Below are 72,089 nucleotides of genomic sequence, written 5' to 3'. Positions count from 1 at the left end.
TTTGACTGTAAAATCGACAGTATACGTAAAACAATTGATATACTTAATAATGACATCCAGAGACCAATTCATACATTATTTGCTGTTACAAGCGGCCCTCTGATGGCAGCCATAACTGCCACGTGGCCCTCAATGAAAACGAGCTTGACATCCCTGCTTTAATAGGTCAATAATTCATAACAACATTGATTTTGATTCATCATTATTTTTTAAAGAAATTACAGCTTCAGTGTTTTTTATAGTCAACCTTTATTAAAAAAAATTAAAAAAATAATAAAGTGTAATAAAAATTAACTATGTCCGATATTGTCCAACTCTTAATTACCGATTCCGATATCAACTGATACCGATATATACAGTCGTGGATTTAACACATTATTATGCCTAATTTTGTTGTGATGCCCCGCTGGATGCATGAAACAATGTAACAAGGTTCTGCAAAATAAATCAACTCAAGTTATGGAAAAAAATGCCAACATGGCACTGCCATATTTATTATTGAAGTCACAAAGTGCATTATTTTTTTTAAACATGCCTCAAAACAGCAGCTTGGAATTTGGGACATGCTCTCCTTGAGAGAGCATGAGGAGGTTGAGGTGGGCGGGGTTGAGGGGGAGGGGGGTAGCGGGGGGTGTAAATTGTAGTGTCCCGGAAGAGTTAGTGCTGCAAGGGGTTCTGGGTATTTGTTCTGTTGTGTTACGGTGCGGATGTTCTCCCGAAATGTGTTTGTCATTCTTGTTTGGTGTGGGTTCACAGTGTGGCGCATATTTGTAACAGTGTTAAAGTTGTTTATACGGCCCCCCTCAGTGTGACCTGTATGGCTGTTGACCAAGAATGCCTTGCATTCACTTGTGTGTGTGAAAAGCCATAGATATGTGATTAGGCCGGCACGCAAAGGAAGTGCCTTTAAGGCACGCCCCCAATATTGTTGTCTGTGTGGAAATCGGGAGAAATTCGGGAGAATGGTTGCCCCGGGAGATTTTCGGGAGGGGCACTGAAATTCGGGAGTCTCCCGGGAAAATCGTGAGGGTTGGCAAGTATAAATGGGAGACACAACTGCTCTGTACTTCTCCCTACGTCAGTGTACCACTCCGTACAGCGGCGTTTTAAAAAGTGATACATTTTACTTTTTGTAACCGATACCGATAATTTTCGTAATTACATTTTAAAGCATTTATCGGCCGATAATATCAGCAGTCCGATATTATCGGACATCTCTAATAAAAATATTACACTTAGAATTTTTTGGGGGGGGAATATAGTAACCTTTTCTTGTTACGTGTACACTTTTTGTTAATAGTATTTTTAGAATGTGCCTCGGGCCAATAAAAAAAAAAAAAATAAAAAAAAATACCCACCGGCCACACTTTGGAGATCCCTAGGTTAGAACAACTACAACCTTGTCCTATTGTTTAGTCATTACTTTTGTTTGTGAAAAAAAAAGTACAGACAGGGATTTCATTTGCCAAAAGGTGAATGATACCATGTCATCCGTCAGTAATCAGTGTGTAATTAGGGGAATCCATGCAGAACGACTTTGGACCGCTGACCTCAGAAGACTAATTAAGTGGTAAATCTCACAAAAGGTCAACAGTGCGGCGGCCAAGGATGAAAAAGTAGTCACCATATGGCCAAAGATGCCCTCAAGAAGCGTGTCTTCACTGCTCTTTTAATCTTTTGAGCTAATTGTGCCTCTTCCCCCCCCCCCCTTGTATTCTATTGACTGGTGTTCAGGCAGACAAAATGTGGTCAAACCCTAATCTACTTAACTGCTCTCCACCTTGTTTTTGAGCTTTTATCCAGGCCTTGTTATTGGACTGATTTAAAACTTGCTGACATCGACACAAAATTTGCTCGGCATGCGAGTTTAACAGTGGAGTGGTAGAAAACGTAGACACGGCCTTTCCAAAGCAACACGTCTTTTAACTTTTGCTGTCAATGAAAATATAGCCAATCGATAACTTGACAGTCCACGTAAGGCAATTATTGATTATTGTCTCCAGGGAGTGTAAGGAAAAGCTTGACCCCACGACACTTCAAAGTTTGATATTTGGATTGTTGCAAAACTTTATGAAATTGTTGCCAGCAACTTTTCTTTCAAATTTAATGCAAAATGTTGTGAATGTGTGCGGATTTGTTTGGAAAGTAGTACTTTTTGATCTGAAATCTTACAGTGGAATTTATGGTCATTATTGATTTTTGTCACAACAATTCATGAAGTTAAGCTCATGACAAAGTAAATTGAATGCGGACACATATGTTACTGGATACTTTCTAATATGCTTCTGCCTGGGAGACTTTGTATGTGTAAGTATCGTAAATTCCGCACTATAAGACGCTACTTTTTTCCCACCCACACAAGAGGTGTAACTTGAAACCTGAAAAGTGTCATCAGTGCTTCCTCTCTTCAGTCTCTGTGTTCAAGAGCGAGCTCAAATGATGTCCACGTTATTATATTGACATTAATCATGTCTCCTGCTCTGTATTTGATCTGAGGGATTGCTTTACATTCTTTGCTCAGGCGCCGACTATTAAGGTCCATTTTGTTTTGGACAAACTGTAGGGAGCGCACCTGCTCCCCCCTTGCAGCATGAGGTGAATGGTCACAGGGGCACTGATATGAATTTGAATGTGAATTGAGCTCTCAGGGATGCTCCATTTATTATTAAGGAGCATGAATGATCAAGCAGAGAGATAATTTAAAACATACTTTCTTGTCATATCTGAATAGAGCTGACTTGTGGATCTCAAACTTTTTTTAAATTTTTTTAACAAGTACCACCTAAAAAAAACGTAACTCTCCAAGTTATGACCAACATTAAAACACATAAGTATTTTAAGTATCCATTAAAAACAAGGCAGAGTTTTTTTTAAAAATGTAATCCGTATATTTAAAGGCCTACTGAAACCCACTACTACCGACCACGCAGTCTGATAGTTTATATATCAATGATGAAATCTTAACATTATAACACATGCCAATACGGCCGGGTTAACTTATAAAGTGACATTTTAAATTTGCAGCTAAACTTCCAGTTCGAAACGCCTCTGAGGATGACGTATGCGCGTGACGTAGACCGGGAACACGGGTATGCCTTCCACATTGAAGCCAATACGAAAAAGCTCTGTTTTCATTTCATAATTCCACAGTATTCTGGACATCTGTGTCCGTGAATCTGTTGCAATCGTGTTCATTGCATTATGGAGAAGGAAGCTGAGCAAGCAAAGAAGAAAGTTGTCGGTGCGAAATGGACGTATTTTTCGAACGTAGTCAGCAACAACAGTACACAGCCGGCGCTTCTTTGTTTACATTCCCGAAAGATGCAGTCAAGATGGAAGAACTCGGATAACAGAGACTCTAACCAGGAGGACTTTTGACTTCGGTACACAGACGCCTGTAGAGAACTGGGACAACACAGACTCTTACCAGGATTACTTTGATTTGGATGACAAAGACGCAGACGTGCTACTGTGAGTATGCAGCTTTGGCTTCTAAACATTTGATCGCTTGACCGTATGTGCGCAACTTTTTTTTGCGTATGTACGTAACTTTTTTTTAAATATATAAGCTTTATGAACCTTGGGTTAGGTGAACGGTCTTTTGGGCTGAGTGATTGTGTGTGTTGATCAGGTGTTTGAATTGTACTGGCGTGTTCTATGGAGCTAGGAGCTAGCATAGGAGCTAGGAGTTAGCATAACAAAGACTTAGGTGTTTTTATGCAGGATTAATTTGTGGCATATTAAATATAAGCCTGGTTGTGTTGTGGCTAATAGAGTAAATATATGTCTTGTGTTTATTTACTGTTTTAGTCATTCCCAGCTGAATACCAGGTACCGTGAGTATGCAGCCTTGGCTGCTAAACATTTGAAAGCTTGACCGTACGTGCGCGTCACGTACGTAACTTTTTAAAAATATATAAGCTTTATGAACCTTGGGTTAGGTGAACGGTCTTTTGGGCTGAGTGATTGTGTGTGTTGATCAGGTGTTTGAATTGTATTGGCGTGTTCTATGGAGCTAGGAGCTAGCATAGGAGCTAGGAGCTAGCATAACAAACACGCAGGTGTTTTTATGCAGGATTAATTTGTGGCATATTAAATATAAGCCTGGTTGTGTTGTGGCTAATAGAGTATATATATGTCTTGTGTTTATTTACTGTTGTAGTCATTCCCAGCTGAATATCAGGTACCGTGAGTATGCAGCCTTGGCTGCTAAACATTTGATAGCTTGACCGTATGTGCGCGTCACGTACGTAACTTTTTAAAAATATATAAGCTTTATGAACCTTGGGTTAGGTGAACGGTCTTTTGGGCTGAGTGATTGTGTGTGTTGATCAGGTGTTTGAATTGTATTGGCGTGTTCTATGGAGCTAGGAGCTAGCAGAGGAGCTAGGAGCTAGCATAACAAACACGCAGGTGTTTTTATGCAGGATTAATTTGTGGCATATTAAATATAAGCCTGGTTGTGTTGTGGCTAATAGAGTATATATATGTATTGTGTTTATTTACTGTTGTAGTCATTCCCAGCTGAATATCAGGTACCGTGAGTATGCAGCCTTGGCTGCTAAACATTTGATAGCTTGACCGTATGTGCGCGTCACGTACGTAACTTTTTAAAAATATATAAGCTTTATGAACCTTGGGTTAGGTGAACGGTCTTTTGGGCTGAGTGATTGTGTGTGTTGATCAGGTGTTTGAATTGTATTGGCGTGTTCTATGGAGCTAGGAGCTAGCAGAGGAGCTAGGAGCTAGCATAACAAACACGCAGGTGTTTTTATGCAGGATTAATTTGTGGCATATTAAATATAAGCCTGGTTGTGTTGTGGCTAAGAGAGTATATATATGTCTTGTGTTTATTTACTGTTGTAGTCATTCCCAGCTGAATATCAGGTCACCCCCGGCTCTCACAGCATCTTCCCTATCTGAATAGCTTCAACTCCCCACTAGTCCTTCACTTGCACTTTACTCATCCACAAATCTTTCATCCTCGCTCAAATTAATGGGTAAATTGTCGCTTTCTCGGTCCGAATCTCTCTCACTTCATGCGGCCATCATTGTAAACAATAGGGAACTTTGCATATGTTCAACTGACTACGTCACGCTACTTCTGGTAGGGGCAAGCCTTTTTTTTATCAGATACCAAAAGTTGCAATCTTTATCGTCGTTGTTCTATACTAAATCCTTTCAGCAAAAATATGGCAATATCGCGAAATGATCAAGTATGACACATAGAATAGATCTGCTATCCCCGTTTAAATAAAAAAAATTTATTTCAGTAGGCCTTTAATATTTTTGCCCACTGTAACAATACACACAGTTTGAACAATAACCTTGTGTTTGAATATAGAAAAATAAAACGCTGTACTTTATTCAAGGGAATCTTCGGCGTACCACTAGATGGCACCAGAGTTTGAGAATCATTGTTCTAGTGGAAAGATATTTAAAAGTACAGTAGTACCTCGACTAACAAGTGTTTTGAAATAAGAGCTTTCTCTCTGCTTTAAGTTACGAGCATAGATTTAAGTTACAAACCGGTCATTTCGTTAAAGACTGACTAAAACTACCCGTTGTGGTTAGCGCTTTGCATGGCATCAGTGTGTGAATGGGTGAATGTGATGTTTAATGTAAAGCGCGTTGGGTATAGACAGTCCATTTGGAAAGTATTCACAGCGCTTCACTTATTCCACATGTTGTTATGTTTCAGCCATATTCCAAAATGGAATAAATTCATTTTTGTCCTCAAAATTCTACAGACAATACCCGATGATGACAATGCGAAAAGGTTTTTTTTTTAAAACAATTTGCAAATGTATTGAAATTAAAAGACTAACAAATCGCATGTACATATTGTAAGTATTCAAAGCCGTTGCGCAATACTTTGTTTGTACACCCTTGGCAGAAATTACAGCCTCAAGTCTTTTAGAATACGATGCCACAAGCTTGGCACACCTATCTTTGGGCAGTGTCGCCCATTTCCCTTTGCAGCACCTCTCAAGCTCCATGAGGTTGGATGAGAAGCATTGTTTTTCATCCACGATGTCCCTGTACATTGCTGCATTCATATTTCCCTCTATCCTGACCAGTCAAGCAGTTCCTGCCGCTGAAAAACACCCCCACAGCATGATGCTGCCACCACCATGTTTCACTGCAGGGATGGTATTGGCCTGGTGATGAGTGGTGCCTGGTTTCCTCCAAACATGACGCCTGGCAATCACAGCTAAGACTTCAATCTTTGTCTCATCAGACCAGATCATTTTGTTTCTTATGGTCTGAGAGTCGTTCAGTTTGGTAAACTTTTTACTAAGAAATGGCTTCCGTCTGGCCACTATACCATACAGGCCTGATTGATGGGTTGCTGCAGAGACGGTTGTCCTTCTGGAAGGTTCTCCACTCTCCACAGAGGAATGCTGTAGCTCTGACAGAGTGACCATCGGGTTCTTGGTCACCTCCCTGACTAGACTAAGATGAATACAGCAATGTACAGAGACATCCTGGATGAAAACCAATGCTTCTCATCCAACCTGATGGAGCTTGAGAGGTGCTGCAAAGAGGAATAGATGACACTGCCCAAAGATAGATGTGCCAAGCTTGTGGCATCATATTCAAACATACTTAAGGCTGTAATTACTGCCAAATATATACACTACCGTTCAAAAGTTTGGGGACACCCAAACAATTTTGTGGAATAGCCTTCATTTCTAAGAACAAGAATAGACTGTCGAGTTTCAGATGAAAGTTCTCTTTTTCTGGCCATTTTGAGCGTTTAATTTACCCCACAAATGTGATGCTCCAGAAACTCAATCTGCTCAAAGGAAGGTCAGTTTTGTAGCGTCTGTAACGAGCTAAACTGTTTTCAGATGTGTGAACATGATTGCACAAGGGTTTTCTAATCATCAATTAGCCTTCTGAGCCAATGAGCAAACACATTGTACCATTAGAACACTGGAGTGATAGTTGCTGGAAATGGGCCTCTATACACCTATGTAGATATTGCACCAAAAACCAGACATTTGCAGCTAGAATAGTCATTTACCACATTAGCAATGTATAGAGTGTATTTCTTTAAAGTTAAGACTAGTTTAAAGTTATCTTCATTGAAAAGTACAGTGCTTTTCCTTCAAAAATAAGGACATTTCAATGTGACCCCAAACTTTTGAACGGTAGTGGATATATACAGTATATATATATATATATACAGTATATATAATCACATTTGGCAACGGTACCAAAATGTTGGTATCGGGACAACCCTAGTCCACAGTATATATTTTCCCCACCAAATTTTATGACAATTGTCGTTTTCTGATGACTTATAGGTCGGATGAACTCGAGCTGATCATTTAGACTGCAGTTGCATCGGATAAATATCAGGCTATGTTCACACTGCAGGTCCGTTCCAATTATTTTTGTCCATTTTGAGATGTAACAGATTTTTTCATGCCAATGTGAACAGTACCATTCCCATCCATCCATCCATTTTCTACCGCTTGTCCCGTTTGGGGTCGCTGGAGCCTATCAGTACCATTCCCATTTTTTTTTCAAATATGACCCAGGCCTTTTCCACATGTGGATATAAATCTGATGTGTCCAATGCAAGTACAGTCTGATTGTTCAGGTCGCCTTCATCTGACCAATACATCACCAGAACAGGGCAATTGTCGTAATTTTTCCGCAAAATGGAAGATTGTGAAAATAAATGTGTATTTAGGATCTGCATAAATCCTGAAAAATTGCAAGTGTCCGCCTTTGTAGTCCGTGTCGACACCGGAGTCGATAAGCTTCTTCTTTTTCTCCATCTTCTTGTCATAGAACATTCATCCTCCGCTGTTGCATTCGTAATATTAAGTTCTAACTTATATCTGTCAGTAAACTCGCCATGAAAGCGCTAAAACATACTGGTGTAGTGAGTTTACATTCACCCAAGGAACTTTAGTTATTAGAGTTCCGGTCGGACGTTTTTTCACGGGACACATTTCCGGCGTTGTTGTTGTTTCCGGATGAGGAGATGTCTGAATGTCATTAAAACAGTTAACTCCATCTTTTGACACTTCTTCCACTCCCGTCCTTGCACGCTACACCGCTACAACAAAGATGACGGGGAGAAGACGCTGTCGAAGGTGAGCCACGTAAATAAGACCGCCCACAAAACGGCGCATCCTGAAGCGACTGTCAGAAAGCGGCTTGAAGATGATCTGTAAAACATCATCTATGCAACATTTTGACCAAATAACCACAAGGAATTCAATTTAGAAAAAATAAATAAATAATATGACTCCTTTAATGCGCCCTATAATCCAGTGCGCCTTATATAAAATAAAATAAAAATAGAAATAGACCTAAAAATTTGCGATCATCAATCTTCACTAAGACGTCACTTGATTGACATTCACGGCACCCGAGGGTCTTGTGAGATGACGCTGGCAGCTGCGAGCTCATTATTAAGAAAAAATTACCGACAGGAAGGCGAGAAACACTTTTTATTTCAACAGACCCTCGCGCCGTACCTGCCCTCAAAACTCTAAAGACCGACTGCACAGTTCCTGTCTTCACAATAAAAGCACTGCTTCATCCGGCCTGCGCTAACAAAATAAGAGTCTCAGAAGCTAGCGCAAACAAACTAGCAAGCTACGGAGTTTGCTGTCAATGTATTTCTTGTAAAGTGTATAAAAACGAGTATATAAGCTGGACAAATAACATGCCAAAAACCAACCACTTCCATGTGGTATTGGACAGAAAAGAGGACTTTTTTCTCCTCCATTTGAAAATGCGGACAATATCATCACTACTGTCTGATTGCAAGTCATCAGAATCAGGTAATACACCAACTTATATTCTTGTCTTCATGAAAGAAAATAATCTATATGTGTTAAACATGCTTGTATTATCATTAAACACCTTTAACTTGTTAACAAAAATGTCTCTTTCATAAATAAATCAATATAAATTATATATATGAATGAGGTAGATCCCCTCCACTTGGTCAATTGAAAAGTAGCTCGCCTGCAGAAAAGGTGTGGGCACCCCTGATGTACATCAACAATATGATTTGCCTGAGACGCTGGACAGGACAGATTAAAACAAAAAAAAATCGATTTACATTTTTTTTAAATAGAAACATCGTTACAAATAAGAATTGCGATTCCTTCGAAAATCTATTTTTTTGACACCCCTATTATTGTTTTTTGATTGAAATAAGAAACGTATAAGTAATGTGCTGCGCTGAGCGCACCTGCGCTCGCCACTCCAGCTGCAGCAGGCGGCTGCAATCAATCTGCAAGCATTCAGCACTCAACACACCTGTCGCTGATGAGCTCCCTGGGCTTCTTAAGCCAGAGCAAACCTGCGTTCCGGGCCAGAACGTAGCTACCTGTTCCGTACAGTAAGCCAACTCGTCTCTAGCTCTATGCGCACTCTCTCTCTCTCTGTGTTTCTCCCCCTCCATGTTCATTTGTCTCGTGTCCCTTGTCGCCATCCAGCAGCATTCCTCTGTTTCCTGGTCACGAGCAGTGTGTCTCGTCCCCCCGTATTCCCTCTGGTTCCCTGGCTGCCTCTTTGGATCTCGACCTCCCGCCTGGACACGGACTTTGACGCCTCGCTCTTGCCCCTGACCTCTTGCCTGTCTCTGGACCTTCGAGCCTGCCTCGCCCTATCTTGGAATTCCGCCTCTCGCTCAACACTCCCGGTAACACTCATCATATACTCGCTTCACATAGTTGCACATCATACATATTTTGGATTAATTACACACCTCATTTCCTGTGCATTAATAAATACAGCTAAAACGACGTCCTTGCATCTGTTCCGTCTTCTTCTACCTGAACAGTAACAGTATCACAATATTTTCTGATAAAATTAACTCTATAATTACATTTTTACAATATCGGTATGGTATCGGAAGTGAAAATTTTTTAGCCCTCGTTAGCAACACCAATGTCTATGCAATGTGACTGATTGATCCAGTAGATGAACAGTAAAGATTAAGAGGATGACAAATAAGCGTGCTGCTTACACAGCGCTTGGGGCTAATCCCCAGCACCCCCCTCCACCTCCCCTCCCCTTGAGCTCCCTTTTGAGGAGCTGCCACCGATGAGCCCCCACAGACAGTGACGGACGACGGTGGGAGGACACGGAAGCTGTGCAACAAGTGTGAGACCCTTCACATCTCCACACTACAATCCACAGCCCAGTAGAGGCTCTTCAGGTGCACTCTGGTTGCCATACCCCCACTTTTTTTTTTTTTACTCCCAAAAGGAAGCACACTTTGTCTGCCGATACCAGATACTACTGTATATCTGGACCAGCACAGGACCGGGGGAAGAGTTTTTCCCCTCCGTCAGTCATCATTAAGCAGGAAGATTTAGGGTGTAAAAATGATGGAGGATCACCTGACAAAGATATCCATGATGTCGTCTTCTTCTCCGGCGGAGTCGACCGGGAGTGGCGGGACGGACGACAGCAGAGGAGGTGAGAATAGTTTTCAGGTGTGCAAAACAAGGCCTTTAGAGGTGAGAAAAAAAGGAGTAAACCGTCATCATTTTCAGATTTATTTATAAAAATAAAATAAAACATACTCATGTATATTGTTATATATATATATGTGTATATATATATATATATATATATATATATATATATATATATATATATATATATATATATATATATGTATTTTTTTTTTTAACTTGATATTTACTGGAGTTTTAAAAAGACAAATATACATAAACTTGATTGAAAATAAAAATACAGGTATTTAAACAAAAAAAAAGAGTGGAATAATAATAAATGTGAAAGTGGAGTAATTACATTTGGTTTATAAATAAATAAATCCAAACAAAATAATAATAAACTATAATAATAATAATTTATAAAACAAAACATGCTTGTGGGAACATACATATTTGTCCAGTAGGTTACTTATCATCTCAAAGGTGTTTCTTTACCAATGATAAGTATCACAAATGATATTAATGAAAATATGTAATTTTTTTAAATAATTACTGATCACCAGCTGCAAATTTCATTAAATTACGTTGCATTATTAATGTTGCATACATTAGTTTTTTATCACTAACATTTATAAATGCAGGAGCCCATAGCAAAATCTACGAGCTCCCCCCCATTACAAAACGTTTTGATTCATTCTATCCAGCATTTTTTTTTTTTAAATCAAACTTGAATTTAATTTGATGCCTGTTGCGTACTAAAACCAACTTTTGGAAAGTGAACGGTTTAATCTTTTTTTTTTTTTCATAAAATTTAACTCACCATCGCTAAAATGGCTGCCCAAATCCAAATTTTATTCAAAAAAGTTCACACGTTATTTTTAATCCATTAAAAACCGTTACAAATAAGAATCGCGATTCATTCGAAAATCTATTTTTTTGACACCCCTATTATTTAATGCCAAAATTATTTTTTTTAAATCAAATTTGATGCATATTTTGTACCAAAAAAACTAATTGATGAGGAAAAATGTGTTCAATAATTAGTTTTTCTTTCTACAAAAATAACAAATTTAAACTTTCCTGACACAACCAATAAGACTTCCTTACAAGCGCAACATAACAGAATAAAGTAAAGTTGCCATTATATTTTTTATCAGTGACAGGGCAGAAAGGGGCAAGAAATATGCTCGCTGAAAATTTTTATATGCAGCTTCTGTCATGCAATATATGACATTTTATATGCGCTTTTTTTTACACAAAAATAGGGCCCCCCAATGAATGTATATATTATCAAACTACTAACCAATAATCCGCTCAATAAGACATCTTCATTGACAGCGGATGGCAGGCACACACCCAAATATGACGCAACTCAAAGAAAACCACTTAATGAACGGCACTCACTATTCCTCTCTGCTCATTCTGCCATCGTGTTTGACCCCCCCTCCCACCACCAGATAAAAGTCCGGCCCCTGGAAAGTCCCTCAGCCCAGCTCTGGTCTGCAAGGTGTGCGGGGACACCAGCAGCGGGAAACACTACGGCATTTACGCCTGCAACGGCTGCAGCGGCTTCTTCAAACGCAGTGTGAGGAGGAGGCTCATTTACAGGTAAGATCATTCCTCATTTGTTTTGGTAACATTGTGCAAATCCATTATATCAATTCACATTTATTATCAAATTATTATTATATATATATATATATATATATATATATATATATATATATATATATATATATATATATATATATATATATATATATATATATATATATATATACATATATATATATATATGCATGTATATGTGTATGTGTGTATATATATATATATATATATATATATATATATATATATATATATATATATATATATATAAATATATATATATATATATATATATATATATATAATATAACGTCTTAAAAATGTTTTTCGTCCGTATTACTTATTACCACATGCGGCTCTTTAGTGCTGCCCTATTGGCTCCCTGGAGCTTTTTCAAAAATGTATGAAAATGTAAAAAGATGAGGGGAAACATTTTTTTTGTTTTAAAATGGTTTCTGTAGGGGGAAAAACATGACACCTAATAGTTAGAAATCACACTGTTTATATTAAACATGCTTCACTGATGGGAGTATTTAGCGAGCGCCGTTTTGTCTTACTAATTTTGGCGGTCCTTGAAGTCACTGTTTGTTTACATGCACAACTTTCTCTGACGCTGCCACAGAAAGACACGTTTTATGCCAATCCTTCTTTGTCTGGTTTTGTCCACCAAATGTTTTATACTGTACGTGAATGCACAAAGGTGAGCTTTGTTGATGTTATTGACTTGTGTGAAGTGCTTAATCCATTAGAGTTTCCTTTAACTTGAACACACACATCTATACTTTTGGCCATTCTAAGTCAGTAATTTCCAGGAGTTATCTCACCCTCTGAGAAGCATCTGTTTTACTAATATTTTCCAATGTTGTAAAAATGTGTAGAAAAAATATTACATTTCAACATTTTTGTCAACGATGATTTGCGTCAGCCTGCAACACATAGTCATTTTGATAGTAGGCTAATATAGCTATTATAGACACTTACATCATGTGTTGCCTTCATTATAACACTTATATAAGGCTTTTAATTTTTTGCAGCTCCAGACAGATTTTTATTTTTGTATTTTTGGTCCAATATGGCTCTTTCAACATTTTGGGTTGCCGGCCCCTGCCCTAGCTGCATGGCACTGAATAGTTAGATTTTTTTTTTAAAATATGTAAGTTATGACACAATACATTGTAAATGGTAATAAAAAAATATAATAGATGTAAAAATTCAATAATAAGGTTTCTTGAATAAAATTAAGAATAGTCAAAAATACAAAATGGTTCATTACACCTAACGTCATCAAAACTTGCCTTGAAGCATTCACACACAGCACCAGCATTTTGGAACCAGAGGAGGTGATAGAAGAAAGGTAAAACATATATTAAATACATTTGTGGCAATATAGTGAATGTTATGTACAAGTTTCACTTGTGCAACTCATTGCCCATAATTGTGGAGAGTTCAAGGATCCTCGATTAAAGTTAAGGTACAGAGGCTTCATTTGGTTTAAGAGACTTAACTTCCAGGTTTTTGCATAAATAATAATATAATCATCATAATAATGAAGATTTGATATGATTTGTATTATCCACTGAGGATAATTCTGAGTAAACTAGAAAAGGTCTACTTTACACTCTGAAGTAAAGGAATTTAAAGTATTTATAATCATAATGACAGGTTATATGATTATTTATTTAATTTTTTGGGGGGCAGGGCACTTTATATTGAATTTGGTGTCATGTTTTTGTAAAAAATTATGGGGTTTATTTTTTATTTTTTTTAAACAAAACATTTATTTAGGGGGTTTAATCTAGATATTAGACTTAGACAAACTTTATTGATCCACAAGGGAAATTGTTCCACACAGTAGCTCAGTTACAAAGGATGGAATGTGTAAGGATGGAAAGGATAATGCAGGTATAAAGTAGACAAAAAATGTACCATAGTAGCAATATAAAATATAACATATATGGAATATTTACATATTATATATACACTATATAATATATACTGATATTATATATTTTTAATAATATAGACAATATATAACAAATCCCTATCACCATGTACAATATTACAGTATATGTAACAGCTGCAGCAAAAAAAAAAAGAAAAAAAAGGGCAGCATGAAATAGAGTAGAGCCAGCATTCTAGATTTGTTAAACATACCTTTGAAAAGTAAAAAAAAATATTTAAGGTGTTTAAAAAAAACAACCTAGTTTCAACCAAATAAATGCAATAATGAGTTTTTAGTGCATGTAAACATAGCAAGTGTGGGTGCCCTTCAGGAGGCCCAGGAAATGTTGCTCGCCCCTGTCTTGCAGTAAATGGTGTGGGGATCAATAACAGTCTAAAATTGTTGCTTTTAATTTGAATACTAAAATATGTTCTATTCAAACTGCAGTGTACTGTATGTAATTATTTCACAATATCAGCAAAATATTGGAAACACATGTCAGTATGCGTGGGCTTGCAGGTGTCAGGCAGGCACGGGCATGTGTCCAGTGGACAAAGCTCACCGGAACCAGTGCCAAGCGTGCCGGCTGAAGAAGTGTTTACAGTCGGGTATGAATAAAGACGGTAAGTGTTTTGGGATTCTTTTTCAAAAAAAGTCCACCCAATCAAACTCACCCTTGATGTTGCTTCCGCAGCTGTGCAGAACGAGCGGCAGCCGCGCAGCACCGCCCAGGTGCGTCTGGACTCCATCGACGTGGACCCGGAAAAGGAACACCTGGCGACCACGCGGGAGCCCATTTCGTCCTCCTCGTCTTCCTCCTCGAGCGGCTCCGTCATCACGTGGCCGCACATCACGTCGTCCATCGCCATCACGTCCTCTGTGCCGCCCCAACGCTGTGTCAGCCCTCAGAACAACCATCGCTTCATGGCCAGCCTCATGACGGCCGAGACTTGTGCCAAGCTGGAGCCCGAGGACGGTAAGGACTCTTTTTTTTTTTTGCTGTTAATGTTATAATCCAAAATGTGTAGTGTGCGACTATGTGTGGTGATTAGCTGTTGAATGTTACGGGTAGTGTTGAGCGAGGTGCGGAAGTCCAAGAGGGGCAAGGCAGGCTTGGAGGTCCGTGAGACAGGCAGGAAGTCGGGGGAAATAGCGAGGTGTCAAGGTCCGTGTACAGGCGGGAGGTCGAGATCCAAGGTGCAGCCAGGGAACCAGAAGGAACACGGGGAGACGAGACACCCAGCTCGTGACGCGCGAACGAAGGTATGCGGCTGGAAGGCGACAAGGGGGGGACACGGGACAAATGAACACGGAGGGGGAGAAACACAGAGAGAAAGTTTGCATAGAGCTTGAGGAGTCGGCTTACTGTACTGGAACAGATCGCTACGTTCTGGCCCGGAACGAAGGTTTGCACTGGCTTAAGAAGGCAGGAAGCTCATCAGCGACAGGTGTGTTGAGTGCTGGATGAGCTGATTTAATGTGGTGCGCGCCTGGCACGCTCTTGTAGGTTTGCCCAGCGCAGCGCACAGATGAATGGGCAAATTTAAATACAATGTTGCCTATCGTTCACAATCATTATGGGAGACAACAGTTGTTATTTTTGCATTTTAACATGTAAAACTCGGCATGTTCTTGGGGGGCTAGCAACCCATCTAACGCGGGTAATCAATTCTACCTCTAAATCACTTTAAAAATGCATTAAAAAACTGTCAACAAAACTTCATTTACTTTCCGTAAACTGTATAATAACCAAGCTGTAGCAACATTGTTACTGTAAGCGAAAACAATGAGACACTCTTTTTCTAGCATAGGAACACATCAGCGTGCTTCGGTATTAGCCGTAAAAGCTAACTAAAGCAAGAGATAAGCTAGCTTCTACTTCAGTACAAAACACGTTTAAGTTTGTAACGCCCAACACCGCGATAGAACATCAATCTGTACTGACTGAAAAACATGAATAATCATATTACAGTATCTGTAAAACATTAGCCCACATGTTTTGTTTGTACACAACTACCCGTTTTTTCCGGTTTATTTGGGCAAGCACTCCATTTATGTCGAAATAGCTTCGAGCCACTTTCACCTCACTCTCTCAGCTTTCGTCTGCTCCAACGTCTCACTCTTCCTTCGTGCTCGGGCCGTACGTTTGACACCACTGGCCTACAACTTCCCCGCGCAGTTTGACCCATCTCTGTCAATTTAGCCAAACTGATTTGTCTCTGACACAAATGTCAACTGTCTAATCAAAATGTTTGTTTCAAGCGACGCCTATCTTCTGTCTTCCAGTGGACGAGAACATCGACGTGACCAGCAACGAACCAGAACGCGCGTCCTCAGAGTATCACATGGCACTTTATCCGTCCTCCTCGGAAAACGTTTACGAGACTTCAGCAAGGCTTCTTTTCATGTCGGTGAAGTGGGCCAAGAACCTGCCCGTCTTTTCCAACCTGCCTTTCAGAGACCAGGTGAGACCAAACTTCAGTCTTAATTTGTGTTATACAGAAAGGAATGATCCAGATATTGACTTTTTGGGTGTTTTCCCTGCAGGTGATCCTGCTGGAGGAGGCGTGGAGTGAGCTCTTCCTGCTTTGTGCCATCCAGTGGTCTCTGCCACTAGACAGCTGTCCTCTGCTCTCTCTGCCGGACCTCTGTCCAGGCATGCAGGGCAAGACCAGCTACACAAGCCTGGACCTCAGACTCCTGCAGGAAGTCTTCAGTCGCTTTAAGGCCCTCGCCGTCGACCCCACGGAGTTCGCCTGCCTCAAAGCCATCGTGCTCTTTAAGCCTGGTGAGGAGCTCAGTCTGCCTCTTGTGTTCATGCTAAATGCTTCCCCTTAAGTGGAACCAAATGTGATTTTAATGACGGGATTCGAGTTTTGCAACTGACCATGAAAGCAAACTTAGGGTATCTGATCATCCTACATTGGTCTTTCCTCTTGTCCACAGAGACACGTGGTCTGAAAGATCCAGAACAAGTGGAGAACCTTCAGGATCAGTCCCATGTGATGCTGGGACAGCACATTCGCTCGCACTACCCCAGTCAACCTGCCAGGTAACATGACTTATTCAGCACTAGGATGGAATGGAAAGAATGGAATTAAAGTCGTCCCTCGCCACATCGCGCCTCAATTATCCCGTCTCCACCATATATATTTAAAAAAAATTTTTTACAGCATAATGGACAATTGTTTTTGTCCTAAATAAAGCATTTCCAACCATAAAATAGCAAAATGGACTAAAAATACCTATACTGCAGTAGTATTGGCCACTAATTATATTCTTATCTTTACTGTTATATTTTTATTCTTATTGTTGCTTTTTATCTTTAATCTTTTGTTATATTTTTAATTTTACATCCATTTATACCTCCATCATTTACTTTTTACTTTTTAAATTCGATCTCAATTCTGTACACTGCTGCTGGAATTTTAATTTTCCTGAGGGAACTCTCCTGAAGGAATCAATAAAGTACTATCTATCTATCTATCTATCTATCTATCTATCTATCTATCTATCTATCTATCTATCTATCTATCTATCTATCTATCTATCTATCTATCTAGAGCGTGCTGTTCAGTATTGTGGCCACTGATTGGCTCAGGCAGCATTACTATATCGCAGTGTTTCCCCTAGATCAGGAGTCACCAACGCGGTGCCGCGGGCACCAGGTAGCCCGTAAGGACCAGATGAGTAGCCCGCTGGCCTGTTCTAAAAATAGCTCAAATAGCAGCACTTACCAGTGAGCTGTCTCTATTTTTTAAATTGTATTTATTTCATAGCAAGCTGGTCTCGCTTTGCTCGACATTTTTAATTCTAAGAGAGACAAAACTCAAATAGAATTTGAAAATCCAAGAAAATATTTCAAAGACTTGGTCTTCACTAACTGACAAAGAAACAGATAACAGATTTGGTGTCCAGTTCAAAGTGTGACATGATTTATTTAAAAATTTGAGAGTTGACTTTTGTATTTTATGAGTTATTATTTGTACAAACATGGTGCAAAGTAATTAATGATTTGTTAAAAAATGTTAGTGGCTAGCTAGTTAAAATGGGATATTATGATTTCACAAGACTGTCTTAGAAGTGATCATTTGAAAATGTTCAATTTGAAAAATGTGCACTTAGAGAAAATATAAAAATAAAGTGTTGCATATTGATATTTATCTGTTTCTATATATATTTATTGTGAGAAATCATTACGATGATCAGTGTTTCCACAAAGATAAATATCATTAATTATTAATAATAACAGAGAGTTAAAGGTAAATTGAGCAAATTGGCTATTTCTGGCAATTTATTTAAGTGTGTATCAAACTGGTAGCCCTTCGCATTAATCAGTACCCAAAAAGTAGCTCTTGGTTTCAAAAGGGTTGGTGACCCCTGCCCTAGATGGATTTAAAAAATATCTGCTCCTCAGCTGTGGTCCGTATGGGTCGCAGCGGTACTCAGTTGTAATACGCTTTCCCTCCACCTGTGGCAGTAATGACGGTATCAAACAAACAGAAGAAGTCTGGAGCTAAAGTCATAGAGTAGTTTTCCATCTGTTGAAATTAATAATATGTTGAATTAAGTTATCCTCACTAATTCTGCCACTAATTACAGCATCAATCTGTCTCGTCACTTGTTTGTCTGTCAGTGTGGGCTCTGACAATAAAAAAAATAAAAGTACTTTTAAAAGAAACGTTTGTTAACTCATCATCACATTAACTTTGACGGCCCGAATATTTGTTAATCAAATTGTTTGTGAAGTTTTATATGACTGGCACACTGAAAAAAAGTCAATATTTTTGTGTTTTTTTAATTCAGGTTTGGAAAGCTGCTTCTCCTCCTTCCGTCGCTGCGCTTCGTGAATTCCGAGCGCATCGAACTGCTGTTCTTTCACAGGACCATCGGAAACACTCCCATGGAGAAACTGCTGTGTGACATGTTTAAAAACTGACTGTTCCCTAAACAAAACGTGTTGTGCAGACTTCAAACATTGCCTACCAGCGTGGAAAAAAGGATGATTGACAGATTACTGCTTTTTTTGAATTGAACTCTAAGGTCACTTTATTTTTTTATATCTTGGTTTGCTTTTGCCACTTCAGCTAATTCTGTTTATACTATAATGCTTGCTACTTACATTTGTTTTGTGTGTTAAGAAACTCAATATTACCGTTAGTGTTGCCAACTCACCAAAAAAAAAGAAATACCTTTTGGCAGGACGGGCCAAGTCCAATTGGCTTTTTTTTTTAAATTAGTTTGAATCGATTGTTATACTCTTTCACTCTTATTTGATTGGGTGTTTATTAGAGTGATACAAATACATGGAGAACTATTTTTTTGAGTGAAATAACTTAATTAACTGAATAAAATTAATCTATATATATATATATATATATATATATATATATATATATATATATATATATATATATATATATATATATATATATATATCTTACTTGCCTAACTTTAAAAGAATACAAATAAATGTTTTTTCAACAGACATCTGTCCTCCTTAACTTAAAAATATATAAAATCAACAAGCTAGCTTGATGACATTGACAGTATCATAAAGCTGGACATTATGCGTTTATGTTAATCAAACAATTTACATTCAATAAGTACAGTTTTTTATAATGAAAACAAGAGAGCAGAGTTGGTAAATGATACTTTAAAGAACAATTAAGCTAGCAATCCTAGCTAAGCTAGTACGTACCTCGTGGACATAATAGCAAGTAAGTACATTTTATTTTCACAGATAAAATCACAAAGCGCTGTACAAAACATAGGTGAAGTAAAACAACAATTCAATTAAAACAACAGGGGCAACATCATAAAAAGAATACAAAGTGAATTAAAATGGATAGTTAAAAGGTGCATTAACTAAAAGTTTTACTAAAAAAATAAGTTTTCAAATGTTTCTTAAAAGTGTCAACCCAGTCAAGACCACGGAGGGACTGGTGCCAATTGTGCCAGTCTGGGAGCTATAGCCTGGAATGCCAGGTCTCCACGGGTTTTAAAACGAGTTTTGGGGATCTTTAGAAGACCCTGGCCTGAAGACCAGAGGCTGCGCCTGAAGACTATAAGTGATGTAGTTAGGGGCCCCACCATGCAATGCACGGAATTTCAGGACTGAAATCTTAAACTCAATGCGGAATTTAACTGGGAGCCAATGAAGACTGGATAAAATGGGGGTAATATGGGCTGTTCTGGGTGCACCGGTCAAAAGTCTGGCAGACGCATTTTTAGTACAGTCTGAAGTCTCTTTAGCGTTGGCTTGTTGAAAAGAGCGAAAAGAGAATTGCAATAGTCAATACGAGGCGAAATGAACGCGTGAATGATCATTTCGAGATCCAATTTTGACAACAAATTTCTCACTTTAGAAATATTTTTGAGGTGATAAAAACAGTTTTTGGTCAGTTGACCGCAGTGGTCGTCCAAAGACATGGACGGATCGAACACAACCCCAAAGTTTCTGAGGCTGCTTTTAACAGATGCACCCAGAGCACCAAATGAGTTCTTGATCAGGGGATCTATTTACCGCTTTATCACTTGTAGCTTCTCTGTCGAACAGAAACGAGCTGTGAACTAACAATCGGGTCTTCTTTGTTGTTTTTTGTAAAGACAGAAGTCACAATTGGAGTTCGAAGACCAGAAGCTAGGCAGATAACTTTAGCTAGCTAGCTAGTACGGATGTGATTCTTAGGACAACTCACGGTTCAATTCCGATTCGATTCAACACAATCCCCAATTCAAACCGAATATATCATTTGGTGCATAAATTATAATGAAATAGTTTCAAAACAGTTTACAGGTTACAAAAGCTCCTCTTGGCTGCCGGCGTATGACACAGAGAGTACACGCGTAGATGGCCGAAAAAAGTTTTCAGAAAAAAAATTATTCTTTAAAATGTTGAATCGATTTCAGAATCGAATAGAATGATTAAAAGTAATACAAAATATTTGCGATTCAGATGTGGATCAACTACCTAGCTGGCCGCAAGCTAAGGCTAAGTGACAATAAGGAAAAGGGAATAACTAAAGATGCCAGAAAAGTCGAACAACAACGGGTTGAATCCATTGACAGGGCTTTTTTTATTCTTACTGTAATGCAGGAAAAATGATCGCTTTTTTAGCTGAACAGGAGACACATACTTTTGTTTTTATATATGGTACAATTCCATTTTACAGTACATGGTTGGCAACCCTAATAACATTAGTATTGCTCTACTTTTGTCTTACAGTGAAAATAACATTGTACATATTATTGTTTGGCTGATGGACTGTACATATTTAATACTGTTTTCAATGTGAATGTTGTATTCATGTTGTGTCGCCTTGATAAAGGGAAGCATTGCTTGATTTTGTATGTTTTCTCTTTAAGGTTGTGTTTATTCAAATCAAACACTGAACAGTGAACAATGTCCTCCAGTGGTAGTCAAACCCACAACAGCCAAGTAGCAGAATAAGGCACAAAACTAATTTAGGTGCTGAATTACCACCTGTTATTACCACCAGCTTCTCCTCATCCGGAAACAACAACACCGGAAATGTGTCCCATGAAAAACCATCCGACTGGAACTCTCTAATAACTAAAGTTCCTTGGGTGAATAATATAAACTCACTACGTTTTAGCGCTTTCATGGCGATTTTACTGACAGATATAAGTAAGAACTTTACACTACTTTATATCAGAAATGGCAACAGCGGAGGATGAATGTCCCATAACAAGAAGATAGAGAAAAAGAAGCTTATCGACTACGGTGTTGCCACTGACTACAAAGGCGGATGCACACAATTTTTCAGGATTCATGCAGATCCCAAATACAGATCAGCAGGTACCAGAAGGTAAGAAAAAAAACGCCAGATAATATGTCTTACCTCATAAACACACCATAATAATACTTGTATGTTGAAGCACATCAAGCGGTGAGGCTTCATTGCTTACCAAAGTCGTACTAAAACATTTGGATACATTTTTGAGCGCCGTGTGTAATGATCTATATTTTCAATGGAACATATTAAATGTTGGTGTTGTTTACTTGAGTCATATTGCCATCATACAGCAGTCTACCCATATCTCTTATGTTTGACTGCCATCTACTGGTCACACTTATCATTACACCATGTACCAAATACAATTGCTGCGAGGTCGGTAAGCAAAATCAAAATAATTCCGTACATTAGGCGCACTGGGTTATAAGGCGCATTGTCAAGTTTTGAGGGAAAAAAATGATTTTAGGTGCTCCTTATAGTCCGTAAAATACGGTAGTTGTTTCATGTTTTAATCCAAAAATAGATTCTTTAAAAAAAAAAAAATTGCACAATTTTCTGCTTTTAAATCGATTCTTGAAAATTATTAATTGATTGGGATCGGAATAAATAAAAATCACAATTTACATGAATCAAATTTTTGACCCCCCCTTGTAACCAGTAAAGGAGCATGTGCGTTGAAAAACATTGCAGGATTAATCTGCATTCATACATTATTAATACAATACATTTGTGATTAATCGAATGAGTTGATCTATTAAGTATAATAGTTTGGCACATTATAAAGAACTCATTAGGGAATGTGTGCCCATTTATTTGCTAATCAGACCAGGGCGCCAACAAACGCAATAGCTTGTTTTGCATATTAGTTTCTACAAAACAATTTAAACAACAGTTTTCATGATTTCAAATGGCTTCAATTTTAGCGAAAAAACACTTGGCGGCCCATCACTATAAACAGATTACGCACTATGTGTAGGGCCATGTTTTACGAGGAACTGTGCATGTAAAATGTCAATTTGAATTGAATGACAGGGAGCTTTGTATGAAAGATTACTGCAAAACTATTCCTCGCCCATTCCTTCTCTGTCACTTATAAGACTGCGTTAATGCTGGTCTTGTGAGGCAGTCATACCAGCTTTGATCCAAGGTTGGACTTGTGTCAGGAAGGTTTGCAAATTTATGTTGTGTTTGTATTATTTTGTACTAAAAAAATTATTATTGAAAATGTATTTCCTAATATTAATTTTAGTACAAAACATGCATCAAATTAAATTCAAACTGCAATAACAAGTATGACAATGGTTTCACAGACATAAAATAGTGTGAACATATTTTAATTCAATTTAGCCAATTTTATTTGTGGTGTTTTTACTTTCTTCTTCATATTGCATCGGCAGCAGCTTTGCATGCGTTTCATACCAAACAAAAAATCCAGGGATCAGTCCGGCCCACGAGCCTCTAGTCGATGTCATATGAGGGAGCTCATGTTCACAGATTAACAAACTTTGAACTCCCAGAATTATGTTTCCTTCATTCAGCATCAAATTATGAATACAGGCATATATATATACACAAATACATACATACATACATACATACATACATACATACATACATATACATATATATATATATATATATATATATATATATATATATACATACACACACACACACACATACATACATACGCACATATATATATATTCATATATAAATACATATATACTAATATAAAAAAACATATATATATATATATATATATATATATATATATATATATATATATATATATATATATATATATATATATATATATATATATATATATATATATATATATATATATATATATATATATATATACACATACATATTTACATACATAGATCAGCTAAATTGGGATTCAACAATTACCATTTTTTACCACATAAACACACAAAAGTACTGAAAATTGTTATTGTTGAGTACGGGTATCGATTCCTAGGTAACCGTTTTGATTAAAATGTGAAAGGTACCCCTCCCTACACATGAGCCCAGAGTCTTTTTTCTGTAATGCTAAAGTGCTAACCCCATTCACCACAGTGCTGCCCCTTTTTCACATCCACTAAAATACGATAAATAACCTCACTGTTGTTGTTTCAAGCGTGAAACATGTTAAACCGTTTTTTTTTTTCCATGGCTATTGCAAACAAAGGTCCCCCTGTTTAAAGCAGAGATTTCCATCTTATAATAAGATTAGTCTCTTCTGTAACAGGCACAGGGAGACGAGAAGGTTAATTCCACATTGCAGCATGAAAATAACATTAGGAGTTACGTCGAAATTTGCTTCTTTGATTTCCACCCAAAAATAAGGTCAAGATATATATATATATATATTTTTTTTTATAATGTCCTGCCCAGCTTCTCGGGCAAATCATATAGCAGATGTAGATGCCCATATCGGCTGTTCAGATTTACTTTACAAAAGAGAAGTGTAGGATACTTCTCTTGTTGCCTTACTTGTATTTTGACTTCATTAAATGTATTTATATTATCATTTGGTGCAGCCGGGCCGGAGCAGGAGGGGATAGAAAGAGAGAAAAAGGAAGACAGAGGGGGGAATTGTGGGGACAAGAGGGGGATTAGACAGAGAGACAAAAACAACAACAGCAAACACAACAACAACAACAACAACAGAGCAACATCAGCAAATACGACATGTACAAATATGATTGTAAAAGTAATAGCAAATAAGCAGTTAGCGAAAATTTTTAAAAAAATACAGAAATGACAATGAGCATTATTACACTAAAAATGGAGCAATATGAATACCAATAGAAATAGTGCTATTGATAATAAACAATACCAGTACTGTACCTTTATTATCAACAATACAATTGTTCAAATGCAACAATACATATACGTAATGATAACTTGAGATACGAAAGAATGCAGAAAAATGGAGGGGAAGAAAGAGAAGCAACCTTAACCTTGTAGATTGTTATAGTAACAATAGGTTAAGCTTTGTCAGTGTGCCATGTGTTATACCCAGTTTACCCTAGGGCAACAACGTTAATATATGTTTGATGAAACGTGATTATGTGCATGAGTGTATGTGTGCATATGTACTTGTATATGTACAGTATGTGTATGTGTGCTTGTACAGTGAATGTATATGTACAGTATGTGTATATGTGTGTACAGCGAATGTATATGTACAGTATGTGTATACAGTATGTGTGTTTGAACAGTGAATGTATATGTACAGTATGTGTAAATGTGTGTTTGTACAGTGAATGTATATGTACAGTATATGTATGTGTGTGTTTGTACAGTGAATGTATGTGTAGTATGTGTATGTGTGTGTTTGTACAGTGAGTGTATATGTACAGTATGTGTATATGTATGTTTTTACAGTGAATGTATATGTACAGTATGTGTATACAGTATGTTTGTATAATGAATGTGCGTGTGGATGTACGAACTTTGAGTGTGTAAATATGTACTGTATTTATTTGTATATATATATATATAAGGTCAAGATATTTTAAACACTGATGTACAGGTAGTCTCATTTAGTCAATGAGTGTATTGTTTTGTAGCATTTGCACAAATATGAATGTGCAGTAACACCAAAATGAATGTTAGTGTACACACGACAAACCTATCCTACAGTTTTTTAAATAAATAATATTTCAGGCGAATAAATAGTGTCTTCAATGGGCATGAGGGGTCACCTAAGGTCAAACTATTGCTCCACTCCCACTGTGTGCAGCCACTAATCCACCGTGTTCAATTCTTAACGCTCACCGGAATGTGTGCGGTTCTTACCATCGGTTCCGACCCAAGTTAGCTGACTGAGAAAGACGGACCAGGAGGCGGACTAGGTTTATCGTTCGACCCTAAACGGGCACCATGAACCACAGCAAGGTTGAAGTTGAACCTTTCGCATACTACTATGATTACTCAGACTGGTACTCGGACAACCCGGAGCCAACAGATCCTCCCAAAGAGTGAGTATAAGATGAAGATACATTTGTGTTCGTTAGTTCAGTTTATACTTACAGTTGATAAATGCGTGTTTGGCCTGTAATTACATTTATTTGCATTTACTTTGTCTGCAGAGTGATTTTACCATGTGACCCAACAGCGGATGATAAGATATTTCACATATGCATACTTTCTATATCTGTAAGTACACACATTTTATCTCATGAGAAGTCAAGCCTACCTTAATTTAGGGCTTATTCTCCTACCAAGGACCACATACAGTCGTGGTCAAAGGTTTACATACACTTGTAAAGAACATAATGTCAAGGCTGTCTTGAGTTTCCAATCATTTCTACAACTCTTATTTTTTTGTGATAGAGTGATTGGAGCACATACTTGTTAGTCACAAAAATTGAGCTGTTTGGCCACAATATCCAGTAATATGTTTGGAGGAGAAAAGGTGAGGCCTTTAATCCCAGGAAAACCATGTCTACCGTCAAGCATGGTGGTGGTAGTATTATGCTCTGGGCCTGTTTTGCTGCCAATGGAACCGGTGCTTAACAGAGAGTAAATGGGACAATGAAAAAGGAGGATTACCTCCAAATTCTTCAGGACAACCTAAAATCTTTAGTCCGGAGGTTGGGTCTTGGGCGCAGTTGCGTGTTCCAACAGGACAATGACCCCAAACACGTCAAAAGTGGTAAAGGAATGGCTAAATCAGGCTAGAATTAAGATTTTAGAATGGCCTTCCCAAAGTCCTGACTTAAACGTGTGGACAATGCTGAAGAAACAAGTCCATGTCAGAAAACCAACAAATACCTCTAAGTACTGTTGCAATTTTCAATGCCAACAAAGAACGCTCCAACGTAAGCAAAGTAAGGCTCCACCTTTCCAAAAAATGTACTAGCTTGATGCCAATAAACATTGGCTTTGCTATTGACATGCTGCTGATTAGCATTAGCGATTTTACATGACGATTACAACAACTCCAAATTTGTTAATGAAAACAACAACTAAGATGCACGTTAAAATCAAACAGGTGGTGCGTAATAAGTACAATACTTACAGTATTAATACATTTAGGGTGCAACAAAAAACAAAAAAACACATCATAAACTAGACACTACTGCCATCTAACGTCTTGGAACTAGAATCACAACCTAATATTGTACTTGATAATATGATTATAATAAAACAAGATATAAAAACTGCACAGTAGTTATCATAATCAGCTTTTTTAAATGTTCCTATAAAAAAATGTGATTATACTATCAATTATTTTCTTTAAATATTACTTTTGTTCGCAGCCAGCTGTTTTTAACAGTCATAAAAACGTTTATAAATAGTTGATTTATATAGGCTAGTTGTCATGTCTGTGTTCATGTTTTTGTTTGGCCATGTGCTGTTTTGTTTTTTGGACACTTCCTTAGTTCCTGGTTTCACTTCCTGGTTTTGTTTGTCACCATAGCAACCATTAGTTTCACCTGTCTCACGTTTTCACAGTCATGTCACGCACCTGTTCACAGTTAGTCACGCACCTGTTTTCACTCATCATGTCACTATATAGGCTTTTCTGTTTCTGTTGTTCGTCCTGGCGACATCACCCATTCATGCCATGTCCACAGTTCCTTGTCACGTTAGTTCTTGTTTCATCTCTTGTCACGTAAGTTTTTGTTTGTTTAATGTTCATAGTTCTCCGCCATTGTGCGCGCCCTTTGTTTTCCTAGTCAAGTTTTTTACCTCCTCTGTGAGCGCCTTTTGTTTGTACCTTTTGTTTGAGTTTATAGTAATAATTAAACTATGTCTTTACCTGCACGCCACGTCCGTTCCAATTCTTTTGCACCACGGGAGAGCAAACCACGCCAGAGACCAAGTCTTGACAGATGTCGCCAGCACGAGAGCTCTCCCGCAAAAAAATGGGACAATTTTGACGAGGTAACGTGGGAGGTCCTGCGCGCCATGGAGGCCGAGACGCTCCGCCATTCCCCCATGGAGCGCAGGGATCTCATGTGGGGTCCGACCGGCAAACTGGTGCCGATCAGCTCCCTTTGGTCCGAGGATGGCGCTGCGTCACCGCAGTCCCGGAAGCGCCGCTCCCAACGAAGGACGTCAGGGAGGGCTTCCACAAGCATTGGAAAGGACGCATCGTTCCCGCAAGCTCCTCCCCCTCCGGGCGGAAACGAGCTGCAGCCAGCCCGGCTTCCCCAGGACGACGTCACGCCGCTGCCAGTGGGTGACGTCATGGATTTTTTTCCCCTGAACTCTTTTTCTTGTCAGCCACATCCAACCAAAGACTCTAAATCCATGATTAAACATTACCAAGACATGTTTTTAGAAATCAGATCCTGTCAATCACAGTCACCCAATTTTCATGCCCCGCCCCCCAGGACTCATGCCACGCCCAAGTCAGAAATTTTTTTTTCACCCACAAAAGCCCAGGTGGGGGGGAACGAAAGACCTTTTGGACAATTTAGAGGGGAGGATTCTGCCCTCCTCCTGAACCCCCTCCGCCCACCCCAAAAGACGGTTCCAGACCGCGGGGAGCGCGTCTGGGATCCGCTCCTTGAGGGGGGGGCTAGGGCTGGGAATTGTTCAGTTGGGGTGGGTCAGCATCGTCACGCCAAGCCACAGCCTCCAGCACGACCACCACCACCTGCCTTTCGACCTGCCAAGCCACAGCCACCAGCACGACCCCCACCACCAGTCTTTCGTCACGCCAAGCCACAGCCTCCAGCACGACCCCCACCACCTGTCTTTCGACCTGCCAAGCCACAGCCACCAGCACGACCACCACCACCAGTTTTTCGACCATGCCAAGATCTACCTGCTCCACGCCAAGCGCCACCAGTACCTGCTCCACGCCAAGCGCCACCAGTACCTGCTCCACGCCAAGCGCCGCCAGTACCTGCTCCACGCCAAGCGCCGCCAGTACCTGCTCCACGCCAAGCGCCACCAGTACCTGCTCCACGCCAAGCGCCACCAGTACCTGCTCCACGCCAAGCGCCACCAGTACCTGCTCCACGCCAAGCGCCACCAGTACCTGCTCCACGTCAAGCGCCACCAGTACCTGCTCCACGCCAAGCGCCACCAGTACCTGCTCCACGCCAAGCGCCACCAGTACCAGCCCCACGCCGCCAAGTGCCGCCAGTCGCAGCCCCACGCCGCCAAGTGCCGCCCGTGGCTGCCCCACGCCGCCAAGTGCCGCCCGTGGCTGCCCCACGCCGCCAAGTGCCGCCCGTGGCTGCCCCACGCCGCCAAGTGCCGCCCGTGGCTGTCCCACGCCAAGACCAAAGCCAAGACCAAGACCCGCCAAGTGACCAAGACCAAGACCCGCCAAGTGACCAAGACCAAGACCCGCCAAGTGACCAAGACCAAGACCCGCCAAGTGACCAAGACCAAGACCCGCCAAGTGACCCAAACCAAGACCAAGTCCAAGCACAGCTACACCAAGACCAAGTCCAAGACCAACTACGCCAAGACCAAGACCAACCACGCCGAGTCCAAGACCAAGACCAACCACGCCAAGACCAAGTCCAAGACCAAGACCCAGACCCTCGCCAAGACCAAGACCAAGACCCATGCCAAGACCAAGACCCTCGTCAAGACCCGCCACGCCAAGCTTCGCCGCCTGACGCACCACGCCAAGCTTCGCCGCCTGACGCACCACGCCAAGCTTCGCCGCCTGCCACGACAACGCGCCCACCTCCTCGTCGGCCAAGGATGTGGCCTTTCCATGGGCGTCCGCCACGCCAGGTGCGCCGACCTCCTCGTCTGCCACGAATGTGGCCATTCCCAGGTCGCCCACCTCGTCAGGTTCAGCGGCGGTCTACCCGCCGCCGCCACCTGACTCTGCCCCGGTGGATTCGGGGACACCTGGTCTGGCGACCCACCGCCATGTCCCCCTCCCCCCCTCCCATGACTCTTGATCCTGTTTTTTGTTTTTGGACATCTGGGATCTGTCCGTAAGGGGGGGGTTCTGTCATGTCTGTGTTCATGTTTTTGTTTGGCCATGTGCTGTTTTGTTTTTTGGACACTTCCTTAGTTCCTGGTTTCACTTCCTGGTTTTGTTTGTCACCATAGCAACCATTAGTTTCACCTGTCTCACGTTTTCACAGTCATGTCACGCACCTGTTCACAGTTAGTCACGCACCTGTTTTCACTCATCATGTCACTATATAGGCTTTTCTGTTTCTGTTGTTCGTCCTGGCGACATCACCCATTCATGCCATGTCCACAGTTCCTTGTCACGTTAGTTCTTGTTTCATCTCTTGTCACGTAAGTTTTTGTTTGTTTAATGTTCATAGTTCTCCGCCATTGTGCGCGCCCTTTGTTTTCCTAGTCAAGTTTTTTACCTCCTCTGTGAGCGCCTTTTGTTTGTACCTTTTGTTTGAGTTTATAGTAATAATTAAACTATGTCTTTACCTGCACGCCACGTCCGTTCCAATTCTTTTGCACCACGGGAGAGCAAACCACGCCAAAGACCAAGTCTTGACACTAGTAAGGTAAAGTTTTGTACCTTTACCTTTACTTTACCTTACTAGCCTATATAAATCAACTATTTATAAATACACATTAGTAGGCTAAATGAACCTCTTTAACATATAAGTCATAAAAACAGTTATGTCCCTTCTTCAGTGTTGTGCCATGAAGATATATGACAAAATATTTCCAGAAATGTGAGGGATGTATTCACCTTTGTGAGGTGCTGTATCTCCAATCTGCATGCACATGTGTCCATATACTGTACAATAGTTAACAGAGGCTCTCTGACTCTATGTTGTATTTAGTGGTAATTGTTCACCCACTAGTACAAACATAGAACCTTCTTCCTGCTTATACTCTCTGTGCTGACCGATAAAAGATGATCTCATTTGGTTTGTTGTCAAGCATCACCTGATTAGAACCGGAGAACGTGAACTATAGCCTTGAAATGACCCTAATCGCAGCAACACATCAAATTTTCCGATGCATCACCTAATCGATGTCCAGCAAAGTCATCATTATGTTTTTATCCTTCTAGCTGGTGGTCATGTTGATCCTGGCAGCTCTAAGCAGGAGGAATAAACTCTGCCAAGGATTCACAAGAGGATCCTCCAGTATCTTCAGGTGGGTTTCACAGTTAAAACCAGGGGTGTCCCGATATCAGCAAAAAGATACTGTAAGTATCGGATGATATCGACTTACCTCTAAAATCTCTAGTACAAGGAGTCCTTCAGTGTTTACTTGAGCACAGCTGGACAGCCAGTTAACATCTAAATGTCCTCCAAAAGGCAAACAAGGTTGGTATTTTGTTATATTTTAGTCAATTCATTTACGAAAGGTAAACATGGTAGTCTACAAGATACTGGGAGCTAGCAGCTACACAACAGCTCGGCACACAACAGCCCACAAGCTAGACATACGTCATAGATGTCCTTAATCGAACAATGTTGCAGTCTACAGTGTTGGCGCTAGGAATTTTCTAAATGGGGTCCCTCAAGTCATAAAAATGGGGTCCCACAGTAAATTTTTGGGGTCCCACTTTTTTTGTCACTGTTTTGAAAACAAATGATAAATGTATGCATCATTCTGTTACATCTCACATTCTAGGTTGTCATAAACGTTACTTAATTCATTGAAAAAATAATACAAAACAAAACAATTTTTTACGCATACGTAAATTCATTCACGTTCTTCTTTCCTTCATGGATCTAAACTTTACCGCTTCCGGTAGTTTTTTTTACATTTGTATTTAATAAGTTGTAGGTTGTATTTATTTCAGTAGAAAGGGGTAAAAAAAAAATAGTTTCGGTCATGAAATTATGACAATCGTGTGCCAGGGCATGCATACATTATTTATTTCACACTTAAATCTCTAGAGATTCAGATCTATCCATCAATTCTAAGTTGTTGTTTTTTTTGTGTTGTTTTTTTGTTTGTTTGTATTCTGCCCTTTTTGTCAAAGAAAACTATGTTTTTTTATGTAACACAAAATATGCAAAATCTTCCACAAAAACTATTTTTCAAACATTGATTTTGATTAGGGCTGCTACAACTAATCGATTAAACCGATTAAAATCGATTATAAAAATAGTTGGCGTTTAATTTAGTCATCGATTCGTTGGATCTATGCTATGCGCATGCGCAGAGGCATTTTTTTTTGTATTTTTTAAAATTAATTTTATTTTATTTATTTTTTTAAATAAACCTTTATTTATAAACTGCAACATGTACAAACAGCTGAGAAACAATAATCAAAATAAGTATGGTGCCAGTATGCTGGTTTTTTCAATAAAATACTGGAAAGGATAGAAATGTAGTTTGTCTCTTTTATCCGATTATTAATCGATTAATCAAAGCAATAATAGACAGATTAATCGATTATCAAATTAATCGTTAGTTGCAGCCCTAATTTTGATTAAATATTATGTTTTGAGCAATGACAGTTTTAAAGAAAAAAACTGATTTGTTTTATTAGTCGACATTGCAACTGCTTTTTTATTCCACTTTTCTTATGTTTTTGTTTATTTTAATAGTATTTTTAGAATGTGCCGTGGGCCTTTAAAACATTAGCTGTGGGCCGCAAATGGCCTCCGGGCCACACTTTTGACACCCCTGCTGTAGATAATAAAACATTTAATCTGATAAGTCTATCGATAAAAAGCAGCGCCTGGCGACGCATGCGCGTTTATCATAACGCACAGTCAGCCTCTCTGCTACAGTAAACGACGGTGATGACGTCACTGTCAGCGATGCGAGCGACACTTGCTAACTTGTCAGCCACTTCTCCAAGAGACTCTTTCTGAACACTCCTCACACATTAACACTTCAAAAGGCACATATTTTCCCCGTTTGTTGACCTGCAAAGTATGTTTTTGGGGTGGAGAGTGCTGGTTAGCTTGAAGCTAAAAGCTAGCCTGTCTCCATCCTCGAACGATGTCGATACAGCGGGAGATAAAAGTGAAGTTTCCATGGACTCACAAAGACTAAAACAACTCATTTACTTGAGACATGGCACAGGATGAAGTTAAAAAGGTTGACTTTACACTCACCTTTGTGTTTACCATGACGTCTTTCTTTTGACAGCCTCTGGCGGTAAAGTTGTCCGAGTGCAAACTGAGGCGGTATTTGTGATTGATAAACCTTTCGACGAATCAAAATTTAAGAAATTGTACCTTAAAGTTCATTACTTTGAAGACAACCAATAAAAACGAGGAAAAGGCAAGGATTTTTTTTTCGAAAATGGACCTCTTTTCTGATTTCAATGCGTAAAGACACAAAAACTGCGTTAACGCTAACAGTGGTCTAAAACACAACATTTTCCAATACAAACACGTATCAAATAATTATTGTTACACACTACTTACACATACAAATTAGCCTCCAAGGCGGAAGCGTGATAGAATGCCGATTATTAAACTCTAAGACTGGTTTATGAGAATATTGACCACGTTAGGGTTCTGGTCAGAGAACACAAAGTCATCAGCTGGACTTTGAACTATTTGTGCACGTCCAAATATACACAAAGTGCAGTAATTAAGGTTAGTACCTCATTATGTGAGTGTATTATTTTGTCATCTAACCCAGTGTTATTCAACCTTTTCTAAGCCAAGGCACACTTTTTTCATTGAAAAAATTCTGAGGCACACCACCAGCAGAAAACATAAAATAATGAAACTCAGTAGCCGATATTGACAATAAAAAGTTGTTCTCGCAACTATTGGATATGAATTCAAACCATGACCAAGCATGCATCTCTATAGCTCTTGTCTCAAAGTAAGTGTACTGTCACGACCTGTCACATCACGCCGTGACTTATTTTGAGGTTTTTGGTGTTTTCCTCTGTGTAGTGTTTTAGTTCTTGTCTTGCGCTCCTATTTTGGTGGCTTTTCCTCTTTTGTTGGTATTTTCCTGTAGTAGTTTCATGTCTTCCTTGAACGCTATTCCCCGCACTTGCTTTGTTTTCGCAATCCAGACTAAGTTCTAAGTTGTGCGGACGCTATCCTTCTTTGTGGGGACATTGTTGATTGTCATGTCATGTACTGATGTACTTTGTGGACGTCGTGTGCTCCACACGCTGTAAGTCTTTGCTGTCGTCCAGCATTCTGTTTTTGTTTACTTTGCAGCCAGTTCAGTTTTAGTTTCGTTTTGCATAGCCATCCCTTAGCTTCAATGCCTTTTCTTAACGGCACTCACCTTTTGTTTATTTTTGGTTTAAGTGTTAGATACCTTTTTACCTACACGCTGCCTCCCGCATGTTGTGATCATGACAAACCATGTTCCCGACATAAGCAATTAGCTACCTGCTGCTACCTACCGATGTGGAAGAGTATTACACAGTTACTGTGCCGAGCTCTAAACAGCACAGACACTCAACAACGGCACATTTGCGGATTATAATTACTAATTTGCAAAAAATTATTTTAACTTAATTAGGTGAAATTACATAATCTCCCACGGCACACCAAACTGTATCTCACGACACACTAGTGTGCCGCGGCACAGTGGTTGAAAAACACTGATCTAACCAAATCAAAGTATGTGTCTTAATATATACTGAAATTTAAGATTAATATAAATAACATCAGCATGCACGTAACAAGCTGTTAATATACTGTGATTGCAAAAATAGCAAGTGTAAACTAGCCACAATAGCAATAGCAATACTTAGCAGTGCAATGCTAGCTAGTAGCTACTGAACAACATAGCTGTTATTCCGACTGTAATGTTCTTAAAACACTACTAAAACATTACACAAACTTAGTAATGGCCATTAATACTTCAAATGTATCCTAAAACAACATCAAAAACACTCACATCATCGATGACTCCTGCACTGAGTGAAAGCAGCAGAGTGAAAACGAGTAGCGCAAGTAAACCCGGAAGCGGAAGTGAGACTATCAAGCAAAATGCTTCAAAATAAAAGTATCTGCGTAACGTCCACAAACATGGAGAATTTTTTTTAACAAGAAGGTATCCACTAACAAATGTGTCCGCATCATTCAACTGAGCTTGAAGTGGAACTGCCCTTTTTTTTCAAAACTTTTTTTGGAAAGTAAAAAAAAGAAGAAACAAGCATGTTTTCTTTCTGAGTTGACCAACTTACGGACACATTTTTTGATTGATTGAATGAAACTTTTATGAGTAGATTGCACAATACAGTACATATTCCGTACAATTGACCACTGAATGGTAACACCCAAATACGTTTTCCAACTTGTTTAAGTCGGGGTCCACGTAATCAATTCATGGTAATCATTCTACTATCCAGGTGAGAGGCATTATTTCAATCAATCAATCAATCAATCAATCAATCAATCAATCAATCAATCAATCAATCAATCAATCAATCAAAGTTTACATATATAGCCCTTAATCACAAATGTCTCAAAGGGCTGCACAAGCCACAACAACAGATCCCACATCAGGGCAAGAAAAAACTCAACCCAATGGGAACAACGAAAAACCTTGGAGGGGACCGCAGATGTGGGGACCCCCCCCCCCCCTGGGCGACCGGTGCAATGGATTTGCGAGTGGATCTAGTTAATAGTGTGAGAGTCCAGTCCATAGTGGGGCCAGCAGGGGATCATCATGAGTGGAGACAGGTCAGCAGCGCAGAGAGGTCCCCAACTGAGGGGTCCACCCCGGGTCCCGACCTCTCCACTTAGGAGAAGGGGGCAGAGCAGTGAAGTGAAGGGAATTATATTTATATAGCGCTTTTCTCTAGTGACTCAAAGCGCTTTTACATAGTGAAACCCAATATTTAAGTTACATTTAAATCAGTGTGGGTGGCACTGGGAGCAGGTGGGTAAAGTGTCTTGCCCAAGGACACAACGGCAGTGACTAGGATGGCGAAAGCGGGGATCGAACCTGGAACTCTCAAGTTGCTGGCACGGCCACTCTACCAACCGAGCTATACCGCCCCAGAGCAGAAAAGAGACGGCAGATCAACTGGTCTAAAAAGGGGGTCTATTTAAAGGCTAGAGTAAACAAATGAGTTTTAAGATGGGACTTAAATGCTTCTACTGAGATAGCATCTCTAACTGCTACCAGTAGGTAGTAATCTACAATTTTGCAACTTTTACCAACTCAGATGCGATGCAGCAGCTCACCGGCTCAATATGTCAATATAGCAGCGCAGGCTCATTATCGCTTTGTGATCACAGTGCCACTAAAAGTAATTATTCTGCGTTGGTGCTTATAAAAACAGTGTCGCAAATGTTCGGTTAATATTCAGCAATATTTAGGTCACGGGATGTAAATGGAGTATTGTTGGCACTTTATTTGGATGTTTTTTTAGAGGCGGAATAGAGTACTCCCATTAGCTGCATTGTTAGCCACCTTGTGCTAGCCGTATTTCACAAATTAGAATGCATAAAAAAAGGAAAACGTACTTGTCAGGTTCAAACACTGATGACATCTATTAAACAAGACAAGAAGCAAAGAATCAAACATAGGTAGAATTCAATTTGGCTCAATTGAGGAGAAACGCGGCGACTGTACTCTCTGCACAGTCTTCCACCGCGCTCTGACGAAAAAAGGTTTACGTCTCCTCCTTTATTTGGACATTCCCTGTTTACACAACAACATCTGCTTCCAAAGGAATGAAGGGGGGGGGGGGTGTAAACAGCTCTTGTTTTTGGTCACATTGAAAACAAAAGAAAAAGATGCCTCTGGCTTGGACTAGTCCTGGATTCAGCTTGAGCAGGTCTTCGATGACAATAGACAACCCCCTCCCGTCTCCTCCCATCGTACACAATGGAATTTTCCAAGCCTTTGCTTGGTGCAACAAAGAGAGCCTCTTGTCTGTTCAATGGGAACTCAGAACGGAAAGTTTTTTGATAATTTACATACAATTTTTCTGACAGTACTTAATTTTGTCTCACATAGGGAGTGTGAATGATAGGCAAAATTCCCAAAAAAATATAGTGCAGCTGTCTTTTAACTTAATTAATCATTGTGACCACTAGGTGTCGCCAAAAACAAAGTACCACTCAATTTAATTAAAGAGCGCGTATACGTTTATCCCAGTTAATGAATAAGTTAAAGCATGTTGAATATCAAGTGACACATCACCTGTCAGCTTTTTCTGTACGTTTTTTACAGTCCAACCAACTTCCTGGATCAGACCCAGAAGAAAGGTGTGAGCATGGCAGTGTTTGGACTGGTGTTCAGCAGGTTGGCCATGCTGGTGATCGCACCCGACCCCCTGCCGTTCTCCAAAGACACTCCAGCTGAAATCAAAGGTAAATGTAGAACGGGAACCACGCACACTCACATGTGAACTTTGTATTCATGCAACATAAAAACGAACAAATGCAAAGATCTCATGTGCGTGTTTTGCTCCTAGAGTTCATGAAGATAACGGCCATCTTCTACTATCCCATCCTCTACTACCCTCTGATGGTTTGCAGCACTCTGCAGCACAAAGCAGGTTACGTTTGCGGGACTCTGCTCTCCTTCAGTCATTTTGGAGTACAAATGTGGCAGAAGTTTGACTGTCCTAAGACTCCAGAAGTAAGACCTTCGTCAATTTTACAAACCCCAAAACCAGTGAAGTTGGCACGTTGCGTAAATGGTAAATAAAAACAGAATACAATGATTTGAAAATCCTTTTCAACGTATATTCAATTGAATAGACAGCAAAGACAAGATACTTAACATTCGAACTGGAAAACGTTGTTATTTTTGGCAAATATTAGCTCATTTGGAATTTGATGCCTGCAACATGTTTCAAAAAAGCTGGTACAAGTGGCAAAAAAGACTGACAAAGTGGAGGAATGCTCATCAAACACTTATTTGGAACATCCCACAGGTGAACAGGCTAATTGGGAACATATGGGTGCCATGATTGGGTATAAAAGCAGCTTCCATGAAATGCTCAGTCATTCACAAACAAGGATGGGGTGAGGGTCACCACAAATGCGTGAGCAAATTAGTTCAAGAACAACATTTCTCAATGAGCTATTGCAAGGAATTTAGGGATTTCACCATCTAAAGTCTGTAATATCATCAAAAGGTTCAGAGAATCTGGAGAAATCACTGCATGTAACATTGAATGCCCGTGACCTTGGATTCCTCAGGCGGTACTGCATCAAAAAAACGACATCAGTGTGTAAAGGATATCATCACATGGGCTTAGGAACACTTCAGAAAAACACTGTCAGTAACTACAGTTGGTCGCTACATCTGTAAGTGCAGGTTAAAACTCTACTATGCAAAGCGAAAGCCATTTATCAACAACACCCAGAAACGCCCCCTGCTTCGCTGGGCCCGAGCTCATCTAAGATGGACTGATGCAAAGTGGAAAAGTGTTCTGTGGTCTGACGAGTCCACATTTCAAATTGTTTTTGGAAACTGTGGACGTCCTGTCCTCTGGACCAAAGAAGAAAAGAACCATGTTATAGGCGCAAAGTGTAAAAGGCAGCATGTGTGATGGTATGGGGGTGTATTAGTGCCCAAGGCATGGGTAACTTACACATCTGTGAAGGCACCATTAATGCTGAAAGGTACATACAGGTTTTGGAGCAACATATGTTGCCATCCAAGCAACGTTATCATGGCCGCCCCTGCTTATTTCAGCAAGACCATGCCAAGCCACCTGTTACAACAGCGTGGCTTCATAGTAAAAGAGTGCGGGTACTAGACTGGCCTGCCTGTAGTCCAGACCTGTCTCCCATTGAAAATGTGTGGCGCATTATGAAGCCAAAAATAGCACAACGGAGACCCCCGGACTGTTGAACAACTTAAGCTGTACATCAAGCAAGAATGGGAAAGAATTCCACCAAAAATTGTTCTCCTTAGTTCCCAAACATTTACAGAGTGTTGTTAAAAGGAAAGGCCATGTAACACAGTGGTAAAAATGCCCCTCTGCCAACTTTTTTGCAATGTGTTGCTGCCATGAAATTCTAAGTCAGTGATTATTTGAAAAAAAAAAAAAAAGTTTCTCAGTTGGAACATTAAATATCTTGTCTTTGCAGTCTATACAATTGAATATAAGTTGTAAAGGATTTGCAAATCATTGTATTCTGTTTTTATTTACGAATTACACAACGTGCCAACTTCACTGGTTTTGGGTTTTGTACATCAGCATATCCAATTTAATTCTTAAAAAAATAAGTTTTCGTGATGGTACTGTCCTTACGTTCTCTTCACAGCTCTATAAGTTCTACTCTTTGCTCGCCACTTTGCCTCAGCTGGCCTGCCTGGCTTATCTTTGCATCCAGTTTCCTATGCTGTTTTTCCGAGGAACGAAGACAGAAGAGGTGAGAAATGTTTGTGAACGGTAATATCTTTTTTGTTCAATAAAACAGATGAGAGTATAAGAGTCACACATCCACCAACCAGGACCTATTTGATTATACAATCGTAGAGAAGTGACTAAAACCATCACTTTCCAGCAACCAATGTATTATTGTGTGAATGCTCCAAAGCATTCATATGGTTTTCTACACCAAAATTCATCTATTTATTCAACTTCTTCTTCTTCTCTAGATTTTGGCACACTCTACCTTCCACATTTTTCACTCGATTCAAACCGTTCCAACTTCAAACTGTTCAGCCTATTTGGGAATCGCGGGCTTTCACTTGACAAATTCCCCAAAATTCCCAGATTTCCCAGATTTCCAGGTTTTCCCATTCAAAATCAATTGGCCATTTTTCAAACTTCCACCATTTCCATATTTTTCGACCCATTCAAACCATTCCATCTGCAACATATTCCACTCATCCTGGACATTCAAACTATAATTTTTTCAAGTTAAAAAAAATTCCAGGAATTCCCGTTTTTTAAACCCCCCTTTTTGACCCTTTTTTCTGGCAACTACTTTGTCCACATTTTCAACCCATTTCAACCGTTCTACCGTCCAAACATTCCTGTTAATTAGGACAAAAAAATAAAGATGTTTTTTTAACTGGGAAAATTCCCGGTTTTCCCGAAACTCCAGGTATTCTGTAATACCATTTCTCAATCAAAAATGTTACTACTTCAACACTTCTCGACCGATTTGAAAAATCCCAACACCAACCATTTCAACTTATTCAGACCGTTCAAGTTTTTTACAATTTTTCCAAAAATTCCAGCTTTTCCCGAAATTCCCAAATTTTTAGGAAAATTCGCATTGAAATCAATGGGACATACTTCAAATTTCCACAACTCCCACAATTTTCATCTGATTAAAACGGTTCCAACTTCAAAATATTCAGCCTGTTTGGGAATTGTGTGCTCTACTTCAACAATTATAAAAAAAATTCCAGGATTTCAGTTCAAAGTCAGCATTGGAACATTCACACGCAATTCCTTCATTAATTGCCTCATCGAGTTATTATTATCGTGGTTGGAATTGCGTCTGAATGCCCTATGTGCGCAAGTAGCCGAACCACCATTTGTTGTCTCAACTAAGAAGAATGTTTTGAAGGTGGAATGGTCGGAATCGGTTGAAAAATGTGGACTGTGAAAACTATCCAGGAAGATGTGAAAATAGGGGGTTTTTTTAAACTTGCAAAATGGTGGTTTGATTGTCCAAGGCGAGATGAGTGTGTGGATGGTGGAACAGTTCGAATCGGTAGAGAAATGTGAGAATTGCGCAAGTTTGAAAAATGGCCCATTTATTTTCAGAAGGAAAAATTAATTGGGCATTCACACAATTCAACTTAGATACAACTTGTAGATTTACTGATATTAACTCAACACATAGTTATCATTCAGATGAGGGATGGAATGGTTTATGAAAAAAACCTGGTTGACTGTTCAAACCCTCATGGCGCCAATTCAAGTAAATTCAATCAATAACACAAATTATGCCTACGAAGTCTGCCAAAAAACAAAATCTCAATGTAATCAATCTTTTAAATTATTTTTTTTAAAAACTCATGAAAACAAAAGGGCTGCTCATGTTTGACCAAAACTGATTTTACTGCCAGGATCTGGACAGCAGCTACTACAGCGACTATGTGAAGTCTCTGCTCCGGAAGAAGAAGTCTTCAGCAGTCAGGTGACCATTGTTTGTGTTTAGTATTCTTGTGGACAAGATATTAGTGCCACAAAGTGCTGTCTAGCGAAGGAAAACTGGCAGTTAAACATTATTTTATCATATAAACTAAAGACACGACAAAACCCAAAACCAGTGAAGTTGGCACGTTGTGTAAATTGTAAATAAAAACAGAATACAATTATTTGCAAATCCTTTTCAACTTATATTCAATTGAATAGACTGCAAAGACGAGATATTTAATGTTCAAACTTAATTTTTTGGCAAATAATCATTTACTTAGAATTTAATGGCAGCAACACATTGCAAAAAAGTTGTCACAGGGGCATTTTTACCACTGTGTTACATGGCCTTTCCTTTTAACAACACCCAGTAAACGTTTGGGAACTGAGGAGACTAATTTTTGAAGCTTTCCAGGTGGTATTATTTCCCATTCTTACTTGATGTACAGCTTAAGTTGTTCAACAGTCCGAGGTCTCCGTTGTGGTATTTTAGGCTTCATAATGTGCCACACATTTTCAATGGGAGACAAGTCTGGACTATAGGCAGGCCAGTCTAGTACCTGCACTCGTATACTATGAAGACACGCTGTTGTAACACGTGCAGAATGTGGCTTGACATTGTCTTGCTGAAATAAGCAGGGGCGTCCATGAAAAAGACGTTGCTTGGATGGCAACATACGTTGCTCCAAAACCTGTATGTACCTTTCAGCATTAATGGTGCCTTCACAGATGTGTAAGTTACCCATACCTTGGGCACTAATACACCCCCATACCATCACAGAAGCTGGCTTTTGAACTTTGCGCATAGAACAGTCCAGATGGTTCTTTTCATCTTTGGTCCAGAGGACACGACGTCCACAGTTTCCAAAAACAATTTGAAATGTGGACTCGTCAGACCACAGAACACTTTTCCACTTTGCATCAGTCCATCTTAGATGCGTTTCTGGGTGTTGTTGATAAATGGCTTTCGCTTTGCATAGTAGAGTTTTAACTTGCACTTACAGATGTAGCGGCCAACTGTAGTTACTGACAGTGGTTTTCTGAAGTGTTCCTGAGCCCATGTGGTGATTTCCTTTACACACTGATGTCGCTTTTTGATGCAGTACCGCCTGAGGGATGAAAGTCACGGGCATTGCCGCTTACGTGCAGTGATTTCTCCAGATTCTCTGAACCTTTTGATGATATTACGGACCGTAAATGGTGAAATCCCTAAAATCCTTGCAATAGTTCGTTGAGAAATGTTGTTCTTAAACTGTTCGACAACTTGCTCACGCATTTGTTGACAAAGTGGTGACCCTCGCCCCATCCTTGTTTGTGAATGACTGAGCATTTCATGGAAGCTACTTTTATACCCAATCATGGCACCCAAATGTTCCCAATTAGCCCGTTCACCTGTGGGATGTTCCAAATAAGTGTTTGATGAGCATTCCTCAACTTTATCAGTCTTTTTTGCCACTTGTGCCAGCTTTTATGAAACATGTCGCAGGCATCAAATTCCAAATTAGCTAATATTTGCAAAAAAAACAACAAAGTTTACCAGATCGAACGTTAAGTATCTTGTCTTTGCAGTCTATTCAATTGAATATAGGTTAAAAAGGATTTGCAAATCATTGTATTCTGTTTTTATTTACGATTTACACAACGTGCCAACTTCACTGGTTTGGGTTTTGTAGAACAAAGTCCACACTGATGATTAAATTCACTTATTGTTCTCTTTAATTTAGCTTACTTAAAAAACACATATGTGACTGTCTGGTTGTTTTTGTTCAAAAAATTTAAAAAAAGTAGCTCCAGCGCATCTGACAAACCAACGCTGATGGAGAGACTACTGGAAGTGCCCAAGAGTTATATTTACATTCCAGAAAAAGGTGTGTGTATTTTGGACTGACTATAACTTTCATCTTCCCGTGATAAATAATAACATATTTTTTGCCCCTCTTTTTTCAGTGTTCCGATTCCCGCTAAAGCTGGCCGTGTCAGTGTTTGTGGCTTTTGTGGCGCTATACCATGTAAGTGGACTTGAATGGTGAGGTGTGCAAAATGACTTTTCTCCCAATAGTTAAAAAGTCCTGAGTACAGACAGTGATCTAGATTGACCCCAAAATGTTATTGCTTGTTCCTTCTCCCATTCTTGACATTTCCTGAAGGTTACCGTATTTTCCAGACTGTGGAGCGCACCGGTATATTAGCCGCACCCACTTAATTGTAGGGGAAAATAAATATTTTTTACATATATTATTTGGAAAAAAACTGAGACTATAATGTATATATATATATATATATATATATATATATATATATATATATATATATATATATATATATATATATATATATATATATATATATATATATATATATATATATAAAAATGTCAGTGTAAATAACAAATTTTACCAACATATATATATATATATATATATATATATATATATATATATATATATATATATATATATATATATATATATATATATATATATATATATATATATATATATATATATATATATATATATATATATAAATGTCAGTGTAAATAACTAATTTTATCAACATATATATATATATATATATATATATATATATATATATATATATATATATATATACATTTTTTTTAAATGTTTATTTACAGACCTTAAATGTTTCCAAACAGTGTCTGTAACAGGGCAGTAAAACGGCTGATCAAACAAAACAGAAGTCATCATCATGGACCCACTAGCTGCGGAAGCTAGCTCTTCAATTAGCTAAACAGACTAAAAAAAACCGCCACAGTGACGAGGAATTTGTGAAACTGAAACAATACAAAAAGAATGCCGTTGTAAGTTCATAATACTAACACAGACACTTGTAAACATGTTAATATATTAGCTATTGCTAATGATGCCAGCGTCATTACATTATTATAGCACAAACAAATATGCATGAAAACGCTCCTGCAGACATCACACATGGGACGGTTGAGTAAGTATAAACAGTTTTAGTTATATTGTAAATTGTAAACATTGCTTGGAATGATGAATGAAGAATCCATACGAGTAGAAACGCTATGGACGGAATGCACCCCGGGTGAAAAACAAAACAACCGCTGATACATGGAAGGACACTGCAGCACCTGCAGTGAGCGAACTTGTCCAAAAGATGGCACCATAGCACAAACAATAAAACACCTCAGCAAGGAAAAATCCATAAATTAGCTGCACCGTCTTATAAGCAGCAGGTTTTAAAGTGTAGGAAAAAAGTAGCGGCTATTACGGAATTTACGGTAGATGAATATCCTCCTATAACTTTTTGAGCAATCAATTGAAATGAAAGAAACTCATTGAAGCTTTTTGTCCATCATCCACTGTTCGTTTCTGTGGGTGGAGTCGGGACCGCTGGCAAGGTAAACAGACCCAAAACCAAATCAGTTGTTCCTTATCCCATGTGGTGTACCGCTGGTCTTGCCACTTTCTCCTGGACAAAAGGGTGGCATGGGTGTATTTTATTTTCACAAAAAATCTTACGGTACATTAAACATATGTTTTTTATTGCAAGTTTGTCCTTAAATAAAATAGTGAACATAAAAGACAACTTGTCTTTTAGTAGTAAGTAAACAAACAAAGGCTCCTAATTTAGCTGCTGACATATGCAGTAACATATTGTGTCATATATCATTCTATTATTTTGTCAAAATTATTAAGGACAAGTGGAAGAAAAGGAATTATTAATCTACTTGTTCATTTACTGTTAATATCTGCTTACTTTCACTTTTAACATGTTCTATCTACACTTCTGTTAAAATGTAATAATCACATATTCTTCTGTTGTTTGGATGCTTTACATTAGTTTTGGATGATACCACAAATTTGGGTATCAATTCGATACCAAGTAGTTACAGGATCATTCATTGGTCATAATCAAAGTCCTCATGTGTCCAGGGACATATTTCCTGAGTTTATAAACATAATATACATTTTAAAAACACAAAAGAATATGTTGTGATGCTAAAAAATATAGATGTAATCATAGTAGTATCGACTAGATACGCTCCTGTACTTGGTATCATTACAGTGGATGTCATGTGTAGATTCACCCATGGCGTTTGTTTACATTGGGATGCCGGTGAGCTACGATGTGTAGTGAAGCATGGGGTACTTTTTAGAGGCAGTATAGTACCAATAATAATTAATTAGTATCGCGGTACTATACTAATACCGGTATACCGTACAACCCTACTTTCACGTATATATCCACACATAGGCCCTGTTTATACTGCACACAATATCTGATTTTTTGGCCCTCAAGTGACACAGATCTGATTTTTTTGGGCCAGTCTAAACACACTGACGTCGAGGCCACATTGGGGCCACACTGGAGTCTGATTAAAATCACATTTTACTTGCCGTGTAAACAGTCAACTGGAAAAAATCAGATCTAAAAAAAAAAATCAGATTTGGGCCACTTTGGCCTACAGTGTAAACGTAGTCTTATGTCCATACAATGATGGGACACTGTTTCCAAGACTGGTTGTCTGCTTGCTCCAAAGTAAGGTAATCTTCCACCATATGGAAAACATGTTATTTCATACTATAACAGATACTACACCCATTTTGGGCATTTCCTGAAAGTTTCATGGAAAAGGGGTACATTCGACCAAGACAGTTATGAGTGGTTTACTAAACTTGAGGTTTTCCATCAAGCATGGAGTGATAGTTTAATAACTTATAAACGCATGCTTACCTTAGCTAAAGCTAAATATTACTCAAATCTCATCCGCCTCAACAAAAACGATCGTAAATTTTTGTTTAGTACAGTAGCATCACTAACCCAACAAGGGACTCCCCCCAGTAGCTCCACCCACTCGGCAGATGACTTTATGAATTTCTTTAATAAGAAAATTGAACTCATAGTCATTCAAATCGATGTCCCATTGGGGTTGTGAGTTTTTCCTTGTGGGCTCTGTACCGCGGATGTCGTTGTGGCTTGTGCAGCCCTTTGAGACACTTGTGATTTAGGGCTGTATAAATTAACATTGATTGATTTCGTACTATGCAATATAAGGTCTATTATACTTATGTACGAAGAGCCTTGATTCTTGTCTGTGATTTAGCTTGCTTTTATGATATGTACAGTGAACACGTGACGAATGCAAATATGTTCTGTCTTTCAGACAGCACTGTTGTTAATCGTGTTGGTAGTCCCAACTCTCCACATAGTTCGTGCCGGTATCGACGAGAACATCGCCTTCCTCTTGTTGGGATTTGGGATCGTCCTCTCAGATGACAGAATGGAGGTTGTCAAAATTGTGACTTTCTACACTTGGCTGCTCGAAGGTTTGAGACGCATTTCTATTTTTTATTTGTTCACTTATTTGTTTGCAAAAACTGCTGCTAGTATCGACAGATTTGATGTTGTACTCCTTTTATAGTGTGCTACCTGTGTGCAATGACCCTGTCCTGTGTGGTCAGTCTGGTCATGCTCATGAGGACTATGGTACTTCACAGGTGAGTAACGTCTCTTTTCGGCACGGCATTATCTCTCAACATCGTTATTGTTTTGCCTTTTGAATAACAAATTAAGTCCATCATTTTTGGCTTAGGACAAAATCGTGGAAGTACAGTTGATCCTCACTATTCACAGGCACTAAAAAAACACACATGAGAAATTGAGACACCTGTAAAAATGTCTATTTTTAACCAAACTGTTCTAGCTTGATGGTGACGTTCTCCTCTGATTTCGGATCAACATTTGCAATAAAGGTGACTGCAGTAGTGCACAAAAAACTATGACACTAGAAAACACTATAACTTTGTAGTGAATGTATAACTACAGTGAATACATCAATAGTAAATAGTTATAGTCTACAAAGAAGAAATATTTACCTTACTTCGTGCTACAATTGTTCGAGAAAAAAGTCACTATTACAGAATAACAAAAAAAACAACAATGTAGCAAAAACATAAACATTAAAATGTAAAAAAACAAAAAAATGTTATGGTTTGTTAAATGTATTGTTTTTAATTGGGAATAAAGCTTTTAAAACAGTAAAATGATTTCTACAGATCATGTATGCTAGTATACATGGTCTAAAGTCATGTTGTTTTCCCCCCTATTATTTTATTGTGAAGTGAATTGTATTTACATAACGCTTTTCTCTAGAGACTCAAAGTGACTTACATAGTGAAACCCATTATCTACATATTTAAGTTACTTTTAAACCAGCGTAGGTGGCACTGGGGGCAAGTGGGTAAAGTGTCTCGCCCAAGGACACAACGGCAGTGATAGGATGGCGAAAGCAGGTATTGAACCTGGAACCGAGCCACGCCGGCCCAACGATTGCAAGGGTTTCACAAAATTAAAATTAAAAAAACCTTAAACATTGCCTTTTTTTAAAGGCATTCAATAATTACAGTGAATGTCATATATGTATATATATATATATATATATATATATATATATATATATATATATATATATATATATATATATATATATATATATATATATATATATATATATATATATATATATATATATATATATACATATATATATATATATGTATATATATATGTATATATATACATATATATATATATATGTATATATATATATATATATATATATATATATGTATATATATATATATATATATATATATATGTATATATATATATATATATATATATATATATATTTAAAAAAAAAAAAAAAAAAAAAAAAAAAAAATATATATATATATATATATATATATATATATATTAAAAAAAAAAAAAAAAAGTATATATATATATATATATATATATATATATATATATATATATATATATATATATAGAATACAAATAAATAAAATAGAACAAAACATCTGTACAGGAAAAAAAAAGATTAAATAATAGTAGTACAAAAACACTCCCATACGCTTATGCATAAATATACATATACTTATACTGATGCTAATTAAACAGCATATTATACTCATTATTTCGTAATTTAAATAGAGATGGCATGCTTACCTATGCTTATCATATATACATACATACATACATACATATACGCACTTACATATGTACATACATACATACACGTGTACATTCTATAGTATTTATTTCCAGTCATCTTTATCAATGATTATATTACATAAATCTTCTGGATTTATATAGTAATGTTAATAATAATGAATAATAAATCATTTTATAATGCAGTTTAGGCTAGTTTAATATTGAACTAACAGCACTGTTGTAAAAAAGGTGCCACATAGAGAACAGCACCCCCTTCTGGATGCATGTGAGAAAATGAAGCACTGTGCAGGATGTAACCCTGTTTGTGTTTGCTAATATTAATGTATTAAAAGGGCCATATTATTGTACAATTTTGGAAACATTGTTCTTACAGGGGATGAAATGATCCTACAAATCTGATGATTATATTATATATGGCATGGGACATGACATGCAGTTAAAAAATATATAAATAAATACATCAATTAATTTAAAATTAATAATAAAAAAAAAGAAAAAATAATAGTTGGATTCAGCAATTACTTTTTTAAGTAGCAGAAATGTTTTTTCTATTAGTCGACTATTAAAACAATTATTTTTTTCAACAGTTGTCTAATTCAAACAATATTATGGTTGCTAAAGCAGTGGGTTTTTTTGTATGTTATATATACGTATACTGTACGTATACTATATTGTTTGTGTATTTCCAAAATATCACGACAAGCAATGAGATAGATATTAGCTTTTTTTATACGCAGCTCTGAATCCAGCCAAAAGTGTGCAGGTGTACCTAATATTGTGGCCAGTTTATTAAAGTTTATTTTCAGCCAGGTGTTCGTCTTCAAGATATATATATATATATATATATATATATATATATATATATATATATATATATATATATATATATATATATATATATATATATATATATATATATATATATATAATTTATTTATTTTTTCTTTTTTTTTTTTCTTTTCTAAATTAGTTGATTGAGATGTTTTTTTGTGGAAATTGCCCATTTCTGGTGATTTTTAATTTTTTTTATAAATTGAAGAAAAATAATTTACTACCAAAAAAACATGCGTATTTGCGACATATCAGGAAATGTGCAGGATTCCGCTGTGTTCTGATTCTATTTATGCAAATTGTAATGTTGGACAAATAACAAATAACAGAAAGTTTCTAGCAATAATTCCCCATATGGCTTGCTTTCTTACTGTTTTGATTGATTGATTGATTGAGAAGTTTATTGACATCTTAAAGAATTGAATCCATGTAATGCTTTAAAAAGGCAAATGGATGGCACAAAAAGCCAAAAGGCTTGTTTCCATTGTGGTCCATTAAATATTCATCACATTTGATACAGTCAATAATAAAAGATATATAACCTGCAACACGTATATAAAAAATTTAACAGTAGTTCTTCATGTCGAACAAGTCAGGGGTGGAACTGTGCTATTATTTATCCACATTGTGCAGCAGTTTTAAAAAGGCCATCATGTAAATATGTGCTGTATAGACCTGAACGAGACTGATGTTTCATAACACACACCTTACTTTGCTCTAGATCAAACCTGAGGGGACGGTACAAAGGAGAAATCTACAACCTTTATAACAGTCAGAAGAGCCTCCGTCCGACGAAGTCTGGCGTCGTCTGTTGGATGGGCTTCACCGGATACCAAGCTGCGATCGTCTGTCTCGGTGAAGCTCAAAAACACAGCAAAAAAACATTTTAAGTTTTAGAATTGTAGTAATTTTTTTCTGTCAAGCAAAACTTCACTATTCAATAATGATACTAAATGTACACGAGAAATTAATATACCCACAAATATATTTTTCTCCCTAATAAAGTAGTTTTGTTCCCCTTAGAACAGGCCTGGGCAATTATTTTGACTCAGGGGCCACATTTAGAGAAAAAAATGTGTCTGGGGGCCGGTATATCTATTTTTAGGAACACTAATACAAAACCTCACAATAATGTCTGATTGAATGCTAAAAACGTTATGACAGACCGCCTTAAAAAACGTAATGGAATTTTACATTTTTCTATGAACGATAAAACACTGAATATTGACAAAATATGAATGTCACACCCCCTTTCGATCGACATATTTTACAATCAAGTGAAACGCAACATAAATGCAACAAACAGTGAAAAATGAACGCGAAGGGTACAAAATTAACCCACCTACAATCTGATACATCTGATATATCACTAAGCTTTAGAACTTTGTTGTGAAAATCTCCTTCCGCGTCTGTGGAAAAGCTTCCCGCCCAACACTGCTTGGTGCCTCGTTTGAGCTGCTGTGACGTAGATTACCATAGTAACTAATTAGATTACCATAGTACAGGGGTCGGCAACCCAAAATGTTGAAAGAGCCATATTGGACCAAAAATACAAAAACAAATCTGTCTGGAGCCGCAACAAATTAAAAGCCATATTACATACAGATAGTGTGTCATGAGATATACATTGAATTAAGATGACTTAAAGGAAACTAAATGAGCTCAAATATAGCTACAAATGAGGCATAATGATGCAATATGTACATATAGCTAGCCTAAATAGCATGTTAGCATCGATTAGCTTGCAGTCATGCAGTGACCAAATATGTCTGATTAGCACTCCACACAAGTCAATAACATCAACAAAACTCACCTTTGTGCATGAATGCACAACGTTAAAAGTCTGGGGGACAAAATGAGACAGAAAAAGAAGTGGCATAAAACACGTCCTAGAAAGTCGGAGAAAGTTATAAATGTAAACAAACTACGGTGAGTTCAAGGACCGCCAAAATTAGTAGGACAAAACGGCGCTCACCAAATACTCGAATCAGTGAAGCCTGTTTGATATAAACAGTGTGCTTTATAACAATTAGGGAGGTTTGTGTCATGTTTGTCCTCCTACAGAAACCATATTAAAACAAAAAATATATTTTTTCCCCCTCATCTTTTTCCATTTTTCATACATTTTTGAAAAAGCTCCACAGAGCCACTAGGGCGGCGCTAAAGAGCCGCATGCGGCTCTAGAGCCGCGGGTTGCCGACCCCTGCCATAGTAACTAATTAGATTACCATAGTGACTGGTATATCAGCCATAAGCGCAGATTCCAACCATTGAAATAATTTGTATTAGAAAATGAATATGTATGTAATATCGGAAATGATCAGTATCGTTTTTTTTATTATCGGTATTGTTGTTTTTTTTTAATGTATTTAAAAAAAAAAAAATTAAATCAGCTTAAAAAACACAAGATACACTTACAATTAGTGCACCAACCCAAAAAACCTCCCACCCCCATTCACACTCATTCACACAAAAGGGTTGTTTCTTTCTGTTATTAATATTCTGGTTCCTACATTATATATCAATATATAACAATACAGTCTGCAAGGGATACAGTCCGTAAGCACACATGAGTGTGCGTGCTGCTGGTCCACTAATAGTACTAACCTTTAACAGTTAATTTTACTCATTTTCATTAATTACTAGTTTCTATGTAACTGTTTTTATATTGTTTTACTCTCTTTTTTATTCAAAAAAATGTTTTTAATATATTTATCTTATTTTATTTTATTTTTTTAAAAAGGACCTTATCTTCACCATACCTGGTTGTCCAAATTAGGCATAATAATGTGTTAATTCCACGACTGTATATATCGGTATCGGTTGATATCGGTATCGGTAATTAAGAGTTGGACAATATCGGAATATCGGATATCGGCAAAAAGCCATTATCGGACATCCCTACTTTGTATAGTTCAAGACTTACGGTCATCAGAAAACATCACTGCACATCATAATGGCAGCTACACTTTCCATCTTAAAGATCTAAATAAATTATTTGGGAATGCCTAAAACGGTGGCTTGTCTTATATTCTGGGTCTGACATTATAAAACTGCTCTGACCCAAATATAAGACGGTATTTTTTTTAACTTAAAATAAGTCTGAAAAAGTCCAAGTCAATTTAGAAAACACTTACCACCATAATGACTAACAATGAAATACAGTAGCGTAGTAGGCCTCAGTATGCATTAAACACAAAGTAGATGTTTAATTTTTTCACAAATATATTTTGTGTTTTTGGCCGCTGTAAAATGACACACAATGCACAAACACCATCAACAATGATAGGCCATACACTACAGTACATACTGTATTTACAGTTTTCTTTGGTGAACCACTGGATGGAGCTCATCCCTAATCTAAGAAACATGATGAATAAAATAGGATTTTTCGACTATTGAGCACGACTAAAAAAAGATAATTTAGTTTTTGATTTTGTCTCGATAATTATATTTCCAAAATAGAAAGGGTTATTTTATATTCAGTGTGTTAATGTTAATACATTATAATGCTTCATAAATATCATGTAAGCCTTATTTGAAATGTATGATCTAAGAATCTCTATCAAACTGGAGTGTTCTTGTACTTGATGTCATTATATAATTAGACTACTATCAAACATGACCAGTAGTTAAAGGATTATAAATGTTGGATGCACCTAATTAACATTTGTATGTTTAATAAAATTAGTATTTATCGTGTTATGTCTTTGCAGGTATGGCAATCCAGACTCTGGTGTTTTTCATCTGCTTCTTGGTCCTGGTTTTTCTTGTTATCGTGCCCCTCTTTTATGGACGTAACCTCCTCGTGTTCGAGATCGCTGGCAAGGCCTGGTGAGTCAGCGCTTTATCATCATTAGGGACGTAACCATATTTCAACTATTTAAACTCCTCACGGTTAGTATTATCGTTTTGACTAAAAATGATTGCAAAACCGTGATTGATAATCACACTGTGGAGGGGGGCGTGGCCCGCGGGCCTGCCGCAGAATGGGGTGTGCCAGGTCCGGCCTCGAAGACAGCGACGGGTGTGTAGAGGCCGGTCCTGGCACACCCCGTTCCGCGGAAGGCCCGCAGGCCACGCCCCCCTCCACACACACTTTGATAGACTTACGGAGCGGTGACTCTGCTAATTTTATGGAGACGCAAGCTAGCGCTAGCTAGCTACCTAGCTTAAATGTTAAAATGAATACAGCTATTAACGTTCTTCTCATTAAGAAACAATACATGTTGGTTTTGCTTTATTTAAGCTTATATGAGATTTTTTAAAAATATATTTAGACACCTATTTTTAAATATATTTAGACACCGCCATTGTCAGGTTCAAAGACGGATGACATCTATCAAACAAGACAAGAGGCAAAGAATTAAACAGAGACAGAATTCAATTTGGACTCAATTGAGGAGACACGCCTGGACACACTGTACTCTTGCACAGTCTCCAGCACGCTCTGCCAAAAGATTGCATGCCTCCTTCTTTTATTTTGGACCCTCCCCGACCACATGGCCACCTTTGTTTCCAAAGGACAAAGGTCGCAAAAAGTTCACAGAAAAGGTCGTAAACAATTCACAGGAAAGGTCAGTTCAAAAAGAGTTCGTAAAATAGTTCAAAAAGAGTTCCATAAAATAGTTCAAAAAGAGTTCGTAAAATACTTCAAAAAGAGGTCGTCTGGAAATTGGGCAGATCCTGTCATCTCTCCGCTCTGAAGTCCTTGGGCCAGAACAACATCCTTCTGTTGATTACCATACATGAAAGAACACAGGAACACCTTCATCTTGCTTCCCCCCCTACACAGTGGAGTTTTACGAGTCTTACTCTTGGTAGGTTCCAAAGACAGCTTTTGTCTTCTTGTCAGGACCTCAATGGAATACAAAGTTTTTGTGATAATTTAGTAACAATTATTCGAACAGCCTCAACAATCTCACAAATGATTTTATGTAAATATGGCTACATGTTCCTTTAGGAAAAAAACATGAAATAAGGTGTGGGCTCAATTTTAGGTCCCATTCTTTTCGATCTTTACATGCTCCCTTCTGGGGATGTCAACAATAAAGCTCAACCGGGACGAAAGAGAAGTTTTAGTTACAGGTAGAAAAGGCCAAAGAACGAAACTTTGACTAAAATTAAAAGATTTTAAACGAACACAATCCGTAAAAAAACACCTAAGCGCGATTTTTGACTCTGAGCTGACTTTTATCAAACATTTTAAAATGTTTTATTATCTCAAGAACTAGGAAAACGGGCATTGTTCACATTTGAACCGAAACAGTACGAATTCCCGGTATCTGGGAAATTGATACCGGTACTTAAGGGTACAAATTTTTGGTAATTTTGTATTTTTTTATAAACATTACCAAGTAATTAAATTTAAAATGTTTATTGCAACATTTTAACATGGGCTGATTATGATAGACGCTGTCCAGCTGTTATATCTTATTTTATATCCCTTTTCTGAGTCTCATTTGTGTAACGTTAAGTTGTATTTATATGGCAGTAGTGTAAAGTATGTATATATATATATATATATATATATATATATATATATATATATATATGTATATATATATATATATATATATATATATATATATATATATATATATATATATATATATTTTGTATTTTTCATATATATATATATATATATATATATATATATATATATATATATATATATATATATATATATATATATATATATATATATATATATATATATATATTTATATATATATATATATATAACAAATACAAATATATATATATATATATATAACAAATACAAATATATATATATATATATATAACAAATACAAATATATATATATATATATATATATATATATATATATATATATATATATATATATATATATAAATATATATATACATATATATATTTATATATATATATATATATATATATATATATATATATATATATATATATATATATATATATATATATATATATATATAAATATAAATACAAATAAATAAAATACAACAAAACATCAGTACAGGAAAAAAAAAGATTAAATAATAATAATGATAACTTTAAAAAAAAATGTACAGTTATCTTTACTGATACAATTTAATAGAATGCTTTTCTACTTGTGTGTGACACTTTAGGCCAGCGTGGGTCACGGTGATCCTGACCACGGTCCTTCAGCACGTCGCCGCCAAGTTTGCCTTTGTCAAAAAAGACGCGGGCACACGAGATTTAAACAACAGGTACACTCGGAAGAAGAATCACTTCCACGCTTACAAATCAGTAGCAAAGGTTAGATTTGGGGTGTGAATTAGAATTGTTGTTTTGGACTTTGATTTCCAGGGAGAGTTTGTTCCTGCTGACGTATCTGCTCTTCCTGATCAACACTGTGGTGGGAGTGATAGTGGCCATATGGAGGGTGGTCATAACCGCGCTCTACAACATCCTGCATCTCGGCCGTGTGGACATCAGTCTGCTGCACCACACAGCCGAGTCCTACGACCCAGGTAGTCACTGACTCTAGTTGATCTAGGGCAGACCTGGGCATTCTGCGGCCCGCGGGCCACATTGTGCGTCCCTGTCCGGCCCGCGTGAGGCCAATCATAAATTACAAAATACATTTTCAAAAGTATCTATGTCGAGTGTGCAATACAACTGTGCTGCTTTTGTTTTGAAAAGCGTTATTTGTATTACTTCCGTGTGGACGTATGCGCGTGCGTGATTGTGAGTGAATGTGAACAGCTGCAATCACAAATGACAAAATAAAGTTGAAAAAACGTCTATGTCGTGCGCGCAATACAACTGTGCTGCTTTTATTTTGAAAAGTGTTATTTATGGGCGTATGTCCGTGTGTAACCTGTGAGTGAAGGTGCACAGCGACAAGTGGTGCACGGTTTACACCCGAGATGCTAAAAAGAGAAAAGTTGATGACGAATGGCGTGTTTCCAACAAGACATGGACTGCCAAGCAACGTTCCCTCTAAGGTGCGCGCCTGCGCAATTGCGCACTGCTCAAGCGTCCTCTGCGCACAGCAAATATATGCCGCGCACCAAATCAAATCCCATCTGAATTCTAAACAAAATAAACACATTTATTCTGTGTAATTTTGCAATGCAACTTTGAGTGACAATGACAACAAGCGGCCCTAACGGTGTTCGTCAACACCGTTCAATTGAACACCGTTCAATTATTGTAACGTCTATCGAGATGCTTCGAGGACAGGAATTATATCGATCACTTTATTGAGCAAAACTGTTTATATTCGGCCATAACCACACTAAAAACATGAGTAAAACACCTTTATCTCGAAAAAACTAGTCATTTTCTGCCGTACAAACCAGGCCAAAACCAACTTGTCATCTGTCACCAACACGCATACCACTAAACCACTGGTGCATTTATGGCCACACAAAAAGTCGGACAACTCAAACACCACACAAAGTTACACTATGACTCCTCAGTCATACGTGTGCTTATTCTATTGTCATTTATTATTAATGTTAATTTATTTATATTAATCATGGAATGCTGTTATTAGAGAAAGTTACAGGAATGCACACTTCATCCTATGCTTACATTTCATTGTGCAACATGAGGATGTTTAAGGGGAACTAAATGTGATCTCTGAAAGGGGTACAAATGATTTCCAAAGCAGTGCTTTTGGTATAAAGTTAAGTTAGGTTAAATGAAAGTATTATTATTATTATTAATTATTATTATTATTATTATTATTTATCTTACGGTATATATCAAAAATAATATTGAGCAAAATTTAATTGAAATATTGTCGATGTGGCCCTCCAGCAGTGCTCGGGTTGCTCATGCGGCCCCCGGTAAAAATTAATTGCCCACCCCTGATCTAGGGCCTGATCTACCAAGATCCCAAATAACGCGTGCTAATTTAATTGTGCAAACTATAACAGTGTGTGCGGGTGATTTACTAAGACTGCGTTAAAACTGATAAAAAGTGGTGCATATCGTCCTCTTTAACCTCTAAAGGCCTTAGTGGCCACATACGTGAACAGCAGCTTTTAGCTCTTATTTCCAAAATTGTGTACACTACTGAATTGGGGTCTTATGCCGACATATGGACACTTATACTGCCATCTGGTGGTGTCAGAAGAGTATAACATACAATGGAATTTGGAGAAAAAAAAGTGTAAACATAAAAATTTGCATGTCACTACACATGAAGTACACGTTTGTGTACTTATGGACTAAGTACATCATATAAAAAGGTGATTTTTAGTTTTTATTCTAATTAGGGTCCAATAAGCCCAAATAGCAAAGAGAAAAAAATAAATAATGTAAACAAACAGCTTGGGCCTTAAGAGGTTAAGTGAGGATATTGCATGTAGTACCGGCTCTCACCATGGAGACACCCATTTCCCTTTACATTCATGTCATCATACCATACTTGCCAACCCTCCCGAATTTCTCACGAATTTCAGTGCCCCTCCCAAAAATCTCCCAGGGCAACCATTCTCCCGAATTTCTCCCTGATGTTCAACAATATTAAGAGCATGCCGTGATGGCACTGCCTTTAGCGTCTGCTTTTTCACCATACAAACAGCGTGCCGGCCCAGTCACATGTTGTATGCTGGCTTCTGCATACACACGAAAGTGACTGCAAGACATACTTGGTCAACAGCCATACAGGTCACACTGAGGGTGTCCGTATAAACAACTTTAACACTGTTACAAATATGCGCCACACTGTGAAGCCACACCAAACAAGAATGACAAACACATTTCGGGAGAACATCCGCACCGTAACACAACATAAACACAACAGAACAAATACCCAGAATCCCTTGCATCCCTACAATATACAATATACACCCCCGCTACCACCAAACCCCGCCCCCCCCCAATCTCCCGAATTCGAAGGTCTCAAGGTTGGCAAGTATGCATCATGCTCCAATCTGACCTATGTGAAGTTGTTAAAATAATGCTGCCATTTGTTTGTGCTACGGTGCCATTACATTTTTTAGGTTATTCTAAAAAACATTTTCTGACTAGTGTCATCATCCAACCTTGTCAAAATCTCCCCAAATTTTCCCCATTCCTTTGAGCTGCAAATTTAGTTTGTTTAAATATTATACCGTATTTTTCGCTCAAGAGAGCGCACCTGCATGTAAGCTGCACCCATTAGATTTTAGAATATTTCCCCCCCCACATATATTAGCCCAGGGGTCCCCAAACTAAAACATTTGTAATAAAAATTAAATGTGGAGGTCTCGCGCCTCCGGGTTCCTTGGACCACCAATGGCGGACATGACAGCCTCGTTCATCTTTCTTAACAATGATTTATTTTGCAATAAATGTTCTTTTTCAGTCATTTCTGTCCGTCTCGCTCTCACTCTCGTTCGTGCTCGTTCTCCTGTTCCACCATCAACAACAACCCCCCTTCTCCTTCCCGACTGCTGCCTTTAACAGAGCGACAGGTCATCGGACCTGTCGCTGATCTCGAAGCCGGTCCTGGCACACCCCGCTTTGCTGCAGGTCCGCAGGCCACGCCCCCCCACATTAAATAAAATAATCTTAATTTTTTTTCTTTTTTAATTATTTTTTAAAATCTGTCCTTTCTAATCCATTTGCTACCGCTTGTTACTCTCGGGGTCTCCTAGCCATTTAGGCAAATCATATTGTCTAAAAATGCATTTTTTCCATCGATAATGTGACATCGCGCGGAAAGTGCGCTCTATTTCAGTCAATTAGTGCGCAAGGAATATATATGTATATATATATATATATATATATATATATATATATGTATATATATATATATATATATATATATATATATATATATATATATATATATATATATATATATATATATATATATATATATATATATATATATATATATATATATATATATATATATATATATATATATATATATAAATATAAATATATATATATATATATACATACAGGCCAAATTTTTTTAACCAAATGCAGCTCCTGAGTCCAAAATTTTGGGGACCCCTGTATTAGCCGCACCCGACTACAGGCTGCCAATATATATGTCGTAAAATGAGATATTTACACAAAAATATTTTGTGAATGATTTATTTACATACCTTAAATGTTTCCAAATGCCTGTAACGCAGCGGTAACACAGCCCACGTGATGTGTGTCCCCATCCAGCGTACCACTACTACACCCACTTCCTGAAGGTGGAGGTGAGCCAGTCACACCCGGTGATGAAAGCTTTCTGTGGGCTGCTGCTGGAGATGATGGTGGAAGGTGGACGAGTGGGTCAGAAAATACGAGACGCAGAGGAAGGTGAACACTAATGCACAAACACACCGTGATCATGCGACAGCAAACATTTTGACTTGGGGCCCGCAATGGGCTAAAAAAATGTGCATGTAAAGTAACTATATATAGCCTATACATATATGTGTGCACATATTATATTAATATAACAGACACATAATTAATATTTAGTATAATTGGATATTAAGAGTATGTGAAAGTTAGACTTCAACCTTGTTTATGACCTCCTTCAAGTTTTCTAATCAGAAATATCAAGCAGCTAAAATGCGCCAAACATGGATAAGTGTGGAGAGTGTTTTGCATTTTTCCCATCATGCTTTGTAATGGACTAAAATGGGTGTAGTTTAGATGCTTTTATGGTGCTTGGACGTTTTTTTTTTACAATGTCCATAAAGTTCAATTAGCATGTTGTCTTATGTGTGACCATGTCTGTTGACATTTTGTGTTGGTTGGATTTATTTTACTTTTTTGCACCATGATTAGGGAAGGTTGTTTGCATTGGGTTATATAAGTCAACGCTGCACATTTCATTTTTTACAGGTTGATTAAAGGTCATTGACATGAGTTACTAGACATATGTTCCTCCTGATGGCCTCTAGACTACATAGAAATAGCAGTATTAAAATTACCAGACTATCAACATGGATGCAAACTCTCTGTTGGTGAATTTTTAATATTTTTTATGGTGCTCGGACATTTTTTCTGATGTCCACAAAGTTCAATTAGCAGCTTGTCTTGTGTGTGACCATGTGTGTTGACATTTGTGTTGGTTGGATTTTGTTTTTTTTTGCACCATGACTAGGGAAGGTTGTTTGCATTGGGTCATATAAGTAATTGCCGCACATACTTTTAAGTGAGGTTGATTAAAGGTCATTGACATGAATTCTTTACGTTGTCCTCGAATTAATTATGTAATAGCAGCATCACAATGACCAGACTATCAAAATGGATTCAATACCCCAGTGGGTGTAATTTACATTGTTTTATGGTGCTCGGACATTTTTTCTGATGTCCACAAAGTTCAATTAGCAGCTTGTCTTATGTGTGACCATGTGTGTTGACATTTTGTGTTGGTTGGATTTTTTTGTTTTTGCACCATGACTAGGGAAGGTTGTTTGCATTGGGTCATATAAGTTAATGCCACATATACTTTTAAATGAGGTTGATTAAAGGTCATTGACATGAACAGGGGCGCCGCTAGGGATTTTGGGCCCCATGAAAATAATCTTTACAGGGCCCCCTGTATTATAATTTCATCATCTTTAGGGGCCTCTCTGGGCCCCCCCTCCATCATGGGCCCCTAGAATCTGTTTCCTTTACCCCCCCTTTTCGGCTCCCCTGGACATGAATTCCTTGCGGTGTCCTCAAATTAATTATGTAATAGCAGCATCACAATGACCAGGCTATCAAAATGGATTCAATACCCCAGTGGGTGTAATTTACATTTTTTTATGGTGCTCGGACATTTTTCATGATGTCCACAAAGTTCAATTAGCAGCTTGTCTTATGTGTGACCATGTGTGTTGACATTTTGTGTTGGTTGGATTTTTTGACTAGGGAAGGTTGTTTGCATTGGGTCACATAAGTAAATGTTGCACATACTTTTAATTAAGGTGGATTAAAGGTCATTGACATTAATTCCTCATGTTGTCCTACAAATAATGACATAACAGCAGTTTCAAAATTACCAGACTATCAACATGGATGCAATCTCCTAGTGGGTGTAATGTACGTTTTTTTTATGATGTCCACAAAGTTCAATTAGCAGGTTGCCTGACCATGTTGTGTTGTTGTTGTTGTGTTTTTTCACCATGACTAGGGAAGGTTGTTTGCATTGGGTAATATAATATAACAATTGCAAATAGCAATTATAATATTTAGAGAGTCTGGGGTCTTAAAATGATTTCTGAGAACCGAGGAGCACTGCATTAAGTTATGGCTATTGTATGTAAATTGCATGATGCGGACACGTTTGATACTGAATACTTTCTAATATGCTTTCGCCTTGGAGCCTTTGTATGTATGAGTACTATGCGACCATATCTTTTGACACATGGCCTGTTTCAGTCTGCAATAATAGTTCAGTGAAGGACACTCATTACCTATGTCTAGCTTGTATGCTATTGTCTGCTTAGCTGTTGTGTAGCTGCAATAGTAGCTCCTAGTACTCACTATTTGTTTACTTTTTGTCAATGACTTGACTAAAATACAAGAAAAGACCAACCTCGGGTGTTTATTGGAGGACTCTAACTGGATCGAAGCTTATTTCGGAAAGTTTAGATGCAAGTTGATATAGTCTGATACTTGTTTGTTTTTTGGCTGATATTTGACCAATGTCGATTATCAATATCAGCCCTGGACACCTTTTACTACGCTTACTATTACTACTACTACAACTTAGTATGTATGTGATGATTATTATCATCATCCATATACTTAAGGTTGTTTGTAGTATTTAGAGAACTATGAACATACAAAAGGTCTCATTGTGGACTCTAAGGCCCTCAAGGGTGATGCCTGGTTCTGTCCTGACAGCCCGCTCCGTCATGTCTGCAGGGATCCAGGAGAGCCCTCGCAGCAAGTCCACCAGCGGTCGCAGGATTCGCTCTCGCTGGCAGCTGGTCTACACTCTGGTCAACAACCCCTCCCTGCTGGGCTCCAGGAAGCACTTCCAGACCGTGCAGAGCTCGGAGAGCATCCTGAACGGGAGTCCCAAACGCAGCAAACAGACGAGCGGTAAAAGAGAAGCCAGCAGGACGTCCAGCGAGGCCCAGGATAAAACTGAATGAGATCCCAAGGTTGGCATTGTCAGATCGAATCGTCACATTAATTAAAGCGCAAGTGATAAAATCACCACAAGGTGGCGACATTGCATGTTGTTGTTTTTTGCATCATACATGTCACTATACTGGCCTACCTGTGAAAATAACATTCTGTAATTTGATATCATTTTTTTAAAATATTATCACATCATTTATTCAGAAAATATAAATAACGACAAATAAAGATAGAACACTATTAACCATTAACCGCAACATGTACTGTAAAAAAAACCCAACAACAACATTATGATTTGCACATTTTCAGAATGTGCTAGTTCTATTTTTAAACAAAGAAAACAATCTGAAGTTGTCTTTATTCTTAAGTTATCATGCCGTCATTTTACCAGTCCGGCCCACTCGGGAGTAGATTTTGGCCCCCGGTCTAAAATGAGTTTGACATCCCTGGTCTACATCAACAATATGATTTGACCTGCTGGCCCCACTATGGACTGGACTCTCACTATGATGTTGGATCCACTATGGACTGGACTCTCACTATGATGTTAGATCCACTATGGACTGGACTCTCACTATGATGTTAGATCCACTATGGACTGGACTCTCACTATGATGTTGGATCCACTATGGACTGGACTCTCACTATGATGTTAGATCCACTATGGACTGGACTCTCACTATTATGTTAGATCCACTATGGACTGGACTCTCACTATTATGTTAGATCCACTATGGACTGGACTCTCACTATTATGTTAGATCCACAATGGACTGGACTTTCACAATATTATGTTAGATCCACTATGGACTGGACTCTCACTATTATGTTAGATCCACTATGGACTGGACTCTCACGATTATTTTAGATCCACTATGGACTGGACTTTCACAATATTATGTTAGATCCACTATGGACTGGACTCTCACTATGATGTTAGATCCACTATGGACTGGACTCTCACTATTATGTTAGAACCACTATGGACTGGACTCCCACTATGATGTTAGATCCACTATGGACTGGACTCTCACTATTATGTTAGATCCACTATGGACTGGACTCTCACTATTATGTTAGATCCACTATTGACTGGACTTTCACAATATTATGTTAGATCCACTATGGACTGGACTCTCACTATTATGTTAGATCCACTATTGACTGGACTTTCACAATATTATGTTAGATCCACTATGGACTGGACTCTCACTATTATGTTAGATCCACTATGGACTGGACTCACTATGATGTTAGATCCACTATGGACTGGACTCTCACTGTGATGTTAGATCCACTATGGACTGGACTCTCACTATTATGTTAGATCCACTATGGACTGGACTCTCACTATTATGTTGGATCCACTATGGACTGGACTCTCACTATGATGTTAGATCCACTATGGACTGGACTCTCACTATTATGTTAGATCCACTATGGACTGGACTCTCACTATTATGTTAGATCCACTATGGACTGGACTCTCACTATTATGTTAGATCCACTATTGACTGGACTTTCACAATATTATGTTAAATCCACTATGGACTGGACTCTCACTATTATGTTAGATCCACTATGGACTGGACTCTCACTATTATGTTAGATCCACTATTGACTGGACTCACTATGATGTTAGATCCACTATGGACTGGACTCTCACTATGACGTTAGATCCACTATGGACTGGACTCTCACTATGATGTTGGATCCACTATGGACTGGACTCTCACTCTGATGTTGGATCCACTATGGACTGAACTCTCACTCTGATGTTAGATCCACTATGGACTGGACTCTCACTATTATGTTAGATCCACTATGGACTGGACTCTCACTATGATGTTAGATCCACTATGGACTGGACTCTCACTATGATGTTAGATCCACTATGGACTGGACTCTCACTATGATGTTAGATCCACTATGGACTGGACTCTCACTATGATGTTAGATCCACTATGGACTGGACTCTCACTATTATGTTAGATCCACTATGGACTGGACTCTCACTATCATGTTAGATCCACTATGGACTGGACTCTCACTATTATGTTAAATCCACTATGGACTGGACTCACACTATTATGTTGGATCCACTATGGACTGGATTCTCACTATTATGTTAGATCCACTATGGACTGGACTCTCACTATTATGTTAGATCCACTATGGACTGGACTCTCACTATTATGTTAGATCCACTATGGACTGGACTCTCACTATGTTAGATCCACTATGGACTGGACTTTCACAATATTATACTAGACCAGACCTGGGCATTCTGCGGCCCACGGGCCGCATCCGGCCCTTTGTACGTCCCTGTCCGGCCCGCGTGAGGCCAATTATAAATTACAAAATAAATTTGAAAAAGTATCTATTTCGAGTGTGCAATACAACAGTGCTGCTTTTGTTTTGAAAAGCGTTATTTGTATTACTTCCGTGTGGACGTATGCTCGAGAGCGCAGCGGCAATCACAAATACAAAATACATTTTAAAAAACACCTTTGTCGTGCGTGCAATACAACTGTGCTGCTTTTATTTTGAAAAGTGTTATATGTGCGTATGTCCTGTGAGGGAAGGCGTACAGCGGTTATCCCCGAGACGGTAAAAAGAGAAAAGGTGATGACGAATGGCGTGTTTTAAAAAAGACATGGACTGCCAAGTAAAGGTAAAGCTGTGTGCTTATTTGTGGTACACACGTTGCTGTGTTTAAAGAATATAGTGTAACGACCTGCTGAAGTAGATGTTGTCTTCTTGAGTTGTGTAAATGAGGAGTGAGGATAGACGTGCGTGTGGAAGGAACGAGATATGTTGAGCTGTGTTAGTATAGCTTGCTCAATAAAAGTTTAAAAATTGCGTCAGACTTCCTGTGCACTTCTTCTGGACGCTACAATTGCTGGCAGAAGTAAAACTTTGCGCATACTGCGCTGCTTGTGTGCTACGTCATCTGGAGGTACGTGCCACGTGAGGAGCTCGCCGCAAAGAGAGAGAGAGAGACAGAGAGGGAGAGAGAGAGACAGCGTTTACAGGTGCAGCCACGCTGTTTGGCATGGAAGAATTCCGCCCTCAATGAAGACTCCCAGGTTTGATGGCAAGGCGAACTGGGAGGCATTTCATCCCACTTCTGACATCAATTGTAGCGTCCAGAAGAAGTGCACACCAAGTCTGACGTTCTTTTTAAACTTTTATTGAGCATGCTATACTAACACAGCTTAACTTATCTCGTTATTTCCAAAAGGAAAACCAATCCTCACTCCTCATTTCCGCAACAACAACGCTTCTTCCTTCTTCGCCAATCACCTTGCAGGCGTGCTACGTTCACAACAAAGAGGATGCAGGATGAAGTGACAGAAATTGACATTTTTGTATTGTAATAAACATCAGGAAGTGTTGTGTAAGAAAGTGTTAAAAATAAAACCATCAAAAGCCATCTGCTTTTGTATAAAGATAAGTTAGGTTAAATGAAAATATTATTATTATTATCTATCTTACGGTATATCAAAAATAATTTGTGCAAAACTTAATTGAAATATTGTCGGTGTGGCCCTCCAGCAGTGCTCGGGTTGCTCATGCGGCCCCCGGTAAAAATTAATTGCCCACCCCTGTACTAGACCCACTCGACATCCATTGCATCCTAGGTCACTCACATCTGCGGTCCTCTCCAAGGTTTCTCATAGTCATTCTCATTGACACCCCACTGGGTTGTGAGTTTTTCCTTGCCCTTATGTGGGCTCTGAACCGATGACGTCGTTGTGGCTTGTGCAGCCCTTGGAGACACTTGTGATTTAGGGCTATATAAATAAACATTGATTGATTGATTGATTGATTTGCCTGAGTGGCCGGACAGGACAAAAAAATTACAAAATAAATAAGCTGTACTGTTATTTAGCCTAAATGGTAGCTCAGTAATAACAACTATCTCACTTCCAATAGTGACAAACCCCACTTGCCCTTTTGTCTTTCAACAGCAACACGCTCACGTATTGATCGGGATCATTGATCGGCCGCATCACAACAGCGTCCGCGTGAGAGGTCATAGTTCTATTTTGCTAAGATGACACAAGTAGCTTCGAGTATCACTTCTGCCAGCTGACAGTCCCACTATTGATTTTTGGCAGGGTCGCTAGGAACCGTTCAGTGTTATTTTTGAATATACCGCACATCCCTTTGGTTTTGGAAAACATGTTCTTCGTGACGTTCTTAGAAAAGAGATAAAAGTTATCAGTTGAGTCAAGAATTGATTCCCAATACCCCCAAAAACCGGAGATGATCAGGCAGCATGTTATTGGAAAATACACCGGACTCACATACTTTTCAGAAGTACTTTTACTGTGGTGTACCAAGCAGGTTGTGACCACTTTTACACAGCGTCTACTGACTTCAATTGTACAGCAACAGAACATTTAGGTCACAGTACATTTTTATCACATCGTCTTTGAAGCAGACTTTGAAATATTTATAGCTCAGTGTGTTGGCTTACATAACAGCACAGATATGTCCCAGTAAGTGATGGTTCTATTTTTTTTACACTATAGTCCAGGTTCTACCTGGCTCTCCAAGTACCACCATGATGACCAACATTAAAATACAGTAGCGTATTAGGCCTAAGTATTCGTTAAAAACAGGGCAGAGGTTTTATTCAACAAGTACAGTACAGGCCAAAAGTTTTCTTTATTTTCATGACTATTTACATTGTAGATTGTCACTGAAGGCATCAACACTATGGAGTTATGTACTTAACAAAAAAAGTAAAAATGCACATTTTTGTTTTAATTTTGCTGATCGTTCACAATCCTTATAGGTGAAACAAGAAAAAAACGCTTCCCTTTTCTGTACGTTCTAAATAGTGAAAAACTGCAAGTACGAGGCGGCTAACAACGCAGGTAATGGGGGAGTTGTCTTTTCCGCCTATTAGGCTTTAAAAAAAAAACATCCAAAAACCACCAACGACGCTCCATTTACATGACCTGCATATTAACCAGGCAGTAGCAACATTGTTATTGTAGGCGCTAACACTGAGGAACTACTTTTTATGCCGTAGATCGTCTCGCTCACACCTACTAGCAAGCTTTACCTGCTAATAACGTTGTTTGTTATATATACACATATAAATAAGTATGTACTGTATATACAGTACAGGCCAAAAGTTTGGACACACCTATTCATTCAATGCGTCACTAAAGGCATCAAAACTATGAATGAACACGTGTGGAGTTATGTACGTAACAAAAAGAGGTGAAAAACCTGAAAACATGTTTTATATTCTAATTTCGTCAAAATAGCCACTCTTTGCTCTGATTACTTTTTCGCACACTCTTGGCATTCTCTTGATGAGCTTCAAGCACACCCGTGAAGTGAATACCATTTTGAGGTGACTACCTCCTGAAGCTCACTGAGAGAATGCCAAGGGTGTGCTATTTTGAAGAAACTAGAATATAAAACAGCCACCCTTTGCTCTGATTACTTTTTCGCACACTCTTGGCATTCTCTCGATGAGCTTCAAGCACACCCGTGTAGTGAAAACCATTCCGAGGTGACTACCTCCTGAAGCTCATTGAGAGAATGCCAAGGGTGTGCTATTTTGAAGAAACTAGAATATAAAACAGCCACCCTTTGTTCTGATTACGTTTTCGCACACTCTCGGCATTCTCTCGATGAGCTTCAAGCACACCCGTGTAGTGAAAACCATTCCGAGGTGACTACCTCCTGAAGCTCATTGAGAGAATGCCAAGGGTGTGCTATTTTGAAGAAAATAGAATATAAAACATGTTTTCAGTTATTTCACCTTTTTTTTGTTAAGTACATAACTTCATAGTTTTGATGCCTTCAGTGACAATCTACAATGTAAATAGTCATACAAAAATAAGGAAAACGCATTGAATGATAAGGTGTGTCCAAACTTTTGGCCTGTACAGAATATTTAATCATTTTGTAACATTACACAGTTCGAACAGTAACACTGTATGAATATGTGAATTATTTTTATATAGTGCTTTTCTCTAGTGACTCAAAGCGCTTTTACATAGTGAAACCCAATATCTAAGTTACATTTAAACCAGTGTGGGTGGCACTGGGAGCAGGTGGGTAAAGTGTCTTGCCCGAGGACACAACGGCAGTGACTAGGACGGCGGAAGCGGGGATCGAACCTGGAACCCTCAAGTTGCTGGCACGGCCACTCTACCAACCGAGCCATACCGCCCCACATGTAACTCCACGTGTGTTCATTCATGGTTTAAATGCCTTCAGTGACAATCTACAATGTAAATAGTCATGAAAATAAAGAAAAGGCATTAAATGAGAAGGTGTGTCCAAACTTTTGGCCTGTACTGTAGATTTAATCATTTTGTAACAGTTCGAACAGTAACACTGTATAAATATAGCAAAATACAACACTGTCCTTTAAGTCATTCTTCGGCGGACCACCGATTGAGAATGACTGCCATAGGCTATATTATATACTGTAAAACTAATAAGTGTTATTTCGCCAACGTTCGCACTTTTATTTATGGCAGTTTTTTTCCCCCATTTGCTAATATCAGAGCTATATTTAGCAAATGCTGCTTTTTGCAAAGCGACTGTCGATAGTTGTTGTTTTTGACCCCGCCAAATTTCTTCTCACTTAAGCCTGGAGCGAGAAGAAATGATCTGCTGGCTGTTGAACTGAGACTGAATGAAAGATAGAGTCCATATTGTCCAAAGGGGATCTTTGATCATTTTCCTCTTCTCTGACTTATAAATGTTGTTGCAAAGTTATTAAACAATGCCAAAGTGTCGGGGGGAGGGTTATTTCTTGTATCTGCTGTTATTCCTTCTCGTTTCATGCCCTCCCACCTGCTCTGATGTCCATGAAAGAAATACTTCTGAGTTAGTTTGTCCACAACATTTTACACGGGACTGTTTTGTCAACATGGACCAGACAGTAGCAATTTTTTTTTTGATTAGCCGACATGTCATATGAATATTTTTTAGATTAGTCAACTTGTCAGCAATTTTTTTTTTTGATTAGCCGACTAGTCGAATTATTCTTTATTAGATTAGTTGACTGGCTAAACTTTTTCTTCGTTTAGTCGACTAGTCAAACAATATTTTTTTTTCGATTAGCCGACTAGTCAAACGATTATATTTTAGATTAGTCGACAAGTCAAAGGATTATTTTTCAGATTAGTCGACAAGTTGAATTATTTTTTTTCAGATTGGTCGACTGGTAAAACTTTTTTTCCAATTAGTTGACTCGTCAAACGATTAGCCGACTCGTCAATGATTATTTTTCAGACTAGTTGACTTGTCAAATCTTTTCTTCGATTAGTCAACTAGTCAAACAATAATTATTTTGTTTAGTTGAATATTCAGAAATACGTTTTTTGATTAGCTGACTAGTCAAACGATTATATTTCAGATTAGTCAACAACTCAAATGATTATTTTTCCGATTAGTCGACTAGTCAAACAATAATATTTTTGATTAGCCGACTAGTCAAATGATTGTTTTTCAGACTAGTTGACTGGTCAAACTTTTTCTCCAATTAGTCGACGAGTCAAACTTTTTCCCCGATTAGTCGACGAGACAAACAATTATTTTTTCGATTAGCCGACTATTCCAACGATTATATTTCAGATTAGTCAACAAGTCAAATGATTATTTTCCAGTTTAGTCGACTAGTCAAACTTTTTTCAGATTAGTCAATTAGTCAAACGATATTTTTTTCGATTAATCGACTAAATCAGCATTTTTCTTTTGATTAGCCGTCCAGTCAAACAATTACTTTTGTAATTTGTTTACTAGTCAGACAACTATTTTACGATTAGTCGACGAGTCAAAGGATAATTTTTTTCCTTCTCGTTTCACGCCCCCGCGCCTCCTCTGATGTCTATAAAATAAATACTTCTGTCTTTGTTTGTCCGCGATATTTTACACGGGACTGTTTTGTCAACATGGACCAGTAGGTAAAAAGATGGATTCAGCAATTACTTTTTTGATTAGCCGACATGTCATATGATTATTTTTCAGATTAGTCGACTAGTCAAATTATTTTTTTTTTTCAGATTAGTCGACTACTCTGCAATTAATTTTTTGATTAGCCGACTCGTCAATGATTATTTTTCAGACTAGTAGACTTGTCAAACATTTTCTTCGATTAGTCGACTAGTCAAACAATAATTTTTTTGATTAGTTGAATATCCAGAAATTTATTTTTTGATTAACTGACTAGTCAAACGATTATATTTCAGATTAGTCGACAAGTCAAATTATAATTTTTTTAACTAACCGACTAGTCCAACGATTATAGTTCAGATTAGTCAACAAGTCAAATGATTATTTTCCAGATTAGTCGAGTCCTCAAACTTTTTTTAGATTAGTGGACTAGTCAAACTATAATTTTTTTGATTAGTCGACTAGTCAGCATTTATTTTTTGATTAGCCGACCAGTCAAGCAATTACTTTTCTGATTTGTTTACTAATCAGACAGCAATTTTCAGATTAGTCAATGAGTCAAACGCTTATTTTTTTCCTCGTTGTTTCATGCCCTCGCGCCTCCTCTGATAACTATAAAATAAAAACTTCTGTCTTTGTTTGTCCACAACATTTTACACGGGACTGTTTTGTCAACATGGACCAGTAAGTAAAAAGCTGGATTCAGCAATTTATTTTTTGATTAGCCGACATGTCATATGATTATTTTTCAGATTAGTCGACTAGTCAAACAATACTTTTTTGGATTAGCCGACTAGTCAAATTATTATTTTTCAGACTAGTTGACTGGTCAAACTACTTTCTTCGATTAGTAGACTAGCAACCAAACATTTTCTTGATCAGTTGTATATTTAGAAATTTATTTTTTGATTAGCCGACGAGTCAAATGATTATATTTCAGATTAGTCAACAAGTGAAATGATTATTTTTCCGATTAGTCGACTAGTCAAACAATAATATTTTTGATTAGCCAACTAGTCAAATTATTATTTTTCAGACTAGTTGACTGGTCAAATCTTTTCTCCGATTAGTCGACGAGTCAAACTTTTTCCCCGATTAGTCGACGAGTCAAACTATTATTTTTTTGATTAGCCGACTATTCCAACGATTATATTTCAGATTAGTCAACAAGTCAAATGATTATTATCCAGATTAGTCGACTAGTCAAACTTTTTTCAGATTAGTCAACTAGTCAAACGACATTTTTTTCCGATTAATCGACTAAATCAGCATTTTTCTTTTGATTAGCCGACCAGTCAAACAATTACTTTTCTAATTTGTTTACTAGTCAGACAACTATTTTCCGATTAGTCGACGAGTCAAAGGATAATTTTTTTCTTCTCGTTTCACGCCCTCGCACCTTCTCTGATGTCTATAAAATAATACATCCGTGTTAGTTTGTCCACAACATTTTACACGGGACTGTTTTGTCAACATGGACCAGTAAGTAAAAAGCTGGATTCAGCAATTTATTTTTTGATTAGCCGACATGTCATATGATTATTTTTCAGATTAGTCGACTAGTCAAACAATACTTTTTTGGATTAGCCGACTAGTCAAATTATTATTTTTCAGACTAGTTGACTGGTCAAACTACTTTCTTCGATTAGTAGACTAGTCAACCAAACATTTTCTTGATCAGTTTTATATTTAGAAATTTATTTTTTGATTAGCCGACGAGTCAAATGATTATATTTCAGATTAGTCAACAAGTGAAATGATTATTTTTCCGATTAGTCGACTAGTCAAACTTTTTTACGATTAGACGACTAGTCAAACAATAATATTTTTGATTAGCCAACTAGTCAAATTATTATTTTTCAGACTAGTTGACTGGTCAAACCTTTTCTCCGATTAGTCGACGAGTCAAACTTTTTCCCCGATTAGTCGACGAGTCAAACTATTATTTTTTTGATTAGCCGACTATTTCAACGATTATATTTCAGATTAGTCAACAAGTCAAATGATTATTTTCCAGATCAGTCGACTAGTCAAACTTTTTTCAGATTAGTCAACTAGTCAAACGATATTTTTTTCCGATTAATCGACTAAATCAGCATATTTCTTTTGATTAGCCGACCAGTCAAACAATTACTTTTCTAATTTGTTTACTAGTCAGACAACTATTTAACGATTAGTCGACGAGTCAAAGGATAATTTTTTTCCTTCTCGTTTCACGCCCTTGCGCCTTCTCTGATGTCTATAAAATAATACATCCGTGTTAGTTTGTCCAGGACATTTTACACGGGACTGTTTTGTCAACATAGACCAGTAAGTAAAAAGCTGGATTCAGCAATTACTTTTTTGATTAGCAGACATGTTTTTTCGATTAGTCGACTACTAAAATAGTTATTTTTTTCGACCAGTTGACTTAGTCAAACAATATTATGGTTGCTAAAGCAGTGGTTTATTTTGTATGTTATATATACATATATGTATATTATATTGTTTGTGTATTTCCACGATATCACGACATGCAATGAGATAAACATTAGCTTTTTTTATATGCAGCTCTGAA

At 38.0% G+C, this 72,089-nt stretch overlaps 2 protein-coding genes across 2 annotated transcripts; both read left to right on the top strand.

Annotated features, from left to right (window-relative positions):
- The first annotated feature begins 10,096 nt into the window (after nucleotides 1-10,096).
- nr2e3 (nuclear receptor subfamily 2, group E, member 3) lies at nucleotides 10,097-19,379 on the top strand. Its single transcript, XM_062033541.1, has 8 exons — nucleotides 10,097-10,461; nucleotides 11,900-12,050; nucleotides 14,512-14,615; nucleotides 14,687-14,968; nucleotides 16,279-16,457; nucleotides 16,540-16,780; nucleotides 16,939-17,044; nucleotides 18,799-19,379. The coding sequence occupies exons 1-8, from the start codon at nucleotides 10,368-10,370 to the stop codon at nucleotides 18,929-18,931; spliced, it is 1,290 nt and encodes a 429-aa protein (XP_061889525.1). The 5' UTR covers nucleotides 10,097-10,367; the 3' UTR covers nucleotides 18,932-19,379.
- Nucleotides 19,380-25,452: 6,073 nt separating this feature from the next.
- On the top strand, nucleotides 25,453-61,678 carry LOC133639828 (receptor for retinol uptake stra6-like). The gene is made up of 17 exons (XM_062033468.1): nucleotides 25,453-25,747; nucleotides 25,859-25,925; nucleotides 30,745-30,830; nucleotides 36,810-36,949; nucleotides 37,054-37,220; nucleotides 38,861-38,968; nucleotides 40,626-40,696; nucleotides 42,484-42,563; nucleotides 42,643-42,704; nucleotides 45,851-46,013; nucleotides 46,109-46,184; nucleotides 49,256-49,389; nucleotides 52,251-52,368; nucleotides 54,667-54,768; nucleotides 54,869-55,032; nucleotides 58,685-58,822; nucleotides 61,373-61,678. The coding sequence occupies exons 1-17, from the start codon at nucleotides 25,650-25,652 to the stop codon at nucleotides 61,603-61,605; spliced, it is 2,007 nt and encodes a 668-aa protein (XP_061889452.1). The 5' UTR covers nucleotides 25,453-25,649; the 3' UTR covers nucleotides 61,606-61,678.
- Nucleotides 61,679-72,089: the final 10,411 nt, after the last annotated feature.

This window comes from Entelurus aequoreus, linkage group LG02, assembly GCF_033978785.1.
Source record: "Entelurus aequoreus isolate RoL-2023_Sb linkage group LG02, RoL_Eaeq_v1.1, whole genome shotgun sequence".
Taxonomy (NCBI): domain Eukaryota; kingdom Metazoa; phylum Chordata; class Actinopteri; order Syngnathiformes; family Syngnathidae; genus Entelurus; species Entelurus aequoreus.
This window is presented reverse-complemented; position numbering and strand designations above follow the sequence as displayed.

What these genes read in the sequence shown, in the direction of transcription:
- nr2e3 (XM_062033541.1), top strand. Translation starts at nt 10,368, where the DNA reads ATGATGGAGGATCACCTGACAAAGATATCCATGATGTCGTCTTCTTCT. An exon ending in GTCGGGTATGAATAAAGACG is followed by an intron (nt 14,616 to 14,686) that starts GTAAGTGTTTTG and finishes TTGCTTCCGCAG; the next exon opens with CTGTGCAGAACGAGCGGCAG. An exon ending in CATCGTGCTCTTTAAGCCTG is followed by an intron (nt 16,781 to 16,938) that starts GTGAGGAGCTCA and finishes TCTTGTCCACAG; the next exon opens with AGACACGTGGTCTGAAAGAT.
- LOC133639828 (XM_062033468.1), top strand. Translation starts at nt 25,650, where the DNA reads ATGAACCACAGCAAGGTTGAAGTTGAACCTTTCGCATACTACTATGAT. An exon ending in ACTGTCCTAAGACTCCAGAA is followed by an intron (nt 37,221 to 38,860) that starts GTAAGACCTTCG and finishes TTCTCTTCACAG; the next exon opens with CTCTATAAGTTCTACTCTTT. An exon ending in AAGAAGTCTTCAGCAGTCAG is followed by an intron (nt 40,697 to 42,483) that starts GTGACCATTGTT and finishes TAAAAAAAGTAG; the next exon opens with CTCCAGCGCATCTGACAAAC.